Raw genomic sequence first — 72089 nt, 5'->3', positions numbered from 1 at the left:
AAAATGTTTTTGATTATTTATGCAAAGTTTCTCTGCCCACATTTAACATGTATATTTCTCATTTTGAGTACATTTGACCATTTGTATCCACACATTCTGCATCCACAGATTCAACTCTCCATGTCTTGAAAATATTTGTACAATATATAAGTTCCAAAAAGAAAACCTTGATTTTCCCATTTTGTATAAAGAACACAATTTCACTATGCCAATGTATTTATTGGAATTTGAGCATCCACAGATTTTGGTTTCCATGAGAAGTCCAGGAACCAAACCCCAGCAGATACCAAGGGCCTAATGTAATGTTTTGTTTTAGCTTGGTGTAAACATCTTGCGTCCCATGCCAAAAGAAAGAATAAACATTAAATGAAAAATGAAATAAGCTCTCTTACAGAAGCTGGACATTTTTCTCTGATGTAGAGTGGTTGCATTCAGTTCAGAATTGCCAAAGCAAACTCATGTGCTGTGCCATTGCTCATCTGGGTGTGTCTTGCATTGTGTGTTGCACTGTGCATTCAACGTAAGGTTTGTGTGGCACAGCTGGTGCATAACTTGGCATGTTGAGATTTATACAATACAATCTCAGTGTAGAATCTCAGGCAGTGCGTAGCTCCTTAGAAGGGGATTACACTGACCAAACTGCAGACAAAATGTAAGGGGCTGTGCTAAGTGCCTTTAATTTTTTATTTTCTTAGAAGGAAACTGCCCAGGTGTTATTTTCTAAAAAAAAAAAATCTTGACAGAACTGGATGAAATTTGCAAGTATACTTTTGCCTTGCAGGGAATCAAACTTGTCACATTTTAGAAGAATAGGTTCCGGGAGCTTTGTGTGAGAACAGTCTTTATGGCAGGTTTGCTTTGTGAAGAGACTGCACATTATCTCCCTAGGACTTGTGTGTGTGTGTGTAGCTAAGCATTATAAAAACAACATACATAATAGAGGTGTCCCTAGTTAAGAAACTTGAAAAATTTCAGAAGGAAATATGCAATGGCAGTGGAGACTTAAGATTTGGCCCGCAAAACACTAGGATGGAAAGGGCCTGATAAAACCATGTATTGTACTTAGAAACTAGAGGCATCAATCAGAAATAAAATCCCTCCTCGTCCTCTTCCTCCCTGTGAAGAGCTTTGCTTTATATGGAAAGCTCTGGAAGATACCAGTTTTTGTAGATATTCTGGTTCTCTGTGACCTCCAAATCCAAATAACTAATGTTTGCTTAGATTTGAATCCAGGCTGCTTCAGAAGAGCTCCATTCCAACTAAGACATTTCCTGAACCTCTCTGAATTGGCCTGATTCAATACAGGGTCCAGCCAAATCCAAAGCATGACCTTCCTTTATATTGATTCGAAGTGCACTTGACACTACTAAGCTATGGCATGTGGCTCCAAAGCACTAGGATTTATTAAAAATCCTGTTCCTCATCTCTAGAATGACATTTCACTGTGTGTGAAAAAGTGAATGTGCTGAGTCTATCTCTTGGCGAGGGCAAGTTCTCATGACCTGTGATGCCCATACTCATTGACCTTTGGCAGCTAGCCCAACTTCCTCAGGACTCCTTGTCTGGCTCTGAAAACTATATTTGCCACATGCATATTGGGAAGGCAGGCATGAGTTGCCTTCTACATGAACACTCTTCTCCAGCATTTTTTGGTTCAAGCTTCCTTCCCAGCAAGATGACCTCTGGATGTTTCACACTAGCAACAAAGAACCTACATAAAGGAGATGGGAGTTGAAACTTCAGATTTACAGGATTACGTGATTATTGTGCATTAGTAGTGCAATGATAACTAATGAAAGAGTTCCCATACCTTGGATCAAACATTGATCAAAATGGATATTGCAGTCAAGAAATAAGAAGACTAGGAATGGGAAGGGCAACCATGAAAGACCTAGCTAAGATCTTAAAGAGTAAAGAGTGAGTACTAAAGTTAGAGTCATCCAGGCCATTATGGCCCCCATCACCATTTATGGATGTGAGAGCTGGACAGTGAGGAAAGCAGATAGGATGAAAACCAACTTATCTGAGATGTGGAGCTGGAGAAGAAGAGTGCTGAGAATAGTGTAGGTGACTGAAAAGGCAAACAAATGGGTCCTAGAACAGATCAAGTCTGAAATCTCCATGGAAGCCAAGATAATGGGTCTGTTGTACCTTGGCCATATTATGAGAAGTCATGAATCCTTGGAAAAGATAATAATGCTATGGAAGGGAAGATAGAAGGCAATAGAAATAGAGGAAGACCAGATGCCAGATGAATAGACTCCATCAGAGAGGTCATGGGCCTGAATCTACAGGACATTAGCAGAACAGTGAAGGATAGGGAGGCTTGGTGATATCTCATCCACAAGGTCACCATGAATTGGGTCTGACTTGAGGGCAATTAAGAATGACAACAGCAAAACAACAACAACAACTGAATTACATCACTGCAGAAATGAATGTACATCATGCACCATTGCAATGTGTAATACACATCTGCTTGTGCAATGCATAGTGGTACCACATGTGCAGTGTTCATCTCTGCTTCTGCAACATTCCACTGAACATCACAAAAACACAGAAATCTTATAGTTGGAAGACATTCCCAGCATGGTCTAGTTCAGCCTCCTGCCATGTAGGAACTCACAACTAAAGCCCTCCTGATAAAGCCCTCAGAGTGTGGTGGAGTCTCCCTCCTTGGAAGTCTTTAAACAGAGGCTGGATGGCCATCTGTCAGGGATGCTTTGATTGAGAGTTCCTGCATGGCAGGGGTTGGATGTATGGCCCTTATGGTCTCTTCCAACTCTATGATTCAATGAAGTCCATCCAACCTCTCTTTAAAGACATCCATATATCAGGAGTCCACCACACACCAAGAGAATCCATTCCACTGTCAAGCAGCTCTTACAGTAAAGAATTTCTTCTTGATGTTTAGGTGGAATCTCTTTCCTTTCATTTGAATCCATTGGTTCATTTTCTAGTCTCACAAGCAGCAGAAAACAAGCTTGCTCTGTCTTCTCCATGACATCCCTTCAGGTAATTAAAGACCAGTATCCTAGACCTGAGAGCCAGTGTGGTGTAGTAGTTTCAGTGTTTGACTGTGACTCTGGAGACCAGGGTTCTATTCACAGCTCAGCCATGAAACCCACTGGGTGACCTTAGGCAAGTCACTCTTTATCAGCCTCAGGGGACTGCAATGGCAAGCCTCCTCTGAACAAATCGTGCCAAGAAAACCCCATGATAGGTTCACCTTAGGGTCGCCATAAGTCGAAAATGTCTTGAAGGCACACAACAACAACAACAAAATCATAGCATCTAGATTTACTCTATTTACTGCCTACAGTTTACACAACCTGTACTGTTGTGTTGCTGCAACCACTGATGTATTGTCTATGAACGTGTGGAAATCCTATTTCTGGAATAGAGGTGAAGATCTGAGAAGGCGCATTCTACTATCGTCTGCTATCTATCTACCACTTATGGAAATCATTTTACTGAAACAGAAGTTGTCAGGATCGGAGGAAGCACAGTGGACATAGTTTGGGGTACATAGTTCTCTATAGCACTTTGTATTGTGTATTCTGTATTTTGTAGTATTACTGCAATGTGGTTACTAACATATAAATATATTACCATTGTATATATGGTAGAGTTGTGGTTTCATTTCTTTGGGACATTGTGGTAATATACCATAGTTCATAATATTGTCAGTTTCTCCCTGCTATTCTTTCTTCATAGGTCATGACCAGCACTTTGAATTGTATGCTTCCTTTGCAGAACCAATAAAGCTGTTTTAACCAGGTTGTTATATGTTCCCTATAACTGGCTCCAGTCAGCATTCTGGCCACAGCATTTTAGACCCACTGAAGCATCTGAATAGTTTCCAAAAGCAATCCCACACACAATGTCTTACCATAGTTCCAACTGCTTTTGCCTGTGCCTACTGGGAAGGAGGAGATTCTGTCCCCTCCAGTCCTCTCCCCTCTGCTAACTGAGGGGCTCTACAGACCGCCCCCTTTTGCATCAGATCAAGACCATGGCAAATGCATACCATGGCCATGATCCGGCCTTTTAAGGGCGCAAAAAGGAACTGCAAAAAGCTACTCCTTTTTGTGCCCTCAAAAGAGCACCATAGCCATGGCGACACAGCTATACGCGGTTCCTTTGGCACTGCATCATATGGAAGTTATGGTGGAAGAGTGCCATGACACCATGCGTTTTGTAGAGCAGCATGCGGTATCATGATGCCCTGGGGTTGGAATCGGGGCATGCGTCATCTGGACGTGATGCCCCGACCCCACCCCCAGGCCAGTCTTTCAGGCTGGTCTGTAGAGAGCCTAAGTGCAAACTACTTTTGTACTTTGAACTCAAGTTTTCAGCAACTGGAGTAAGCTGATGACACAAGGGGAAACTGGAAGGAGGAATGAGAAACCAGGACATTTTAAGAGCAGATGAAAAAAGGATTAATTAGGATGGTTCCTAACAATTTGGGATAGCTGAGAAGTATGAAATCTATTTCTGCTTTGCCTGCTTGACTTTATTTGTGACTTGTTTGCGAGGGGGAACGGTCCAGATCATGGACCTTCTGTGATGAGAAAAACAACCTCTAGCTCTATCACTGACAGTTCACTGCCTTAGCAAGTGTCCCTCTATATGTGAAAAGAAGCCAATAATGGGCCTGTTGTCGGTCTGTCTGTCCATCTGTGAGGTGAAAACCAGCTTAGCTCTCTCGTTCTTTTTCTCTGTCTCTCTCTGAGGAGCAGATGGCTTGCAGCTTGTCTTCCTAAGGAAGGGGAGGTATTAAATGAGGCAATACATCTGCCTGCTTGCCTGTCTGTTTCTGCTGGTGACCTGGCTGCAGGGTGTTTTCTTTGGCTCCATCCTTCATAATGTTCTGGTGTTAACTTACCACTGGTGGAAATTTAGCTGGTGAAGCTTTTCCAGGCACAGAGGCAAAGCATTTGGGGAAGCATTCCCTGCTTAGTCTCTACCTATGACCCACTTGTAAGGGCAATATGAAGTTGAAGGCCTTCTCAGCTGTGGCACCCAACTGCAGAATGCCCTCCGTTTGAAGGCCCAATTGGTGCCAAAGCTGGTTTCTTTCTTGCACCAAGCCAAAACATGACTTTTTGTAAAAGATTTCAGAGACTAATACACTGAATGCACATGGTTTTAAACTGTAATACTTGTTTTAACCAGTGATGTATTCAAGTCTTTTACTCCAAACCTCAAGTCTCTACTTTCAAGTCTCAAGTTGAGTTTCAGGTCCTTGCAAGATACTTTCAGGTCAAGTCTCAAGTCTGGGAGTAACCTTTTAACAGGAAAAAAAGGGATGGAAGAAAGGGGGAGTTTCAATAACTAGATAATCAAGAAGATGTGCACAGACTTTGGTTAAAAGTATATATACAATCAGAACCCATATATTTGATGTTTGGTTAAATGTGAACGAAAAGCTTTAGAAGCATCTTTCCACCTCAGGCCCATTGCATAACACATTTGTTGTTCTCTTCTAAGAAATTTTATGAATGTGTTATGTTTCTGAACCAAGGTTCAGCAAGTCAGTCACTCAAAGTGAGGCAAGACAAGGGAAGGTGAGTTGAGTTGAGTCAGTGTGTCATTTATTGCCAAGATGAGTCTGAGAACTTTATCGCACTGCGTTCCTTCCACGCGTTCTGAAAACGGAACGGAAGGAGTAGGGATGAGTGCGGAACGAGTGGGGGACGGATTTTACCGCACGCATCCGTCCCTCATTCGTTCCATTCCCCCTCTCTTCCGTTCTTAATCCGTTCCAGAGGGGGAAATTTTTGAGAACTGTTCTGAACAGTTCTCAAAAAGCGTCCCCTCTGGAACGGAAGGGGCAGGGAAGAGAGGGGGAACGGAACGAGTGAGGGACGGGTGTGTGCGGTAAAATCCGTCCCCCACTCATTTCCGTTTCCTGCTGGGCCGGGCCGAGAACCCGGTGCGATAAACTTCTTTGTCACTGGGATAATCTGAATCAATAGACTCAAGTCTAAGTCACTGGCTTTGACTTTTGTTTATATAATTGTTTTAACTGCTTTTGTGTTTAATATGCTTTTTGTCTTGCTCAAATTATTATTATTATTATTTCTATCTGAAAATGCTTTAAATTGTTTCCCTTGTACTCTACCTTGAGATTCTGGGAGAAAGGGTCAGATAGACGTGTTTTAATAATAAATAAATAAGGAAGCAAGCAAATAAATGAATTCCTGTCATTCCACTGTAAAAGCAGTCAATGCCCCTAAAATAGAGAGGGAATATAAAGAGAGAAGAATTGAACACCCAAATACACATACATCTGGTGTAAGGCTTGGGTTGTTTGAAAGGAATAGACCCGTCTTCTCTCTGTCTACCATCATGTGTGACGCAGAAGGGATTCAGGACTTCTCTTGATGTCTGAGAGAGGGCCTATCTTCTGGATTTTGCTGGAGGGCCATCTCCGCCTGAGGGTCTGGGAAGAGGTGGAAGCGCTGGCAAGGCCTGGCAGCCAAATCTGCCAGGAAGAGGCTCAGCTTATTACTCCAGGGACGGTTGCCCAGATTGCTGGGCATAGATTGGATCTGGGGAGGCAGTCAGGGGGAGAGGGAGGGAGAGAGGGGGAATGGGCAGAGGTCTCTGGGCTCCTGTCTCCCCCTCGGAGATTAGCCTGGCTGGAATCTGTCTTGGCAAAGGCAGGGAGAGAGGCCACCGCCGTCAGCCTTTGTGTTGCAAGCCACAGGAAGAAAAGCTCCGGAGCCGGGCATTGTCAGGCCCCAGACTTGCCACATGGTCTTCTCTTTTGCACTGTCGACAAGCTGACAGGGGGATCCTAGGAATGGCCTAGGCCTGGAGGCTTCAGGGAGCCTGGCCAGATGGGTCCTCAAACCAGCAGGAGGTGCAGAGAGGTACCTCCCACCCTGGGGATCACGGGGGCCAGATGTGGCCCTCGTCTACCCGACACCCAGGCCCAGATCTTTCAGATTTAACAGCTCTCTCTTCCTCTGTGTCTCACTGCACTTGCGCATACTGTGTGAGGGAGCAGCCAATCCCTGCACATGTGAGAGGTGTGTTAAAATACCCAAAAGGGCCCAGATCAACTCTGATCTTGGAATCTATGCAGACTCAGCCTTGGTTAGTACTTGAATGGGAGACTACCAATTAATATCAATGTGGTGTACTGGTTTGAGCATTGGATGACGACTCTAGAGACCAGGATTCTGGTCTCTAGCTCAGCCATGGAAACCCACTGGGTGACCTTGGACATCACACGCTCTCAGCCTCAGAGGCTGGCAATGGCAGTTCCCCTCTGAAGAAACTTGCCAAGAAAACCTTATGGGTCACCATAAGTCAGAATGGCTGGAAGGCACACAACAAGAACAACAGTGACAATGGGCTAAATTTTAGAGGAAGCTATTGGCCAAACCACGTCTGAGTGGCTAAGAAAACCCTACAAAATTCATGGGGTCGCCATAAGTCGACAGGCAGTTTGAAGGCACATACACCCCACACTGAATATTCCCTGAGGGTCACTTGCAGGAAGTACAGCTGGTCCAGAGCTTAGAATGTTACTTTGCGCACACAGTGTATTCCTGCTGCTGCTACAGTTCTCTTCTCTGAAGATGCCAGCCACAGATGCTGGTGAAACGTCAGGAATAAATTCTTCTAGAATAATAAACAGTATTATTATTATTCTAGAACATGGCCACATAGCCAGAAAAACCCACAAAAAACTATGGGTGCCAGCCATGAAAGCCTTTGACTGCCACAGTGTTTCATTCCATGCCTCTGTTCCTGACACTTTTAAAAAAATAATTTTATGCAATGCCCATAAGACTACTTGATACCTTTTCATTGCTTTTCGTTGCTTGAGGATGGGAGATAGATCTTATATCAAGGAGGCAGAGGGTAACCTTATACTCATGGAGTTATGTAACAATTACACAGTAGTGAATTAACAACAGCACAAGAGAATGTACAAACAAATGTACATATGTACAATTGCATTGTAAAATGCACATAAGCATGTGGGGGGAAATATCCTGGCAAAATGCATCTAAAAATGGCTATTGTCAATTAGCGATTAATGCATGTGTAAGTTGCCATGTGATTGCAAAATATTGGTTGCAAATTTATTTTTATTTTTTTTATTACAACAGACTCATTTAAATACATAGATTTTTACATTTGATAATTCTATTTTACATTTCATAGTATTCTTATACAGTAAAAGTAATGGAGTTTTTTTATTACACATCCATATGAGCTATTCTAGACTTCCTTTTATTTCTGGCTTGTATGACTTAGCTTCTTATGTTTATCTACTATTTATTGATCATTATTCAGTATATTTTGATTTTCTTAACTATCTTTGAGATCCTCATGTCAACTGATTAATATGCTTATATTATCCTGTGACTGTTTTGTTTTATTTCAACTCCATTTATTTTTGCAATGTTCTGTTAGTAATTTCCATTCCTTTTCCACTGTTTCAGATGATTTTCCACTTAACCATTGTGTCAGTTTATCCATTTCAATTCCTTCTAATAGATTTGTTAACCATTCTTAGAAGCATAGAATCATAGAGTTTGGAAGAGACCACAAAGGCTATCCAGTCCAACCCCCTGCCATGCAGGAAATCACAATCAAAGCATCCCCGACAGATGGCCATCCAGCCTCCGTTTGAAGACCTCCAAGGAGGGAGACTCCACTACACTCCGAGGGAGTGTGTTCCACTGTCGAACAGCCCTTACTGTCAGGAAATTCCTCCTAATGTTGAGGTGGAATCTCTTTTCCTGGAGCTTGCATCCATTGTTCCGGGTCCTGTTCTCTGGAGCAGCAGAAAACAAGTTTGCTCCCTCCACAGTATGACATCCCTTCAAGTATTTAAACAGGGCTATCATATCACCTCTTAACCTTCTCTTCTCCAGGCTAAACATCCCCAGCTTCCTGAGTCTTTCCTCATAGGGCAAGGTTTCCAGACCTTTCACCATTTTAGTCGCTCTCCTTTGGACACGCTCCAGTTTCTCAATGTCCTTTTTTAATTGTGGTGCCCAGAACTGGACACAGTATTCCAGGTGGGGCCTGACCAAAGCAGAATAGAGTGGCACTATTACTTCCCTGGATCTAGACACTATACTTCTATTGATGCAGCCTAAAATCGCATTGGCCTTGTTAGCTGCCACATCACACTGTTGACTCATGTTCAACTTGTGGTCTACCTGGACTGCTAGATCCCTTTCACACGTAGTTTCATTCAGCCAGTTGTCCCCCATCCTATATCCGTGCTTTTCATTTTTCTGCCCTAAGTGCAGTACCTTACATTTCTCCGTGTTGAATTTCATTTTGTTAGCTTTGGCCCAGTTTTCTAGTCTGTTCGTGTCATTTTGAATCTTGATCCTGTCCTCTGGAGTATTAGCTACTCCTCCTAATTTGGTGTCATCTGCAAATTTGATAAGTATTCCCCCAATTTTGTCCTCCAAGTCATTGATAAAGATGTTGAATAGAACTGGCCCGAGGACAGAGCCTTGTGGGACCCCACTGGTCACTTCTCTCCAGGATGAAAAGGAGCCATTGTTGAGCACCCTTTGGGTTCGGCCGGTCAGCCAGTTACAAATCCATGGAACAGTTGCCTTGTCTAGCCCACATTCTACAAGCTTATTTGCAAGAATGTCATGGGAAACCTTGTCAAAGGCCTTACTGAAATCAAGATATACTATATCCACAGCATTCCCTCCATCTAACAAGCTGGTAATTTTATCAAAGAAAGAGATCAGATTTGTCTGGCATGACTTGTTTCTCTGAAACCCATGTTGAGTTTTTGTGATTATGGCATTGCCTTCTAGACGTTCACAGACTCTCTGTTTAATGATCTGCTCCAGAATCTTTCCTGGTATTGATGTCAGACTAACTGGACGATAATTGTTGGGATCCTCTTTTTTCCCCTTTTTGAAGATGGGGACAACGTTTGCCCTCCTCCAGTCTGCATTATATGTGCATTATATGTGCAGATATGTATTTTACACTGCAATTGTATGGTTGTACAATTGTACCCCTGGTATTTGTTGACAGTCTCCCACCCAAGGACCAGACAGGTCTGATGTAATTGCAACCAGGGAGGCTCAAACCAAATATGTTTGCTTTGGTATGTTTTCAATGGTTTTATATTTTTAAGTAAGCATTTCTAAGGATTTTACCTTTTTAAGTCGTTATATTAATGTGGTATTTTAACTGCATTTTAATGTTGTGCTGTTTGGTTGTTCTTGTTTTTAAGCCTCTTTCGTAAACTGCCTTGGGTCTAATATGGGAGAAAGGCGGCTTATAAATAAAATACACACACATATACATGCATATGAGCACCAGCATGGCATAGTGGCTTGAGTGTTGGACTACAGCTCTGGAGACCAGGGTTCTGCCATGAAACCCACTGGATGACCGCTCTTAGCCTCTGGGGAAGGCAATGGCAAACCTCCTCTGGACAAATCTTGCAAAGAAAACCCAATGATAGTTTCACCTTAGAGTCACCATAAGACTTCAAAAAATACAACAACAAACATGCATACATACATACATACATACAATTCCATATTTGTTTCCCCATTTAGTTGTTGTGTTGCAATTCACTACCATGCAGTTGTCACAGAACTTCATGAGTGTAAGGTTACACTCTGCCTCCCTGATGTAAGATTTTGGTCAATGACTCGAAAAGCCCTTTGGAGGTAACCTGCAAAATAACTAGAAAGCATTGCTTGCTGCTCTGGTGTAGTTATGCCTGTTATATTCTTTATTGGCTGGGGTTTCCATGCTGAATCTGTTCTACGGTTTAGCCCAAACTTTGAAAGAGTTACTCAAGGTGCTGAACTCTAACCCCAAAAAGTTGGAGTGGATTAATTGCATGGATGAGGAACTGTCATATTCATATCCTGCTTGTCAGCTTCCCATAAGAAACTCATCAGCCGCTGCATGAACAGGACGCAAGTCTGATCCACCAACAGGATTTCGGCCTTTATTCTCTCCTGCACCCCCCCCCCCACCCCAGTTCTTTCTTCTTTTTTGCACTTTGGCGTTGTATTTGGCCCTGGTGTACGAACCTGAGGCCTAGATCTGCTGCAGTTGCCCACCTTCAATTGACACTAGGACCTTACATGTGCAAGCCACACTGCTTCCCATTGACCTATGACCATGCTGAAAATCTGCGGTGCGGTGCATCTAGACTGCAGAAAGAACGCCACTGCTGCAGCCTACAGAATCCTGGGATTTGTAGTTTATTGAGACCCCAGCATTCTTTGACAGAGAAGGCTAAAGATCTTGTAAAGCTACAAATCCCAGGATTTCATAGGAATCAGCTACAGCACTTAAAATGGTGTCCAAACAGCATTATTTCTACAGTATAGTTGTACCTGTGGTCTAACCTGGTAAATCTGAGCCAGTATCATCTACTTTGACCTTCCTTGGCCTGGCACCATCTACATGTCTTGGATTGCAATTCCAATTACCCTCAGCCGTAGGAGTTGCAGTCCGATCTATCTGCAAGACACCAAATTTGGGGAGACAGGTCAACTTGTATCTCCACCATCACAACCACAATGGATTTCAGCTACGATTTTCTGATCACCTGCTGCTTCCTTCTTTGAAATGGAGACACTTGGGATTCAACCTGGGAAATTCACCATCCAAAGCAGTTCCTGTTCCTCCCTAATGGCCATGACTGCTGTAGTGTATGGAATGATGCAGATTTTCCATGACCAAAGCACAGTGAGGTAAAAGTTACTTTTTTTTGGATAGCTACTCCCACAATCCTGCAGCCAAGATTGCCTCTGGAGTATCTGGGGAATTGTAACCTCCCTAAAAGTAGCTTTCCCAATCCCTGGAACAAAAGTGCTCATATATCAACAACACTAAAGGAGTAGCAACAATACACTCCATGAACCTTTATACCCCAATATGGGCAGGTCACACTCTCTCAACCTCAGAAGATGGCAATGGCAAACCCCTTCTGAACAAACTTCACAAGAAATCCCTGTGATGGGGTTGCTTTAGGCTCTCCATAGATTAGAAATGACTTGAAGGTAATCAACGGCAACTCCAAATTATTATTATTTTCTTATATCCCACCTTTCTCCTAACATGGGGCCTCAAGGCGGCATCTGAGGAACTAGACTTCAGTCTATGAAAGTTCATGCTGCCAACTTCTTTCTTTAGTTAGTCTCAAAGGTGTTGCAAGATCTCTCTGCATACTGATTCTATAGACTAACAGGGCTATGTCTTTGAATTCAACACCAACAACCTTGAAGGAGGTGCCCAACAGTTCTCTCAGCCTGAGTGCCAACAGCTGTCTTATTTGGTTAACTGGCAGTATTCCTGTTTTCATGACTTTGGACTGGCTATAGTTTGGACTACTCTATTTATTCCTTGGTGGCTTGTGTATCTGGACTTCTGACCCACTATAAGGACTTCTGGACCGGCTGATGACCACCCTCGTACTTCTCCCTCCATCTTATAATCTGACCTGGACTGGTTTGACTGCTCAACAGCCACCTGCTTCCTCTGGCGCTCACTATCACCTCCGGGATCAAGTGTAGGGGAGAAAAGTATCAAGAATCAGATGGTACAGGCTACCAGCACTGCTAAAACAGGGCGTTTCAGGTGTGGCACCAGTGGCAGCTGGTAGCTACCATGATAGTCAGGTGGTGAATCTACTCCTGATTTATTTTGAATTTTGAAGGTGCTTAACTTATTGGGGTTAGTGTTTAGTACCTTGGATAGTACCTTTAAAGTTTAAACTGAATTGGATTCATTGCTCCACTAGCATTACCTGACTTTTTAACAGAAGGAACCGAGAGCTAGTTCTTTCCACTCTGCATGGCAAGGAGAAGTTTCCAAGCACTAACACAAGGAACATATTATTCTAGTCACTCTTCCTGCATCCAGTGGGGGCATCATTCTGTTTAATCTGCTTCTATATACTTGATGCATTGCCAACATGTGTAGTGGTTTGAAAGTTGAACTACCACTCTGCAAATCAGGGTTCGAATCTCCGTTCAGCCATGGAAACCCACTGGGTGACCATGGGCAAGTCCTACTCCCTCAGCCTCAGAGAAAGGCAATGGTGAACTCCCTCTGACAAATCTTGCCAAGAAGATGGAGTGACAGGCTCGCCTTAGGGTTGGAAATAACTCGAAGGCACACGAGAACAATCCTGTACAAGTTATACAGGAGCAATCCTATTCTCAAGAAAGATTCAACACTGGGAGAGATTCCATTCAGCTCAGAGCAGCTCCCAGGGGAAGGGAGCAGCCATAACACCAGCTAATCCACCAGACATCCTTAATAAGTTGGATAGGTTTAGATCAGACAAAAGATAATTAAAAGATTATTACAGCCAGAATCCTATTGGTAGTCCTAGTTAGAGCAGACCCATTCAGTTTGCCTATGTGTTGACTCACCTTTCAACAAGCGAGTCCATGGCTGGGATGAACTGATAGGCGTCGCACCATAATGTTATTATTCTGTCTCTTCAGGTCGACTCTGACTTATGGTCACAAGGTTTTATTAGAAGATTCATGCAGAGGTAGTTTGCCATTGCCCTCCTCTGAGGCTGAGAGAGTGTGACTTGCTCAAGGTCACTCAATGGGTTTTCATGGGTGAACAGGGCCCTCATTCCCACTACATTTTAAATCATTTTGCAAAACTGGTTTGAAGTGGTTTAAATTACCCTGGTTCTCACTTGAATCAAATTGCTGAAGCAGTTCGGAGAGGGGGGCCATGCTCGTCTAGACCCATTTAAAACACGTCTTTTTGACATTAATTTTTTCCGCATCTTTTTCGATAAATCGATTCCATACAATGTGAACAAGATGTGAATCGGAATTGATTTAAGTTTGCCCTTTGGCTGTCTGAAGCAGGTCCATTTTGGATCAATTCATTCATCAATGTGAATGACAAGTGGACTATTTTACAGGAAAAAATGTGATCGGGGCAAACGTAGTGTGAACAACGCTCCGCTGTCAAATCAATCCATCGATTCGGATCACAAACCAATTTATTTGTAAGTGGGAATGAGACCAGGGATTCAAACTGGTCTTCCAGAGTTCTAGTCCAAGATTCAAACAGGTATCTCATGCCATTTCTCCTACAAATGGTTGCCATTGCGTTCCTTTTTGCCGAGAAGTTGTGATTTGCTAAATGGGGATTCAAACCTTGAACTCCTGGAGTCTGAGACCAGCCCTCAAACCACTAGACCACACTGGCTCTCACAGGCCATGGTAGCCATTTTCAAATCTTTGAAAGGTGTCATGTAGACATTGAAGTACTTTTCTGCTGCTGCTGCTGCTGCTGCTGCTGCTGCTCCAGAGAACCAAGAGACAGGAATCAACAGGTTGAAATTAGAATCCTAGGGTGGGAAGAGACCTCAAGGGCCATCCATTCCAATCTGCTGCCATGAAGACACAATCAAGGCACTCCCAACAGATGGCCATACAGTCTCTCTTTAAAAACCTCCAAAGAAGGACACTCCAAAGCATGCTCCACTGTCGAACACCTCTTAACATCAGAAAGTTCTTCCTAATGTTGAGGTGGAATCTCTTTTCCTGCAGCTTGACTCCCTTGCTCCATGCCCTAGTCTCTGGAGTAGAAGAAAACAAGCTTGCTCCATATTGAATATGACACTCTTTCAAATATTTGAAGATTCCAACCAAACCTTAGGAAGAACTTCTTGAGAGTAAAAGCTATTTGACAGATGAACAGCCAGACACAGAAGGTGGTATGCTGTTCTTCACTGGAGGTTTTTAAGCGGAGTCTGGATGGCCATCTGTCAGGAATGCTTTAGCTGAGAATCAGTGGTGACTAAGCTGGAGGAGATGGCATTGGCGGTCCTTTCCATGTCAATGAATCTGTTACTCAGTATTCCCTTACCCATATCAGTATTTGTTCATGGAGAGAGGAGGATATTTTTCCGGATATCATCGTCATCATCCCCACTATCATCTTACTTTATACCCCACCTATTCATCAGCGTTGGGACTCAAGGATGTGTTCAAAGTAAAACGATTACAGTATAAATTTAAAATATATCCCCCCCCCCAAAAAAACCCCAACCTTAAATTAGAATTATCAACCTATTATCATATAATTTTGAGTCTTCAGCCTAGTTCAGAGCTTGATCAAGTGTCCTTTTTTTGACTGTCCACTTCCAGCATTTATTTGGATTCATCCAAATCAATTAGTTCCCATGATTTCTTCATGCTACAGTTATGGCTTCCATTACGTTTTGCTCATCTTGTTTCCTGGTTCCTCCTGTTTTGTTTTAATTTTGCTTTTAACTCTGCAGTCATAGAGATGAGAGTCTGTGTGGTGTTCTGGTGTGAGTATTGGACTACGACTCTGGAGAATAGGGTTCAGATCCCCATTCGGCCATGAAAACCCACTAGGTGACCTTCAGCCTCAGAGGAAGGCCAAGCAGGGATTTGAACTCTGTTCTTCACTGAAAATGTTTAACTACTACACCATGCCGGTTTGTGTGTGCAACTTTACACAACCTCAAACAAAATCAAACAATGAAATCTTGTGACGTCTTTAAAACATGTTTTAGCATGAGTTTTTATTAATTACCTCAAAAGGCAAAGGCAACAGCTAGGGGAGCTGGGTATGTTTAGCTTGAAGAAGAAAGAGGAGCTGATAACCATCTTCAAATATATGAAGAAATATCATGTACAGGATGGAATGAACTTGTTTTCTGCTGCTGCAGAGACTAGGGCATGAATCAATCAATTCAAATTACTATAGATTCCATCTAAACATTAGTTAGAACTTCCTGACTAAGGTCCAAAACACATTGCAGAAGTAATCCAGTTTGAGACCACTTTAATTACCCTGTCTCAATGCTTGGGAATTCTGGGAACTGTAGTTTTGTGAGACATTTAGCCTTCTCTGGTGAGCTCTGGTGCCACAATAAGCTACAATTTCCAGGATTCCCTAGCGCTGAGCCAGGCAGTTAATGTGGTCTCAAAGTGGATTATTTCTGCAGTGTGTTTTGGCCCATTACAAGCTATTCAGCTGTGGAATAGACTGCCTCAGATGGTGGATTCCCTTTCATTGGAGGTTTTTGAATTGAGTTTGGATGGCTATCTCTTAGGTGTATTTCAGCTGGGGATTCCTTCCATGATAAGGGGATACTAACCTCTCTGCTCAGGTCCTGCAGGCCCAAGCCTGTGTCTTTTGTGATCGAGTCTAACCACCTGGCATGTGGTTTTCCTTTCTACCACCCTCTACCTTTCCCAGCATTGTTGTTTTTTCTAATGATTCAGTTTTTCCTCATGATGTGGCCAAAGTACAACAGCCTCAATAGTCATGTTGGCTTCTTGAGAGAGTTCTGGCTTGATCTCTTCTAGGACCCATTTGTTTGTGCATCCTCAGCACTTTTTTCCGGCATCACATCTCAAATGAGTTTATTTTCGCTGTCCAGCTCTCACATCCATACATGGTGATGGGGAATACAATGGCTTGGACTATCCTCACTTTAATGTTGTGAGTTATTTCTTTACCTAGCAATAGCAATAGCAATAGCAAGTACATTTCTATACTGTGTATCAGTGCACATAAGCACTCCCTAAGCGGTTTACAATGTGCCAATTGCACCCAAAAACCTGGGTACTCATTTTAGCAACCTACAGAAGGATGCCAGGCTGAGTCAACCCTGGAGCCCCTGGCTGGCATCGAACTCAACCCTTGCCACTGTGAGTGAGTATCCACAGTACCAGCATTTAACCACTGTGCCACCAGGGCTCCCTTTTTACATTTTATGATCCTGCCCAGCTCTTTCATGGCAGACCTGCCCAGTCCTTGCCTTCTTCTGATTTCTGGACTCCAGACTGATCAGTATTTGAACCAAGGGAACTTTTTGACTTTTTCAGTTTTCTTGCTGGCTAAGGTGAATTCTTGTAGATCTTCTGTGGTCATTCTTTTGGATTTTTTTTTTTTAATATTCAGCATTAATCCGACCATGGCACTAAAGATTCCTAGAGAAAACATATTAATCAAATCCATGAATAATCAAATCTGCAACAGCAAAAGCTGCAGATGTGCAATGCTGACTGTACTTTCCTGACCAGAGCAAGAAAAAGAGAGCAGCAGAGGTACAAACAAAAATGACCATCAATGGAGAAGGACAGCTGCCTGCAGTCTCTCTTCACCTATAGCCAGCTGTCTCTCCTCACTATGTTGGTCACCAGATGCATTTGATATAGAAGACTGAAGTCTAGGAAAACTCATGCTGCCAACTTCTTTCTTTCAGTTAGTTTCAAAGGTACTACAACATCTCTCTACTAGTAGTATTAGCAGTGTTGATGATAGGAGCAGTAGTAATTATAATGGTTATACACACACATACATATACACATACATGATTTATATATACCCTCTCTGAACAAATCTTGCCAAGAAGACCCCATGATAGGGTTGCCTTAGGGTTGCCATAAGTCAAAGGACTTGAAGGCCCACAACACATAGAATCTACAATAAAGGTTTTTTTGGATTTTGATGTTATTGTACTAAGGACCAAGAACAGTAATCATATTGGATGAGAGAGCCAACCAATATCAGGGCCATGGTGGCACTACCACTCTACTACTACTATGTAGACTGAAGTCTAGGAAAGCTCCTGCTGCCAACCCCTTTCTTTCAGTGAGTCTCAAAAGTGCTACAAGATCTCTCTACGTACCAATAGCAGGGCCAGGCTCTGTAAGTTAGATTTCAGAGGAAGGAACCGGCAAAACCATATCTGAGTATTCTTTGCTTAAAGAAACCCTGTGAAATTTTGGGGGCCATCATGAATGGGCAGGCAACTCGAAAACATGCAGACACAGGAAAGCTAGATGAAGTCTAAAAAGCAGAAAGGAAATCATATCCCTCTCTCTGTCCCCCTCCTTTCCCATCTGTCGCCCCCAATTCCCTCTTGGCATTTTGATCGATCCACCAAAGAGCTGAGCTGGTGGACTGAAGGGGACTTGTGTCATTGCCTTCAGCCCAGTATTTACTGGCTGGGTGTAAATACTATTGACCCAATGGAAGGGGAGGAAGGAGGAGATGGAGAAAGGGGGAGATCCCTTCAACAGAAGGTATCAAGCTCTGTAGAGGTCTCTGGCGTAACTGCCTTGCAGATCCTGAGTCCAGTCCCCTATTCCCAATTGACTGGACCCATTTGTCTATTGGTTGTAGAGAGACCTTGTAGCACCTTTGAGAATCACTGAAAGAAAGAAATTGGCAGCATGAGCTTTCCTAGACTTAAGTCTACTTCCTCGGATGCATTTGGTGGCTGTACTTAGGATTCAGTATGGTGTGGTACAGGAGGAGGTCAATGAGGGAGGTGGCATCAGGTGACCCTAGCACTAACACTAGTGATGCCATTGACTGAATGGAACCTAAGGCTGCCTTCTTCGGAGCTGCTTCTCCAAGGATGCAGCTGTGCTTTTAGGCAAATGTCAATGCACTTAGGATCACATGCATCTGAAGCACACATAGGATCAGGACTGATTTTTTTTTAATGCCAACTTTTTGTAAAGGACCTGGACTTTCCTAGATAATCTATGTTTGGAGATTTTGTTTCAGCTTGGCTGGAAAAAAACATTGATTTTGGAAAAGCAAGCCAGCCTAACCACGGACTCTGTACAATAAATCCACAAAACAGACTCTGCTTTTATTGGGTCAACCAAAATGCGCAAAATACCTGTGCATTTCTCAAGCTTTCGAAACTCTCCTGGCTTCTTCATCAGCCCAAAATCTCCTGTTTGATGGTGAACATCTTTGCCTGATGAAGAACACAGAATTCCCAAAGAGGCATGAGCCTGACTTCAATACCAGGAAAGAATCTAGAGCAGATCATTAAACAGAGAGTCTGTGAAAACTTACAAGGGAACGCCATAATCACAAAAAGTCAACATGGGTTTCTCAAAAACAAGTCATGCCAGACTAATTTTATCTCTCTTTTTTTGATAAAAATTACCAGTTTGGTAGATGGAGGGAATGCTGTGAAAATAGCGTATCTTGGTTTTAGTAAGGCCTTTGACAAGGTCTCCCATGATATTCTTGCAAACAGGCTAGTAAAATGGGGCTAAACAAGGCAACGGTTAGGTGGATTAGTAACTGGCTGACCAGCCAAATCCAAAGGGTGATCAGCAATGGCTCCTCTTCATCCTGGAAAGAAGTGACCAGTGGGTGCCACAGGGTTTTGTCCTGGGCCCAGTTTGCTATTCAACATCTTTATCAATGTCTCAGATTAAGGAATAGAAGGCATGCTTATCAAATTTTCAGAGGGCACCAAATTAGGAGTAGCTAATAACGCAGAGGAGAGAGGCAAAATTCAAAATGAGTTTAACAGATTAGAAAGCTGGGCCAAAACTAATAAAATGAATTTCAACAGGGAAAAATGTAAGCAAGATACCACACTTAGAGGAGGAGGGGAATAAAATGCTCAGATGTAGTATGGTGGTCATCTGGCTTGACAACTGTACATGTGAAAGAGATCTAGGAATCCTAGTCGACCACAAGTTGAATATGTCAACAGTGTGATGCTAAAAAGCTGCACCAATAGAAGTATAGTGTCTAGATCAAGGGAAGTTATGGTGCCATTCTATTCTGTTTTGGTCAGCCCACACCTGGAGTCTTGACTTCCTTTTCCTTCTCCTTTCAGCTGGAAATTCTTATACTCTCATCGCCTTCTTCCTCAAACTTTACCCATTGCAGTCCTGATCCTGAGAATATTAAATAATGCACATTAACTGTCCTGGCTCCAACCTTACAGGATCCTGGGATTTATAGCTTGCTGAAGCACCAGCCCTCTTGAGCCTTTTCTGTTCAGAGAGCTCTGGTGCCACAAGAAACTACATTTCCCCAGGGCAGTAAAAACCGTGTCAAGGCGGATTATTTCTGCAGTGCGGAAGCAGGCCCAGTCTCTCCCATCCACCTTTTCCATGAGCCTTCGTAGCCCCCAGTCTCTTTAAAATAAAACCCACCCAATTAATTGACTCTTTGTTTGGATAAACTCTCTAATCTCCTCTTCCAGCGCCCCATTAAAACTGGGTGCCTTTTTCAATTAAGGGCAGACCTTCAACCCTCAATCAATTCTCCTAATAACAATATACATACATACATACATACATACATCCCTCTCTTTCCTTTTCTCTCCCCCCTCCCCCCCTTCCCAAATAATAGGAAATAATAGAAATAATAGGAAATCCTGCGTTTTCATTAGAGGCGATTAAGGCAAAAGTCCAAGAGGGAGAGGGAATTTGCAAAAAACAAAATAAAATAAAGGATGGGGGGTTTTAGTTCAGGGTTTCTCTGAACTAAAGAGCAAGCCCTTGTTGTGTGTTATTAAAGCACCACGCTTTTAAATAAATTGAAATTTCCAAGCATAAGCCTGAAAAGTATAGTGGGGGGTTTGAGGATCTGTTTAGCCAGGTTTCCTTTGGATTAAAAACAGAACGCTCTGCAGATCATCTCTGCAGCAGACAGGGCCTGCTTTTGTTGTTTAGTTTGGTTTCACAACCTCTTCCACCTCCTCCCTCCCTCCTTTCAAGGTACATATAAAATGTGTTTATATGAAAGAGAGTATTATTTTTTAAAAAAATTAATAAAACAACTTTTGTTAGGCTTCCACTGCAATGACTGGGGTCACTTTTTCTCTCTTTCCTTTTTTCCTTTCCTTTTTGCAAACCCTCCACACAAACACACACACACCACTTTTTATTCCTCTCCCCCCAATTTTTTAATTTAATATTTCATTTTGCATATATTAAAGATCAGCCTTTCAAAATGGGTCTCTCGTTTTGGGATTTCATGGCCAGCTTTGGGAACGAAATGAACCAATGGAGTCAAGCAGAAACAAGAGGGAAATTAAGAGGCTGTGCATGTGTGTTGGTTATATTAATTATTATTATTATTACAGTATTATTATTATTGATATAACAATCACACATGTGCAGCCCTTCTTAATTTTCCTTGTGTGGCTGCATGACTACACTAATGACCAATTATTATTATTATTATTATTATTATTATAGTGACCCTTTATTATTATTATTACTACCAATAATGACAATGTATGTATAAGCATAGACATATATGTGTATGTGTGTATGTATACTGTATATGTATGTATATATATATTAATGATACTGATAATAGCAATAATAATTTGGGTTTTCCTTTGTCCAGTCCTATTTGTTGGGAAGGCTCGGTTTCACCCATTTAGGCTGCCTCTTTTCAAGCACTTAGTAGAGCAGAATGTCTTATTGAATTTGGAGGAATGTAATTTAACCAGCCCTCGGATTGCACACTTTCAGCTCTTGGGCTCCTCAGTTTTGCACCAAACAGATTAGACTGAGGCTCAGGCCTCAAAATGTTAAGAAATCCCTGCAGGAAATTGAAGGGAAAAGTCTACAGAACTTCCCAAAATAGTCTTCCATCACCATCATCACCTTCCTTCCTTCCTTCCTTCGTTTTCTCTTCCTTGCCATTCTGTTTCTGAGAAGACAGGAAATGAAGATTTTTGAATGTGGGTTATGTGCATAAACATAGCAATACCAAGTACCTTTCTACACTGCTTATCAGTCATACATATATACATATGCACATGCAAATATACATAAACACATTCACATATACATATACACATGCACACACACATATATGCATGCACACACACATATACACATGCACATGTATAAAATCACATGTAAACATTAACGTATACACATACATATACACATGCACACACACATATACACATGCACACACACATATACACATGCACATGTATAAAATCACATGTAAACATTAACGTATACACATACATATACACATGCACATATACACATTCACAATCACATAAACATATGTACATGCACATAGACACAGGCATATATACATAGACATACACACATGCAAATATACAAAAACACATTGATATATACATATACAGATGCACATAGACATATACACATGCAAATATACATAAAGACATTGACGTATACATAGACATATACACATGTACATGTACATAGCCATATACACCTATATGCATGCACATGCACATATACATATATACATATACACACCAATATTATATATTGTATATGTGTGTGTGTGTGTATACACAGATATACACACATGCACATATACATAAAAGAGTGTGTGTCTTCCTCAAGTCCATCTCCTGCCTTTGAAAAAGCCAGATAGGGTTTCCCAGGGAAAAGAAAGATTCCTCAATGTATCTTAAAAAGATGGGGATTTAGAAGATCAGAGAAGGAAAATCCCCGGGGGAATTGTAACGTACGTGTGTGTGTGTGTGTGTGTGTGTGTGTGTGTGTGTGTGTGTGTGTGTGAACTTTCCTTTCCTTCTGCAAAGCGTTACTTTTATAGTGACCATTTACTTTTTCCAAGTGACCCTCTGCCTCCAGATGAGCCAAAGGCCATCAGAGCTGTCCTCCCTTCCCCAACACACACACTCTTCGATTAAAGCCTTCCGACCCGGATTAGATGGATGGGATCCATTCTCCTCCGATCGTTGCTTGGCTCCACGTTTATTCGTTGCAAAGCTTTGCTAGCCCGCCTTTCTCCCGCAATGGGATTTAAGGCGGGTTGCAACATTTAAAAAAAACACAGAAGTCCAAGGAAGGAGGGGAGGGCATTTTAGTTTTATTTTTTATTTTTATCTTTATCTTTATGTTTTATCTTTATTTTAATTTTATTTTTTATTTTGTCTTTATTTTAATTTTAATTTTAATTTTCTAATTATTTATTTTTGGTTTTTGTCTTTATTTTAATTTTAATACTAATTTTTAATTTTTTAATCTTTATTTTACTGTAAATTTTCTAATTTTATTTTTATCTTTATTTTAATTTTGATGTTTATCTTTATCTTTAATTTTAATTTTAATGTGCATATACATTAAATAGAATTTTTACTTTTATCTTTAGCTTGATCTTTAGCTTTATTTTAATTTTTAATTTTAATTTTAATTTGGCAGAGGGAAGAGGAAGGAAGGAAGGAAGGAAGGAAGGAAGGAAGGGAGACAACGTTTCCTTCCCCCTTCTTCTAGAAAACCCTCTGCAAAGGAAAGAAAGGCTGGGGAAAGTTCCAAAGGAAAGCTCCTTGCAGGGTGCCTCCCAGGCTTTGCAAAAGGCACACTGGGCTCCTTCTCCCTCCTCCTCTCCTCCTCCCCACCGTCCAGCCCTAGATTTGGGGGGGCTATAGGCTTCAGTGCCCCCTCCCCTCTTTGGCCCCTGCTTCCTCCCAAGTTTGTCCAACAGGAGCAAATGCATTGTCTTCTAATGGTGATTTTATAGGAGGACTTTGGGTTCTGGGGGGGGAGGTAGCAAGGGACATTGGAGATGGAAAGGGAGAGGGAGAGGAAGGACTGAATGGCAAGGGGGAAAATTCCCAGCACCCACCGCCTCTTATTAGGAGCACCCAAAGAGTTCCCAAACTCTTCGGGGTTCTACAGAACTCTTGGTCAGGGTGATTGGTTCAAGCGCAGGAGATGGATTTGGAGAGGACACATACACACATTTATATCTATGTGCATGCATATATATGCATTATTATTATTATTGTTAACCTTTATTTATAAAGCGCTGTATGTGTATGTGTATATGTATGTATGTATGTATGTATATATATATATATATATATATATGCAAATATATGCATGCACATATATTCATATATGTATGTGTGTATGTATATCTACACATGCACATATATGCATTTATTTATTTTTATTTATTTATTTATTTATTTATTTAGGTATTTATATCCCGCCCTTGAGCCCTAATGGCTTTCAGGGCGGCTTACAATTATTGTTTTTAATCAGACAGTTCCCTGCCCTCAGGCTTACAATCTAAAAGACACGAAACAAAAGGAGAAGGGAATGATGGAGGGAAAGGGGATGAGGTCCAGTGGTTCTTCTCTCCCTCTGAGGCCTGGACCAAGGCAGATGGATTGGAGGGAGGGCTCTTCTTCTTCAGGCTGGCCCTGATGGAGCTGGACCTGCCTGGTGAACTCCCTCTCATGTGCATGCACATATATTCATATAAGTGTGTGTGGGGGGGGGTGTGTGTATACACATGCACATATATGCATACACATATATTCATATATGTGTGTGTATACACATGCACATATATGAATCCACATATATTTATATATCTCTGTGTGTGTGTGTGTGTGTGTGTGTGCATGGATACACATGCACATATATTCATGTGTGTGTGTGTATATGTGTATATGTATATGTGCATATGTGTATATGTATACCTATATCTAGATATGAATATATATCTGTATCTGTATATGTGTGGTATATGTTTATGTTCATGTGCATATGTGTATACAGTATGTATATGCGTACCGAAATCTTGATCTAGATCTAAATCTAGATATATATCTGCACGTGTATATGTGTGGTGTATGTGTATGTAGATGTGCATATGTGTATGTGTATATGTACACCTAGATCTAGATATATCTATCTGCATGCATATATGTGTGGATGTGTATGCATATGTTTGTGTGCATGTCTATCTGTATATGTCTATCTGTTGATATATCTGCATGTGTATATGTATATGTTTAGGCATAGGTTTGTGTGTGTGTATAGGTATATGTGCATGGGTATATGTATATCTCTGTGTGTGTATTATACACACACACATAAATACACACATATACATGCATGTGTATATGTATACACATGGGGAGGGTGGGAGGGCTCCAAAAAGTTTCCTTTTTCCCTTCCAAAAAGAGAGAGAGAAGGAGAAATGTTGTGGCCTTCAGATACTCTGCTCTTCCTGTCCAAACTTTGGGGTTTTACAGAACTCTTCGTAGGAGTAGATGGTACCTCCCCCCCAAAAAAACAGATTTCCAAAAAGTGGGGGTTCCCAAAGGAGGAGGGAGTGGGGGGTTTCCTAAAGATGTTTCCTTTTCACTCTTCAAAAGAAAGAGCGGGACCCCTGGCCCTGAACTCCTCTGCTTCTCCTCTCCAGAGCTTGGTCTCACTCTTACTACTAGGCCCAACTCAAGGAAGGTCTCCTGAAGCAGGGGAGTTGTAAGAAAGGTTGGTTTACTAGTTCCAAGGGATACAGTGGATCTACTCTAAATGGCATTAAGCATTGGATTTGGTCTCTGGAGACCATGGAAGCGGAGCCATGAAAACCCACTGGCTGGCCTTGGGTGGTCACACTCTCTCAGCCTCAGAGGATGGCCATGGCAAACCCCCTGGGAAGAAAAGTGCCAAGAAAACCCAGCAATAGGGTCGCCATAAGTCAGAAACCAATTGAAGGCACACAACAACAACAACAACAACGTCCTCATCAGCATCCTATCCAAACCAAAAGATATTGGTTAAAAATCAAGTTCTTTCCCTCCTGGTCTACAATGTCCTACATTTTGTCTCCAATGTCCTACATTTTGCGGTGCCTTGTCCTTAGGACATCTGGGAAGAGGGAGGCCTACCTTGCAGGGGTGTTCTGGGGACGGGAACTGAGGAGGAGGCTCAGTGTGTGTTGAACTTTGGAGCTGCCCTGAGAGTTTTTGAGGGACAGAAAGGCAAGGTGCATCGAACTCAAAAAGAGGGAGAAGAGGAAAAAGGAAAAGAGGGAGAAGTGGAAAAAAGAGAGGGAGAGGAGAAGGGAGGAAAAGAAGAAGAAAAGAAAGGAGCAAAAAAAGGAGAAGAGCGTGAGAACAGGAGGAAGAGGAGGAAAGGAGGGAAAGGAAGAGAAGAGGGAAAGAAGAGGAAGAAAGAGAGAAGATGAGAAAAGAGAGGAGGAGGAGGAGGAGGAAGAGAGAGAAGAGGAGGAAGGAGAGGAGGAAGAAAAGAAGACAACAAGGAGAAGAGGAAGAGGAAAAAGAAAGAAGAGCGAACAGAAAGGAGTTGAAGGAAGGGAAGAGAAAGAAGAAGATGAAAGAGATGAAAAGAAGAGAGGAGGAAGAGGAAGAAAAGAAGAGAGGAGGGAGAGGAGGAAGAAAAAATGAAAGAAAGGAGGAGAAGAAAGGGGAGAGAGAGAAAAGGAGGAAGGAGAGGAGGATGAAAAGTAGAGAACAAGGAGGAGGAAAGAGGAAGAGGAGAAGAGGAAGAAGAGAAGATGAGAACAGAAAGAAAGAGAAGAAAGGGGAGAGAGAAGAAGGAGAAGACAATAAAAAGAAGAGAAGAGGAAAGAAAAAAGGGGAGAAGAGAGAGGAGAAAAAAAGAATTTGGGAAGGAGAAGAAAGGAAAGAGAGAGAATAAGGTGAGGATGGTGAAAAGAAGAGGAGGAGGAGGAGGTAAGAGAAAGAGGGGAGGAAAGGGGAGGAAGAAGAAAATAGAAAAGAGGAGAAGAATGGGGACAGAGAAAAAGAGAAAACAGGATGAAAAAAGACATGAAGAAGGGGAGCCTAAGTGGTGGGGGGAAAAAGAAGAAGAGAAAGGAGAGGTGGAAGAAGAGGAGAAGAGAATAGAAAGGAGGAGGAGAAAGGAAAGGAAAGGAAGATGAACAGGATGATGAAAAAGGAAGAGAAACAAGAAAAGAAAGACGAGGGGAGAAAGGAGAAGACAAAGAGATGAGAAGTGAAAGGAGAAGAAATGGAAGCAAGAGGAGAGGAGGAAGGAGAAGAGGATGAAAAGGAGATGAGAGCAGAAAGGAGGAAAAGAAAGGGAAGAGGGGGAAGGAGAAGAGGAAGAGGAAAGAGAAAGAAGAGGGGAGAAAGGAGTGAAGGAAAAAGAGAAGAGGAAGGAGGAGAAGAAAGGGAAAGGAGAGAAGAGGAGGGAAAGGAAGAGGAAGAAGGAGATAGAGAGAGGAGGAAGAAGTAGGGCGGGAAGAAATGAAAGAGGAAGAGGAGAAGGTGGAATTGAGTTAAAAATTGGAGGAGGCAAGGATGCTGTGGACCTTCGCCTTGTGGAGCTGAACCGGAGGCTCCTGGTGGGAACAGCACCTGCGCCTTGCTCTTGGCTTCCTTGCCTTACTCATCCTTTACTTACTTACTTCTCAAGTCTCGCTCTGGAGGGTCTGCCCCCCAAACAACTCCTGAGCAAAGAAACTCCACCTTAAATGAATGCTGACCTCCCCCAAAAAGAAAAGAAAAAGCCAGGCCCCAAAGGAAGAGAAGGAGAAGGAGCCCAAAACAGAAGCCTCCTTCCCTTTAGGAAAGTGGCTTCTCTGCCTGGAATAACCTAAGCAGCATCTTGATTTCACATTTAAAAAGGAAACCAGCCCCCCCCCCCTCCAAAAATAGTTAAGCCAAACTGAGCCTCTCCCTCATTCTCCTCTATATTCTTTCCTTGACTATATCCCTCCCCACAATTTTCTTCACCCTCCATTTCTTTGGGTCTTAAGGCAGAGAAAGAAAGGAGGAGATTTGGGGGGGTCGTTTATTTGGGGGGGAGATTAGGGGGCTTTCAAGGAGAAAAGTTTGCAAGAAAAGTTTGCAACGCTTGGTTTCCAAAAATGTTTTTTTTTCAGGGGGGAGAGAAAGTTGGGCGGTTTTTTTTTCTTCTGGGGGGAGGAAAGAAGAGGCTTGAGATGGCAGAGGGGTCCCCTTTCCTTCTCTGTTTCGGAAGAGGGGATTTTGGGGAGGAAAAAAGAGGCCAGAACGTTGAAAAGAAGAATGAAAGTGGTGGAGGGAAGAAAAGAAGGAATGAAAGAAGAAGAGGAGGAGGAGGAGGAGGAGGAAAAGGGGGAGGGGAGCAGGTGGTAGACATCCTCCCCCCAAATAATAATAATAATAATAAAAGACATTCACTCAAGTCTCTGTTCATCTCAGTATCTCTGGGACTTAAAGAAACTTTTAGGATGGGAAGGAAAGAAAATGAAAGTTGGGAAAAAGACAAGTTGGAGAAGGGGGGTCTGAAAGAAAGAAGGATTGGGGAACTATAGATTTGCAAAGGACCGATCTCCCTCTTTGCTCTTGGGAAGGAGGCAAGGAAAAGTCACTTACGGCCGGCGAAGAAGGAGCTTCTCTTCGGCTTCTTCTTCTTCTTCTTGGCTTCCCAGAAAAGCGCAGCAGCAAACAGCCCCAAAGTCGGAGCTCAGCGCAAAGGATCCATTGAGACGTTTTTGCCAAAGGAATTGGGGTTTTTGAAAATTATTATTTACTATCTATTTATTCGTGCCCCGATTCGGTCCCTTGAGGGAAGGGAAGGTTGCAGAGTATCCCAAAAACAGAGGAGGAAAATGAAAGTGGAAACTTGAGAAGGAAGAACAAGAAGAAGAAGAAATCTGACACAAAGCACTCCAAAAAATAAAAATATAAAGCATCTTGCTACGGAGGGGGAAAAACTTCCCAACTTTTTCCATCGGAAATCTTGCAGGATCGAGATCAAAATCCATTTTTGAAGGGATCAGTCCAATCAGTATATATTTTAAAAAACCACCCCAAAGCACCAAGGTTTTGATTCCTCTGAACAAATACAAGAAAAGGGAGATTTCGGTTCACTTTGCCTTTTCCTCTCTTGGAGATCCAACCTTCTTCTCCCTCTTTTTCTCCCCTTTCCTTTATTTTGTTTTGCTCTTGGGAAGCCTCGATCTCTCCAGGAAAATCCCCCCCAAAAAGGGCATTTCTCTGCTAGGAAATTAAAGGGGGAAAAGTCTCTGCTTTATTTTTAATTTTATTGCCGGCTTTTAAACCCGAAATCTGTGTTCAAATCTGGCTGAAGGTGTGCGCTGGGATTTAGGAAAAGCCTCTTATTTAAAGGGCTGCGTTTCCCAAACCGTGACCCAAAGGAAGTAAATGAATAAATCCCTCCTGATCTTCCTGTCTTAGATATCCCCCATTATTATTATTATTATTATTATTATTATTATTATTATTATTATTATTATTATTATTATTATTTACACCATCTAAAGTAGTAGAGAGGGCATTACGCATCGAAACTGACTTTTAGGGATCCAGGACAAGTGCCAATGCAAATATATCTTCCTTCAGAAGGGGGGGGGATTTCAACAATAATCTGGGGGGCTTAGGAGATCCCCAGGTTGTTGATTTAAAGGGGGAAACAGACCCCAGATCACCAAGGGTCCTTTCCCAACCCGCAACCAATATTGGAGGGGACATTTTAAAAAGAATTTGGGGGTTCAGGAGCTCCCCCCCAGATTGTTGATTTAAAGGGGAGGAAGAGAGCCCAGATCACCAAGGGTCCTTCCCTTTCCCTAGCCAAAATTGGAAGGGACGTTTTAAAAAGAATCGGGGGGGGGGGGGATCCCATGGTAGATTTAAAAAGGGAGAAGAGACCCCATTTTCTATTCTGGGGGGTGGTGGAAAGAGGCCCCAGATCGCCTTTCCCTTCCCTAGCCAAGATTGGAAGGTACACTTTAATTTAGGGGAGAAGAAACCCCATTGTTGACTTAAAAGGGAAGAAGGGACCCCAGATCACTAAGGGCCCTTTGCCACCCCCCAGCCAAGATTAGAGGGGACTTTCTGAAGGGAATTTAGGGGTTCAAGAAACCCCCATATTGTTGATTTAAAAGGAGGAAAGAGACCCTTCACCAAGGGTCCTTTCCTTTCCCTAGCCAAGATTGGAAGGGACAATTTAAAGGGATTTTTTGGGGGGTGGGGAGGAGACCCCATGGTCGATTCATGGGGGGGGGGTAAGAGATCCCAGGTCACCTCCTCCCCCCAACCAGCCAAGTTTGGAGGGGACACTTTAAAGGGAATTTGGGGGTTCAGGAAACCCTCAGATTATTGGTTTAAAGGTGGGGGAGAGATCAACAAGGATCCTTTCCCAGCCACCTCTCAGGCCAAGATTGGAGGAGTCCCCATGGGGGATTTAAAGGGGGAGAAGAGACCCCATTTTTTATTCTTAGGGGGGGAAGAGAGCACCTTCTCCTCCCCCAGGCCAAGATCGGAGGGGACGTTTTAAAGGGAAAGTAGGGGGAGAGGAAACCCCACTGTTGATTTATAGGGAGGGGAGAGAGACCCCAGATCACCAAGGGTCCTTTCCCTAGCCAAGACTAGAGGAGACATTTTTAAAGGGAATGTGGGGGTTCAGGACATCCCCCAGATTGTTGATTTAAAAGGAGGGAAGAGACCCCATTGTTGATTCATGGGGGGCAAGAGACCCCATATCACCCCCCACTCACCCCCGAGGCCAAGATTGGAGGGGACACTTTAAAGGGAATTTAGGGGGAGAGGAAACCCCATTGTTGATTATTAGGGAGGGACAGAAACCTCAGATCACCAAGGGCCCTTTCCCTTCCCCAACCAAGTTTTCAAGAGGGCCGGGAGGGGGGGAGACCTCCAGATTGTTGGTTTAAAGAGGGGGGATCGACCCCAGATCCCCAAGGGTCCCTTTTTCTCCCCCCCCCCCTTCCAAGCAGATGGATTATTGGCAGGGCGAAGATGCCCAAGTTCTTGGGTCTTGGGGGGCGGCATAGGAGAAAACGGGGGAAGGGGAAAGAAGGGAGGGAAGGAAGGAGGGAAGGAGAAAGGGAGGGTGATGGAGGGGGGAGGAGGGGAAGGGGGCTTGGTGTAGCCAGAAGCCACCTCTGTCGACTGAGAGGGAAGGTTCCTCTGCCAATTGCTCTCCATCCCTTCCAGATCGGGTCCAGTTTACACCAGGGAGAAGCCAAGCCCCTCTTGGAAAGGTGATCTTTCTTTGCAGTTTTCTTCCCTACTCGTGGGCTGAAGGGATATTTGTAAACATATCTATATATATATTTGGGGGGGGGGGTCAGTTTTCTTTTCCTTCTGATCTCTCCTCTCCCATCTCAGTCCCTTCTTTTTCTCATCCTTATATTCTTCCTTCCCTCTAAAAGAAAGAAAAGAAAACATGTTGTTGTTGTTGTTGTTGTTGTTGTTATTTTGGTTTTTCTACTTCCAAGTTGGAAGTGTTTCTGGCTGTGTGTGTGTGTGTGTGTGTGTGTTGTGGTTGTGGTTGCGTTGCTTTCTATGGGACCTTCTGGGCTTGAAAAAAAGTGAATCTTGTAGATCCGCGGAACTACTTTTTTTAAAAAGAACGACCCGTTAAAAGTGGGTCGGTTTTTTTAGTCCTGTGGGAATTGGCGAACCCGGGTTCGTTTGGGGCTGGAGGAGGAACCCAAAAGAAACAAGAGACTCGGGGACGAACAGTCCCAGAATGAAACCCAAACAACAGACAAGTCTATTTTCGTTCCTTCCTAATACTTTTCCTTGTTTCACAAGTGCCGCGATTGTAGGACAAAATGTAGATACGGATGGAGCATAGATCTTCCTCCAGTTTATCTTTACTCTTTGTCGTTATCTTTACTCTCTTCTGCCTTCTTCCCACGAAAACAACAACAGCATATTTTCTTTCCATTTTTTAAAGAAGCCAAATAATTGAAAATTAAAGAACGCGCGTCCCAAAGAATCCCAAAAATCCCAAAGAATTTGGTCTTGAAATCCTTCTCTTGGAAAGGGAAAGAGAGAGGAGTAAAAAGCAGCAAACGATCGGGCGACAACCGCCGATTAGGCTGAGGATGCTTTACTATAATTCGTTAATTGCAGTGGGGGAAACGCGTTTGATTGTAACGCATCCCCCCTCCCTCTCTCTCTGTCGGAAAGCGCGACTTAATTGCTAGGACATCAATAGCGCCGGGGATCTTATTCAATTAGCGGAGGGTGAACAGCTCCCCGGACTACCTGGTTGGCTATCACTATCAGGACTTTACTCCCAGTTTACTCATAGGAGGAGTAACTACTAGCAGTAAGCGGCCACAGCTGTTGTTTCAGGGATGCGCCATCTATGCCTTCTGCCTCGAATGTGGTTAGTTTCAGAGCGAGAGGGGGAGCGTTCTTACTACTAGTAGTAAGTTGTAGTCATTCTTGTCGCAGTTGTTGTTTCAGGGACAGCTGTCGGCGCTCGTTTCAGAGCGAGAGAGGGAGACTACAACTTACTCCTAGTAGTAAATTGTAGTCGTTCTTGTCACGGTTGTTGTTTGAGGGATGCGCCATCTAGGCGTTCTGCTTCGAATTCGGCTCATTTCAGAGCTAAAAGTGGGAGTACTTACTATTAGTAGTAACTTATGGTTGTTCTTGTCGATGCTGTTGTTTCAGGGACACACCATCGTTCTGGCTCGTTTCAGAGCGAGAGAGGGAGAGTACTTACTAGTAGTAGTAAGTTATGGCTGTTCTTGTCGCTGCTGTTGTTTCAGGGACACATCATCAACGCATTCTGCCTCGAACTGGACTAGTTTCAGAGCCCTAGAGAGGGAGAGGGTCCAAGAAGGAAACACCGGTTAGAAAAACGAATTAAATCAAATTACGTTTTGAACCCAGAGCCTGGCGCAGATCAGGGCAAAGCAGGGAAGGAGGCCCCTTTGTGGCCAGATTTCTGGAAATGGGGTGTGTGTGTGTGTGTGTGTGTCAGGAAACCATTTTCCAATTCAATCCGATTTCACTTTATTTTTGTTTGCAAGAGGGGTCTGGGTCAGGCGAGTTTGGGTCGGTGCCTCGTTGAAATGATGGCATTGGCCCCCAAATGAGAATCCTGTCCTCCCCCCAAATATTTATTTCCCCCTTCAGTCCCCCAATTTCTAGCATTTGCAAAGGGACCCTTCCATGCTTTCTGCTTTAGCGCTTCCTCAGTGGCTTGGCTGCCTCCTTTGGATGCATTTCTGAAAGCTGGAATGTGAAGTTGTTGCGATGCTTTAAAAAACTGGAGGCATGAGAAAAAATCCATTTGAAGGGGGAATAATATTTATTTGGGGGGCAATGCCTTTTGCTTTTGCTCTGCGAAGCGTCCCAGGAAGAGAGACAGGTCGATGCTAGAACATTCTGGGAACTATAGTTTTGGGGGACACTGAGCCTTCTTCTCAATGGACCTAGAGAGAGGGACTTTATTTATTGAGTTCAAGGATTTGTATGCCGCCTTTCTCTCCCAGAGAGAGATTTGTCCTGTATGTACTGTATTCTTGTTGTTATGATATTCCCTGTCGCCTTGGCTTGGGACAGACACCCGCGGCCTCGTTAAGGAACGCGTTCACAGCTTCTGGGAACGAACTACTCCCTCCGTTACCCCCGACAGCCTTTTAAAAAGTCTAGATTTGTAAGGCGCTTTTGCTTTCTGGAGGGCAAGGCGGAGTATAAATAAATAGCAATATTCTCAACCATGAAAATATTCTTAAGTCCCCAGCTTTTGCACACACTCCGAGATCTTTGGATATTCTGGTCAAAGTTCCCACAACTTTTCTTCGGCAGGGTTTGCTTTTGCTTTCTCTACCAAGGAAAGCAGGTGTTCCCCCCCCCCCCCCCATGTAAGCCGCCTCGATCCGTTGTTGTTGTTGTTGTTGTTGTTGTTGTTGTTGTTGTTGTTGTTGTTGTTTGAGCCGCCTTGAGTCCCTCCTGGGAGAAAGGCGGCATGAATGAATAACTTCCCGCTTCCTGTGTGTGAAGGTCCACAGTTTTTGTGGAAGGATGCTCCTCTCCTGCTCCAAAAGGGGGAAAGGAAGGGAATTCCTCTCCCGCGGAGGGAGCTTCCACGCGCGATCCGCTGGAGAGACTCTGCAGGGCCTCCTCACTCTTAATCTCTCTCACACACATTCACACAAACACACTCACACACTCTCATACACAAAGACACAGTCCCGGGAGAGAAGGGCCCCCTTGGAGGGGGTCCGATGCGCCCTTTCCCCAAAGCCTTCCCCTTCCCCTCCTTGCAACCTCTGGGCCAAGGAAGGGGGCACTTGCGCCTTTGAACGCTTTGGGCCCAGGATGGGAAGAAGTACATTGAAAAGGAAGGAAGGAAGGAAGGAAGGAAGGAAGGAAGGAAGGAAGGGGAAAGGGAAAGGTGATGCAGGAAGAGGAGGAGGAGAGAGAAGAAGGGAGGAAGAAAAGGAGGAGATAGAGAAGAGAGGGAGGAAGAAGAGGAAGAAGGGGAGAAAGAGGAGAAAGGAGGAGAAAGAGAGAGAAGAAGGGAGGAAGAAAAAGAAGAGGGGGAGAGAGAGGAAAAAGAGGAAGAGAAGAGGGAGAAGAGGAGGAAAAGGAGAGAGGAAGTAGAGGAAGAGGAGGAGAGAGAGAAGAAGGGAGGAAGAAGTAGAGGAAGGAGGGAAGAGGAAGAGGAGAAGATATAAGAAAGGAGGAAGAAGAAGAGAGAGGGAGGAAGAAGAGAAAGAAGAGGAGGAGGAAGGGGAAGGGAAGAAAGGAGGGAGGGAGGAAGAAGAGGAGGAAGATGCTACTGTCCCCCTCTTCTCCTTCCTTCTCTCCCTCTTTTCTTTTGCCCCAGTGACTCCCTCCTCCCAGGGCCTCTGGGTGCTGCCACCCGAGGAGGCCTCCATCCCCACCTCCAGGCCCACTTTCCCTCCCTTTTAGTTCCCCCCTTCCTTCCTTCCCTCCCCCCCCCCTTTAGCCTTCCCTGAACTCCTGCAGGTTTCCCCTTCTGTCCTATCCCCCCCTTCTTTTTCTCCCAGCCCCAGCAAGTGGGGTACGTCCATCCTGGGGTAAGTCCATGTGGGCTTGGGAAGGGTGAGGCCATGGCAGACATTTGTCCCCTATATTGGGTGTGAGAGAGACAGTGTGTACTCATGTCTGTGTACACACACCTTCCAATGCATGTGGCAGAGAGCTCCCTAGCTACACACAGAGTGGCCTCAGCCTTTACCTAAGTGTCAGCTCACCCCTCTGCAGTTGATTCAGTGGGTTAACTCTGGTCCCAACAAGCCCACCACATTTACACAGGAACACACACATGGGTTTGTATACCGACACGCATATGGGTACATGGGGGGGGGGGGGTACTTGTGTATTTTTGTATACTCATACCTAAGAAAACTCTATAGAAAATGTATGAGGTCGCCACAGTCAACACACACATAGTCAGCACACACATAACACAAATACACACACACACACACAGTCACTTACATGCTGATGTACGTGTGATATAGAAAGACAGAAATATATACACAAACATATACACACAAACATATACACATACAGAGACACCCACATGTATGTATTTCTACTCATATTTATATACACCACACACAATTCCACACCCCCGTTCATGTATATGCCTCTCATCTTGGAAAAAGGCAGAATATGACTCCAAGAAATAAACAAATATGTGGGGTTTTTTACATATTTGCATATATGCTCTGCATACACAGGTGTCCACACTCACGTTGGTGTACGTACTTATGTATGCAGTCATGTATATGTGATACATATTCACACACATATCCATAATCACATTTGCATTTAGCTGTTTATACACATTTGTGGATTTGGGAAGCGTACACACACAGCGAGACCCAAATCTATATATATTCACACTTACACTGTATATCTGTTTACACATTCCTGTATATGTTAGAGAGAGTCAGGGCCACATTTATGTGCATACATTTATTCACACAGAGGGTGAGGTATCCATCCTCACATTTATGTATATGTGGCTGTATTCATTTCTGTATGTGTGATATATGTACATACCCAGGCACACAGGTCTACCCACAACCCTATATGTGTGCATGAGAGATATGTGTGTGTATACACACGTGTATGTATGTGTGTATGTGTATCTGTTGGTGTATGTGCAATACATGTACATACACATGCACACAGGTTTATCCACACCCACATTTCTGTGTATATGAGATACATAAGTGTGTGTATAAACACACACACACATACATATGTGTATGTGTGTGTGTTCATGTGTCTATCTATTTCCATCAGTGTATATGTGATATATGAACATACCTAGGCATGCAGGTATACCCTCTGTGTGTGTATGGGGGGCATATGGAAACATACACAAATGTGAATGGGGATACTTCTCTTTTTATCTCTGTACACAACACACACATGTGTGTATCTCTGTACCATATATATATATATATATATATATATACACACACACACACACACACATACACACATTTGTGTATCTCTGTACCATATATATATATACACACACACACACACATTTGTGTATCTCTGTAACCAATATATATATTTAAAAATGTGTGTCTCTGTACACACACACAGAGGGAGCCACACTCGCATTCCTGTCTACGTGTTTGCATGCACACACACACACACATGTGTTTCTCTGTACTCAGACAGAAAGAGGTATCCGTATTCACATTTGTGTCCACGTGTTTGCATGTGCAAATACACACACACACAGAGGTATCCACACTCACATTCGTGTGTACCTGTTTGCATGTCCCCATGAACGCGCGCGCGCACACACACACATTTGTGCATCTCTGTAGACAATACACACACACACACATTTGTATATCCCTGTACAGACACAAACACACAGAGGTATCCACACTCACATTTCTGTCTACGTGTTTGGACGTGCCCCCACACACATTTGTGTATCTCTGTAGACAATACACACACACACACACATTTGTGTATTTCTGTAGACAATACACACACACACTTATGTATTCGTCTACACAGACACACACAGAGGTATTCACATTCACAGTTGTGTCTACGTGTTTGGACGTGCCCATACACACACACACACACACACACACACACACAGGTGCCTGGGCCTTTGCCTGGGCCACTTCTCCCTTTCCCACCTTCCTTACTGCAGAGGCAAGTGCATCTTACAGGGGGCTGGCTGTTGTGTTGTGTTGTGTTGCTGCGTGTGTGTGTGTGTGTGTGTGTGTGTTGTGTGTGCTTTGCCAGCCCAGCTGGCCTCTTCCCCTCCCCTTTGGGATCTCTTGTGCCCCCCCCTTTTTTTGGAGCTGTCAATCATCCCCCTCCTTGCCATTGGTTGGCGAGGCAGCGTCAAAAAAGTTGCAGGAGAGGCTCTTTCTGCAGCAAACGGAGCCGAGAGCGAGAGAGAGAGCGAGAGAGAGAGAGCCCTGCCAGCCTCCGACCCAAAGGAGGACCTGCCTCGGTCGCCCCTCCAACTTTGCACCAGGCACAGAGGCAGAGGGGGGCCGGTGGGGGTCTTTCACTTTCCTGGGGGTGGGTGCTTCCCTTTGCTTCCCCTCCCCCTTTGAAACCTCCTCGTTGTTCCTTTAATTCTTTGAACGAGTTAATTAATTCCTTTTTCGTTTCAAGGAACGCGTTTCCTCCTCCCGCTGAGAAAAAAGAACAAGAAGGAGAATCCCAGATCGCCCCCAAGAAAGCAGACCCCCTTCTAACCCCTTTTCCCTTGTGGTCTTTTTTTTTTTCCAGGAGAGGGAAAGAGGGAAAAACAACATTTAGAAAAGGAAAGGGAAAAAGAACGGAATTCCTCTTGGGCTTTGGAAGGAATAACGGCAAGGACGCGTTCCTTTTTTCGAAACGTCTCGCCCCAAAAGAGCAGGTTTTTCTTTTTCCTCAAAAGGTAAGTCAGAACTACTTCTCTTTCTTTCTGGGCGGAAAAAGAGAAGGAAAGTTGAGTTGGAGTGGTTTTTTTAATATGTGTGTGTGTGTGTGTGTGTATATATATATATTCTTATGACAATATTCAGACTCAATTTTCCTCGAGCTGAAACGATATCTTTTCTTAAAATACTCAAACTCAACTTTCTTTGAGTTGAGAAAACATATTTTTCTTATGTGAAAATACTGGAACTCAAGTTTCTTTGGGTTGAGAAAATATATATCTTCATATATATATATATATATACTTACGAAAATACTTAAACTCAACTTTCCTTCAGTTGAGAAAATATATACTTTCATATATATGTATGTATGTATACTTCTGAATACTCAAACTCGACTTTCCTTGAGTTGATAAAATATATAGTTTGATATATATATATATATATATATATATTCTTGTGAAATTCTCAAACTCAACTTTCTTTGAGTTGCGAAAACATATTATTTCATATATATATATATATATGAAAATAAATACTGTGCGTGTATGTATTTCTTTTCTTGCTTCGTTACTTTGGTGAATGATGGGGATATTTGGGTTTTTCCTTCCTTCCTTCCTTCCTTCCTTCCTTCCTTCCTTTAAATAGTGCAAAGGGAACTCCTTGGGAGTGAATTCTGTTGAGATCTAAGGAACTTCCTTCCTTCCTTCTTTCTCTTGTTGCTACAAAAGGTGCGAATCCCGAATCAAACGGATAACATGACACTTTTTCTAGAATTTTTTTTAAAAAAAATTAAATTAAAAACATTTCTCTCACATTCCTTGGCTTTCCTTCCAAATACCCAAATCGGAAAGAAAGAAAGAAAGAAAGAAAGAAAGAAAGAAAGAAAGAAAAGGAACTTGGCGTTCTTTTGCAATATTTTAACCTGGTTTTTGCAAACTGTTTCCTCGGCTCCATTCGGGGCCCTTTGGGTCAATTGGTTTTCTTTCTCCCCGGGGTCTATAGATATAGATAGATATAGATATAGATATAGATATTGCAATGGCTGAGCTTTCCCTCCAAATAAAAACGCAGGAGATGCAGTGAAAACAGGATCCGAAAAATGCATTTCTGACGCAGAAGGCTGCGATCCCTAAAGCCTTTAAGGAAAAAAGTGGGTTTGTTTGTTCCCTCTGAGTTGGTTTCCTCGCAAGTAAAAGCTCCCTGGCGGCCAACGGGACTTAAAACGCGAAGTAAAGGGCGAGTAAAGGGTAGTCCAAATCCCAGAGGAGTTAATAGGGGGAAAAAGTGATTTAAATATTTCCGTTTCAGGCTTAGCTGCGTTAGGAACCCAGCCCTGCCTTTCTTTTCTTTTCTTTTCTTTTCTTTCTGCAAAGAAGGGAGAGAGGAATGAAATCCTACCGAGGTCCCCCGTGATGAATACCAAAGAGTTTTTGCACCTATATTCCATATATATATATATATATATATATATATATTTAAAAATGGAAAGTTGGCGTTGGGTCTGAAAATATTTGAAGAAAATTTGGTAGGAGAAAGGAAGAGGGGAGAAGGGAGAAGAAATTCAGAAGGAGAGCAAGAGGGTCAGGTCAACTCCAATATACAGTAGTTTTCTCTTTCTTTCTTTCTTTCTTGCTTGCTTGCTTGCTTGCTTTCTTGCTTTCTTTCCTTCCTTCTTTCTTTCTCCCCCTCTCTTCCTTCTTTCCTTCCTTCTTCCTTTCTTCCTTCCTTCCTTCTTTCCTTTCCTTTTCCCCTTCCCTTCCTCTTCCCTTCCCTTCCTTTTCCTTCTCTTCCTCTTCCCTTCCCTTCCCTTCCTTTTCCTTCTCTTCCATTTTCCTTCTTTCCTTCCTCATTTCATTTCCTTTCCCCTTCCCTTCCCTTCTTTTGGTTCCTGTCCTGTCCTTTTCCTTTTTCCCTTCCCTGTCTTTCCCTTTGCTTCCTTACCTTTCCTCCCCCCCCCCCTTTCCTATCCTTTCCTTCTCTTCTCTTCCATTTCCCTCCCTCCCTCCCTCTTTCTCTTCCTTCCCTTGGAAATATTACCCCTCCAACGTAGTATCTGAATCCCTTCTCTTCGCTGCGGACTCCTCTGGAGTTCAGTCTTTTCTGCCTTTCCTGGGAAGAAACTCGCGGAAGGAGCCGCTTTCCGAGCTCCTTGAAGGCGACGTTGGGAGCTTCTGGACTTTCTGAAGTCAGTTTTGGGGGCCTGAGAGACTCAGGACTTGCCCCAGGACACAACACCCACCAAGGGCCATTTTAACGGCAAGGCAAGAAGTTTCCCAAAAACTACACAATCACACTTGCTCTCTCTCTCACACACAACATTTCCAAGTTCCTCCCAAAGAGACCTACAAACTAGAGACCTTTTAAAAACTTTGAGCAAAAAAAAATCCGTGGGGGTGTGTGACATTTTTGTTGGCTTTGGCACTGGGGAGTTTTTGTTGTCGATGTTGATGTTGTTGTTGTGGGGGTCTATGTATTGTTGTTTTTGGCTGCGTGTCAACCTCGTTGCCATACCTGGCTTGGTGTGTATTTTTGTAAAGCGTGCAAAAGCATTTCACACTAGGTGTGTATGTGTGTATAAGGCATCTACTTGAATGCACGGTGTGGGTTTGTGTGTATACACAAAACACACATATGTTAGTATATGTAGTAGATTTGTGGGATGCACCCGACACCAAAGGCCTGGATCCTCGGGGAAAGTCCATTCTCCTAGAGGAGACCCCTTGAACCGATGGGATTTGCAGTATTTACCTCTTGATTTAGGGTCCACACTGCAGAAATAATCCATTTCGACACCGCTTTAACTTCTTTGGCTCAATGCTAGGAAGCTCTGGGAGCTGTAGTTTGGGAAGACATTTAGCCTTCTCTGTGAGAGAGCTCTGGTGCCACAATAGACTACAGTTCCCAGGATTCCCTAGCACTGAGCCAGGGCGGTTAAAGCGGTCTCGAACTGGATCATTTCTGCAGTGTGTTTTGGACCTCAGTCAAGGAAGACCCAGAAGAGCTGGTTTGGCCAATGCCTTCCTTGTTTGCGGTCTCCCCTCCAAGGACTAACCACAGCTGGCTCTGCTTACCTCCCAGATGAGACAGGTGCCTTTAGGATTTTGAGGTGTGTTTGTGTTTGTGTGTATTATATATCTTTCCCCATCTGTATAGTCACGACTCTAACGATGGTTCTGGAACCCAGATGGATAAACGATCCGTGTTTAGAGACACCGGAATCGCAGGGGCAAATTCAGAAAGTCTTCTATTTATTTGATTGATTGATTGACTGATTGATTTAATGGCTTGTTTAGACTTTAGTTTGGACTAAAACACACTGCAGAAATAATCCGGTTTCGGACCGCTTGGACTGCCCTGGCTCAATACTAGGGGACTCTGGAAACTGTACATCTCTCGGGAAGGTGCCACAATAAACTACAATTCCCAGGGTTAGCTGGTCTCAAATGGTCTCAAACCGGATTATTTCTGCAGTGTGGTTTTTTTGGGGGAGGGATGGAAGGGAGCAAAAGAGGGACCCAGATCCTTGACGTCCATTTATAGGCAGCCTTGAAACCCCAAATCCAAATAATCTCAAACCCAACATTTCTAATTTGGAATTTCTGGGTTATTTATCCTGTGAGTAGGAAGGGAAAGGCGGCGATGGAGGTCTAATTTTAGACAAATTGGGACATTTAAATCCAGAAGGAGTGAAAAGCAGCTGGAGAAGAAGGGGGGCTGCCGTCTTAGGCTGGGAATATTGGGAGGCGGGAAAATGTGTGTTTTTAACAATAATCATCCTTTATTTATACCCCGCCTACTCCGATTAGGATCGATTACCCATAGAGAAAACACAACCAGAGAGTTACTCAGCCTCCAAACCGTTAGTTAACACATCTCGACAGGATTCCGCACTGGAGAAATCACCGGGTTTGAGACCGCTTTGACTGCCCTGGATCAATGCTGGTTAATCCTAGGAATTGTAGTTTATTGTGTTCTGGGCAGTATAGTTTTTTTTAAAAAGACATTTAGGCTTCTCTGTCAGAGAGCCACGGTGCAGTTAAAGCGGCGTCAAACCGGGTCCTTTTGACAGTGTGGACTCAGCCGAAATCTATACAGCCTGCTTTGTTTAAACTGATTGACTGACTGACTGATTGATTGATTGATTGATCCAGACTTTTACTTCTAAGTAACCCTATTGAGCACCGTATTCAATGGTGGACTTAATCCGGAGTCATCTCACTTTTACTCACAAGGCTTGTAAGCTGCCTTGAGTCCCTGCATTGGGAGGAAGGCGGGATACAAATAAACAGGTTGTTATTATTACTTTGATGGGGGGGGGGACCCAAAATGCAGAAAACCCAACGGTGGGGAAGCCTGAGGCTCTCCCTTGCTTTTAATTCGGATTGGGGACGGAATAACAGCCCGTGTGGATGGTCAGGCGAGAAAAGACTTAAAAGGAAGGAGAGAGAAAGGTCTTGCTCTTGGAAAAACTCTGGTTGTTGGAAAACGTAGATTTTGGGAAATGTCGGGGAGGTTTCCTGGAGGCGCGTTACTCAACGTTTGCAAGGGGTGGTTAACTCGGTGGAAAATACCCTTATGCCCCCCCCCCCACTTCTTTTATCTGTGCCAGTCTGTGCCATGCTTCCTTTGCTGGCCTTACCGGGTTAACGTATCTATCTATCTATCTATCTATCTATCTATCTATCTATCTATCTATCTAATGAAGGCCAGGGCTGTAATGAAGGGGCCCGTGCACCGGGATGATCGCCTCCGTTGATCAAGAAAACGTTGCTTCTCATTAATTGCTAAGGAGAGGTGAGCCAGACTGGGAAGAGGAAGAGGAAGAGGAGGATTGGGCCCCAGAGCCTTCCTTTTTAGGGAGGGAGGAGGAGGGACCCGGCCCGCATTGCTTGCACTTCGCATCAGGTGGGGCAGGAGGGGACTTGGGCTGCATCCACACTGGAGAAATACCCCGGTTTGGCCCCGCTTTAACTCTTTGTCTGGCTCTAGGCTATGGAATTCTGGGAGTTGGAGCTTGTTGTGGGGACGCCCCGCTCTGGGCCCACAACAAACTCCAACTCCCAGAATTCCATAGCCTAGAGCCAGACAAAGAGTTAAACCGAGGCCAAACCGGGTTATCTCTCCAGTGTGGATGAAGCCTCTTTGGAAGTCTCTTGCTGGACGTTTTGGCAAAGTTGGTCTCTTTTGATTTGCTTTTCTTTCTTTCTTTCTTTCTTTTTTGAAGGGCTGGGCCCCACTGTGAGTAAAGGCTGAGTAAAGTGGTAGTTTCCTGCACCCTCCTGTCCAGGGTTGGTTTTGAAGCAGTTCCGTGACCGGAGAGAGAAGAGGGAAGGGTCCCTCGTAAAAGGGAAGGGAGGAAGAAAAGGAAGGGAAAGAAGGAAGGGAGGAAGAAAAGGAAGGGAAGGAAGGAAGGAGAACGAAAGAAAAAGGAAGGAAGGAAAGCGAGAGAGGGAGAGAGAGAGAGAGAAGGAAGGAAGGAAGAAAAGGGAACGAAAGAAAAGGCAGGGAAGGAAAAGAGAGGAAGGAACAAAAGAAAGAAAGAAAGAAAAAGGGAAGGGAAGGGAAGAAGGAGAAGGGAAAGCAAGAAAAGGGAGGGAGGGAAAGAAAAGAAGAAAGAAGGGAAGGGAAGGAAAGAAAAGAAAAGAAAAGAAAAGGGAAGGGAGGAAAAAGGAAGAGGAAGGAAGGAAGGAAAAAAGAAAAGGGAAGGAAGGAAGGAAAGAAAGAAAGAAAGAAAGAAAGAAAGAATAAAAGGGAAAGAGGGAAAGAAAAGAAAGAAGGAAGAAAAGGGAAGGAAGGAAAAAGAATGGATGGAAGTAATGAAAGAAAGAAAAGGGAAGGAAGAAAGGAAAGGGAAAGGAGGAAGGGAAGGAAGGAAGATAAGGGAAGGAAGGAAGGAACCGGGCTTTAAAGGCCCAGTCGGAGTGGAGGTGAGTGGCGCTTGAGCTCCAGGGATGCTTGGCGCTCTCCGTCCTTCCTTCTCCGCCGAAAGGGCTTCGTTCTGGGGCTGGATCGAGCCCCGGGGAAAAGAGCGAGAGGAGGCCCACAAAAAGTTGTCTCTGCTTTTAAAGAGATCGAAACAGGACTCGCACCTTGTGGGAAGGAAGGGAGGGAGGGAGGAAGAAGGAGAGAAGGAAAGGAAGGGGAAGAAGAGTGGAAAGAAAGAAAAGACAAGAAAGAAAGAGTAAATGAAAGGAAGGAAGGAAGGAGAGAAAGAAAGGAAAGAAAGGGAAAGAAGGAAGGAAGGGAAGGAAGGGATGGAAAGAAAGGGAGAAAGGAGGGAAGCGAGGAAGGGAGGAAAGGGAAAGAATGGAAGGAAAAGGGAAGGAAGGAAAAAAGAAAGAGAAATAAGGAAAGGGAAAGAAGGGGACGGACGGAAAGAAGGGAAAGAAAGAAAGAAAGATGAAGAAGGAAAAGAAAGGGAAGGAAGGAAGGAAGGAAGGAAGGAAGGAAGGAAGGAAGGAGGGCGACTGAGGTCTTAAAAGTTCGGGGGAGGGAGCGCCTTTCCTGGGCTGGAAGCCTGGCGGAAGGGCGCAGGGCTCCTGGTCCCCGGTGAGAGGCGGCTGCGTCCCGAGGGCTGCCCTCTGCCCCGCCGGGCCTCTCTCTCTGGGGGCTCCTGCCGGGTCCGGGGGGGCAGAGGGAGGGGCAGCCCTTGGATCGGGGTCTTTCTGGGCGGAGGGGCCTTGGGCTGAGGCTGCTCCCAAGGGCGGCGGGGCTTGGAGGCTGGGCTGGTTCCATTGCCCTGGATCCTGGGAGGAAAGGGAAGATGCCAAGGAAGCCAAGGAAGAAAAGAAGGAAGATTGAATGAAAGAAAGAAAGAACGAAAGAAAGAAAGAACGAAAGAAAGAAAGGAGGCAGGTAGGAAGGGGCTGCTCTTAACTTTCTCGTTCTTTTTAATTCTTAACTAAGAAAGACTTCACAGTTAGTGGCTTTTGTGATAGAAACACCTGGCAGTTTGTGGCTGCTCTGAACTTTTCCAAATGATCTTTGAATTCAGGAAAGATCTAATCCTTACTGGCTGCTGTGTTAACATACATATATATATATATATATATATATATATATATATATTATAAGTATATATTATTAATTGTGTGTGTGTGTGTGTGTGTGTATAAAAGTTAACACAGCAGCCAGTAAGGATTAGATCTTTCCTATATATATACATATATATATATATATATATATATATATATATATATGTATGTATGTATTAATATGTATTAATTATATATAATTTGTGTGTGTGTGTGGAGCTTTTTGGGGAAAGGGGGAGAGTGGGTGCATTTACACTGTAGAAATCATGCAGTCTGACCCCGAATCCTGGGATTTGTAGTTCTGGCACCTCTGCAAACTAGAAATTCCAAACTTCTTTTTTAACGGAGCCGTGGCCGTTCAAAGAGCCGTCGAGCTGCATCTATTTCTCCAGGGAAGCAATGAACCCGGAGGGAGTAGTTTTGGAAGCCATTTGCATCCAGGGACCGGATCCCAAAGGGGTTTCTTTGCCTGATAATAATTAGTAACTTCTGCAAAGTGGTGTTAAAAAAAAGATGGACGGAGAGGATGATGGGCTTCCGAGTCCAGGTTTGGGTTAGCAGACGGAGCCCTACAAACGTATAATGAAGCAAAGGGTGGCCCAGCAAAAGGGTCTACTTGGAAGTAAATGGGAATGGCTTTGGGCTTCTAGTCCTTTGGCTTTGAAGGGAAGAAGGATTCTGGTGAATCCAAGGCCAAATCTATCTATCTATCTATCTATCTATCTATCTATCTATCTATCCGCTTTATTTTATATATATTTATAGATAGATAGATAGATAGATAGATAGATAGATAGAATATATTAATAATTCTGTATTAATTATCTATTAATATGTTATAAGTATATATTATTAATTATATATATATATATATACACACACACACACACACACACACACACACATACATACAGAGAGAGAGAGAGAGAGAGAGAGAGAGTTGGAATTTTATTTCTTGAACTTGCTATATATCCCAATATATACATATATAAATATTGTTGGAATTTTCTTTCCTGAGATTGCTATATATCCCGATAGATAGATAGATAGATAGATAGATAGATAGATAGATAGATAGATAGACAGACAGACAGACAGACAGACAGACAGACAGACAGACAGACAGTTCTTTGGTCTGGCTAGCTTAGGGTCACATTGATTTCCGAATGTCCTCTCCATCTCCAACTTAAGACGCATCTGAGGCAATCGTTTCTTCCGTCGCTGAGTCGTTCCTTTTGCAAAATCTGTTGCAGTTCCTTCTGGATCCTCTTTGCTCTTGTTTAAGAAAACGCTCTGATCCGGGATCTTGACCTTCCCCCAGAATTGGTTTCCAAGTGAATCCTTTTTTCTGGATTTCCCCGCCCTCCAAAAAATATAAATAAATTAAGCCAGGGCAGTTAAAGTGGTGTCAAAACGGATTGTTTCTGCAGTGCGAACGCAGGGACAATCTGGCTTGATTCCGCTGGAACTGCCCTGGTTCCAGGCGATGGACTTTTTGGCCCCGTTTTTAACGGAAACTGGGGAGGTATCCAATAAAACCCGTTTCCTTTTCCCAAATGGGGCGATCTGTGGGGTTTGTGGCTGGTGTTGGATTTTGTTTTCTGTCTAGACACCAGAAAGTCCTGGACTGGATCGGGTTGGGCTACAAGCCCAAATTTCCAAACTAGGTTCCTCTTCGAAAAGAGGCGGATTGGGTTTGAGAGAAATCCTTGCCTTCCATTCCTCCATTTTGTGGAGTTCAGACAACTCCTTTAACCCGTTTGCGGGTATCAAATGCGGGGTTTGTAAACACTTTACCCGCATCCAGACGTGTAACTAACCCGGGTCGGGGGTCCAGGGGTGGAGAGAAGGAAATTTGGGGTCGAATGGTTCATTTTGGGAGCAAACATGCGAGAAACCGGGTCGTGTAAACGCTTTGCAAAATGCGGTTTTGCCGGATCGGTGGTTTTTGGGGGTTTAGGATCGCTTTAAGATATCCTGGAGTGACGTCATGAACCTCGAAGTGTATTTTTTTGGGGGGAGGTATCCTTATTTCTTTTACTTCTTCCGTCCCTTTGTATGCCGCCTTTACTTTTAACAAGGCGGCTCACCGAGAGAGAGAGAGAAATCTCAGTAAAAGTTTTACGGGGCAAAAAAAATCTTTTTACTCAGTAAAATCTCATTAAAATATTTAAATAGCAAAAGTCAAGATGAGGAAAACCCTCCTTATTGATCCAGATCATTATTATTATTATTATTATTATTATTATTATTATTATTGCGTTTTCTATCTAGGAAAATGGCTTTCTTAAAATTGTTTATTTGTCGGGGAAGGGGGAAACCTGTCTGAGACCCGTTTAAAAATCTGCCCAGACGAAAGCGTTTTGAAAAGCCCTACAAACCTGTCCGCACTGCAGAAATAATCCGCTTTGGTCCCGCTTGAACTGCCAGGGCCCCATGCTATGGAATTCTGGGAACGGTAGTTTCTTTCTGGCAGCGGAGGTAAGCGATTTTCCCAAACCCCGAAAATTAGGGAAGACTGATTTAACATTCATACCGCTGTGATCGCTGGAATAGCGGTATAGAAATAAAATTTTATTATTATTATTATTATTATTATTATTATTATTATAATTAAACCCCTTACTTTCTTTCTTTTTCTTTCCCTTTTTCTTTTCCCTTCCTTCCTTCCTTCCTTAAAGAATTAATTAAATTGACCATAATGAAACCACTTTATTTTAAGGGGCAGAGATTGGGGAAGTCTCTTGAAAACAAGCAAACTACATCCTTTCAAGAAAAGTAACTTTCCCAACCCTCCCCCCAAATTAAAGAAGAATGATTTAACATAATCAAACCCCTTGCTTTCTTTTCCTTTTCGTTTTTCCTTTTCCCTTATTACTTTCTCCTTTCCCCTTTTCCTTTTTCCTTTCTGCTTTCTTTTTTCCTTTCCTTTCCTTTCCTTCCTTCCTTCTTTTTTAAACTAAATCTGGACTACAAGTACTTCCCTTTCACCATTGGACTCCACTTCCTTTTCCCCTTGCACTACATCTCCCAGAACTCCTGAGGAAGGCATGCTCAAGGATTCTGGGAGTTATAGCCTCCAAAGAGTCACTTCCCCACACTTTTTAAAAAATTAGATTTAACACTATTTTACATCATCAAACCATTTTTAAAAGAAAGAAAGAAAGAAAGAACACAACAACAACAACAATTTTGGATCAGAAGTCGGTTTGTATTTTGCATTAGGAACTTAACTTTTTGCATTGCAACTCGTGCCACCAACCAACTACCCTTCCCAGAATTCCACATGGCAGTTAGTCAAACCGGGTTATTTCTGCAGTGCGGGAATCAGCCCAGGAAAAGAATTCTTCAATGCGCTTTTTGGGTTCAAAATCCCCCTGTTTCCTGAGAGTAAGCCCACCCAACTCTATGGGAACTTACTGTCGAGTAGACCTATAGGATGGCTTTACTGGTTGGGAAATATTTGCCTTGGTTTCGGGGAAGAAGGGAAGAGTCTGGCTTCGGGGTTCTTCATCTGGAAATAACGTCCCTTTGAAATCTGGACTTTCCTCGCAGAAAAAGAGCTTCTTCTTCTATTCTCTTCTATTTGCTGGAAAGAGAAAAGGCCTATTCTCTTAGGAAGGAGGGCAAGAAAAAGGAGAGAGGCTGGGCTCCCTTTTGTGATGGAAAAGAAAAGGTTTAGGGGCAAAAGCAGAGGAAAGTTCCTAGGCTGAAAAGAAAAGGAAAGGAAAAAGCCCTCCTCACAGGGTTGTTGTGGAGAGAAAAGGATCCATCAGATCCTGGGGGGAAAAGGAATTATTTGCTTTTAAATGAGCAGAAATTGGGGGATCCAGTTCGTAGGAGTATGTATATATAGCTACAACTCTCCAAGAAAAGGAACGTTTTCCCAAAACGAGGGAAGTATTTATTATTTAGCATCATCCCAAACCACTTTATTTTCAGTGAGCAGAGAAACACAACAAAAAAACCTGTAAGATTTTTAAAAAGAAAGTAACTTCCCAGAGGCAGGAAAAGTAACTTTCTTTCTTTCTTTCTTTCTTTCTTTCTTGATCCCTGAAAATAAGGGAAGTGTTATTTAACATCACCAAACCCCTTTATTTTTAATGAGCAAAGACTGGGGAAGTCTCTTTAACAAGAAACAAAACGAGAAAACCTATAACTCTTTCAGAAAAAGTAACTTCCCCAAGCCTGGAAAAGTAACTTTCTTTCTTTTCTTTTCTTTTATTTTGGAATCCTGAAAACTAGAGCAGAGTGATTTAACACCATGAAACCACTTTGTTGTAACGAAGAGAGATAGAGAAGTCTCTTTACAAAACGGAAAACCCTAAAAGAGAAGGAACTTTCTTTTCTTGAAGCCTGAAATGTAGGGAAGGAGGGCTGAGCCCCATCAGAGGAAGTCTCTTTAGAAAACAAGAAAACTACAACTCTCCAAGGAAAGTGACTTCCCCAAACCTGGAAAATTAGGGAAGAATTAATGTCACGTCATCAATCCCCTTGATTTTAATGAGCAGAGATTGGGGGGGGGGGGGGAATCCCTTGAAAACAAACCAACAAACAAATTCACAAACTACAACCCTTCAAGAAAAGTAACTTTCCTAAGCCCCCAAAATTAGGAAGAATGGTTTAACATGACCAAACTCCTTGCTTCCTTTTCCTATTCCTATTCCTTTTCCCTTTCCCTTTCTCCTTTCCCATTTCTCCTTTTTCCTTTCCTTCATCCTTTTTCCTTTCTTTTTTCCTTTTCCATTTTTCCTTCTCCTTTTTCCTTTCCCCCTTTTCCTTTCCTTTCTCCTTTCCCTTTTTCCTCTTTCCTTTTTCCTTTCCTTTCTCCTGTCTCCTTTTTTCCCTTTCCTTTTCCCTTTTCCTCCTTCCTTCCTTTTGAAACTATTTCTCCTCCACCTTTGGATTCCACCTGCTTTTTCTTACCACTACAGTTCCCAGAATTCCTAGGGAAGGCATGGCCAAGGATTCTGGGAGTTAGAGTCTCCAAAGCGTCACTTCCCCACACTTTAAAAAAAACAAAAACAGAATTTAAATTATTTTAAATCATCAACAAATAAACCAACCAGAGCCAGGCCAGGTAGACCCATTGCCTCCCTGGGATTTCCCTAAGTGTTGCTTGTGTTTGGGGCCTTCAAGTGGCTTGCCAGTTTCATAGGGTTTTTTAAGGCCAGGAATGCTCTGAAATGCAGCCTCCAGCAGCTGTTCTTCCTCGTCGGTCTCCCATCCAAGGACTAACCAAGGCCGGCCCTGCTTAGCTCCAGGGATCAGGCAGGGTCTGGTCCCTTTAGGGCCTTTAGACCAGTATATTGGCTGCCCCTTTAGCCATTGGCCCTATGGGGCAACTCTCCCAAATGGTGGACTGGGTCCCTAACAGAGCAGCCCTATTGACTCAGTCAATCAACACGGAGGTAAATCCAGAGGAATCAATGGGTCTACTCCAGTCAGGAAACCAGGATAGGTGTCTCCAAAAAAAACCCCAAAATTTCTGAAAGAATGCCGCTGTTTAATTCGTTCCTGAGTTCTGAAAAGAAGTGAATTCGGATCAGAGCCAAAAGGGAGGATCGGAATCTGTTTCTTTTCTCCTTCCTTCCTTCCTTCCTTCCTTCCTTCCTTCCTTCCTCTGTTTTCCTTCCTGCTCTCTTTCTCTCTTTCTCTGTCCTTCCCTTCTCTTTCTCTTTTTCTCTTTCTTTCTTTTTCTTTTCCCCTTCCTTTCTTCCTTCTCCCTTTCTCTTTCTCTTCCCTCTTTCTTTCTCTTTCTTCGCTCTCTTTCCCCCTTCCCTCTTTCTCTTTCTCTTTCCCCTCCTTCTCTCTTTCACTTTTCATTCCCTCTTTCTCCATCTCTTTCTTTTCCTTCCTTCCTTCATTCATTCTCTCACTTTCTCTTTCTCTCTTCTTTCCTTCTCTGTCTCTTCCCATTTTCTTTTTCTTCCTTTTCTCTTTTTCTCCCTTCTCTTTCCCTTTCCTCTTTCTCTTTTTCTCTTTCCCTTTCCCTCTTCCTTCCTTCCTTCTCTCTTTCTCTTTCCCTTTCCTCTTTCTCTTTCCCTCCCTCCCTCCCTTCCTTCCTTCCTTCCTTCTCTTTTTCTCTTCCCCTTTCCTCTCTCTTTCCCTTCCTTCCTTCCATCTCTCTTTCTCTTTCCCTTTCCTCTTTTTCTTTTCCTTCCTTCCTTTTCTTTTTCTCTTTCTCTTTCCTCTTTCTCTCTTTTTCTTTCCCTCCCTCCCTCCCTCCCTCCCTTCTCTTTTTCTTTTTCTTTCCCTTTCCACTTTCTCTCTTTTCCTTCCTTCCTTCCTTCCTTCCTTCCTTCCTTCCTTCCTCTTGTTCTACCTTTCTTTCTTTGAAAAGTGGAAATATTTGGAAAGAGAGGAGGAAAGAAACCTGCTCCAGAGCCTCAAAAACAAAACCCAAACCCTCTCCTGAGCTCCTTGCCGAAGCCTAGGCCCCTCCGGGCTCCCCATTTTCTTCCCCCATTTTCTCGGGGGGCTTCCATCTGTCAGGACCTCTTCTTAGCCAAATCTTGGGGATCCCTAAAACTTTGCAAAAGGAGGGGAGACTGTCCAAAGGGCAGCTGCCCTCCAAAAGGGGCCTTAAAAGGAAGCCACCCAGCCTTTGCAGAGGAAAAGGGACACTGCAAAGGAAAGGAAGGTAAAACGCAAAAGCAGAAAATGCAAAATGCATATCCTTCCTTTTCTTTTTTGGGAGGGAAGCTCGGTTTGTCCCCCCCCCCCGCCCCCCCCCGAGCATACACACATACACACACCGGAGTTCACCTTTCTTTATTTTCGATTTTATATGCCTTCTTTATATAAGATTATATATGTGTGTGTGTGTGTGTGTGTGTGTGTGTGTGCATATATATATTCATTCATTCTGCCTTACTTTGGATATATATATATATATATATATATATATATATCCCAAAAAATCCAAAATAAAAAAGGGTGAACACCTAAACATATGCCATATATATGTGTGTGTGTGTGTATCCAAAATAAATAAGGGTGAACATCAGTGTATGGGTGTGTGTGTGTGCGCGCGCACACACACACACACACACATACACTGATGTTCACCCTTATTTATTTTGGATTATATATATAATCTTACATATCTAAGGCACACACACACACACACACAAACATACACACATATATAGGTGTTCACCCTTCTTTATATATATAGCCCCCCCCCCATATATATATAATCCAAAATAAAGAAGGGTGAACAAACACCCGTGTCTTTTGCTTCCCGACGATCCCGTAGACACGGGTTGCAAACTCACCAAGGGAAAGAAGCTTTCCTTGTTTTCTCCCCTCCCCTCAAAAAACCAAACAACCCCCCCTCCATTAACTGGGAGGATATTCTCCTTCAATCCCCAGTTAATGCCTTGTTTGTTTAGTTTGCAAACCCCTGCCTTCCCCCAAACACCCTCCGGCCGCCTGTCTTTCTCAAAGTCTTGCAATCTTCTCCTGAAAACCCTTCCATCTAATTAACCCAAGTGCTAATTGGGGCTGCAGAGGTGCCGCAGCAAATGACAATGGCTAGAATTCCATAGTATGGAGCCATGGCAGTTAAAGTGGTGTCAAAGCGGATTATCTCTGCAATGCGGAGGCAGCCTTTGTTCTTAATTATTTTTCCAAGGGGGGGGTCTTTGGGTCTTTAAAATGGGTTGATGTTGGAGATAATTAACTCAGGGGACAATACTAGAAGAATGAGCCTCCTCCTGGGAAGCCAATGCAAAAGTGTGGTTGTGTTGTGTTGTGTTGTGTGTGACTGCTGCTGAGGAAGAAGGTCATTATTTTTGCCTTGTAACTTTTTTCAGGTTGTTGTCGTTGTTGTTGTTGTATGCCTTCAAGTCGTTTCCAACTTATGGCCAACCCTAAGGGGTTTTCTTGGCACGATTTGTTCAGAGGAGGTTTGCCATTGCCTTCCCCTGAGCCTGAGAGAGTGTGACTTCTTGCCCAAAGTCACCCAGTGGCTTTCCATGCCTGAGCCAGGATTCGAACCCTGGTCTCTAGAATCCTGGTCCAAACGCTCAAACCAGGACACCAGGAATCCCCTTCACCCAAGCTTCCATCCTGGAGCATCCTTGGTCAAGAGGTCTCCAACAGGCCTCCTTACCTTCTCCCTTTCCCAGAACAAACCCACTTACCTGCACCTTCCTCCCATCACTACTTCTCCTTCTCTCTTTTCAGCTTAGGTTCTTGATCTCCAGTCATCCTGGCAAAGGCATCCATCCCAAGCTCCTGAAGAAGGAAGAGGAGGAGGAGGAGAAGGAGGGAAGAAGGAGATCAAGAAGTCCCCCTTCTTCCCAACCACCTGCCCACCCAGCCCTCCTCCCCATCCAGGGGAATTTTGGCCATCTTTCCTCGACCTCACCCCAACTTTAGCATGATGTCTTATCTCAAGCAACCACCTTACGCTGTCAATGGGCTGAGCCTCACCACATCAGGGATGGACCTTCTCCATCCCTCTGTTGGGTACCCAGGTGAGCAAAAAATAAAATAAAATAAAAGGGGGGGGGGATAGAAATAGACTATTTTGAGGGCATTGGACCCTCAGAAAAGAAGTGGAGGGGTGGAGAATTGGGGCCTTTTGAAGGTTTGGGGAACACCTTGAAGGACACATATTTTTGGGTTCCCACCAGACCCTAGAAGACTTTGGAGAAGAGAAGGGGTTTGGAAAGAGAGCGAAAAGGAGAAAGGACCAACCTCTCACCCCTTCCAACCTGTCCCCAGACCACCCCCCAGATTAACCTTGCCTTCCCATTGCTGTACAATGTTGTGGGTTTCTTTGAGGGCGCATACTAGAGGTGGATCAAGAGCATGTTTGCTTCCAATGGCTCATGGAACTGAAGCTTGAGGAGAGTGTGATGGAGATGGAGAGGAAGGGGGTGTCTTCTGTGGGTGGGAGAAAGGGATGAAGGCAAGTTTGGGGTGGAAAGGGGGGGAGAAGAAAGTGTTCAGGTCACCCTATGGGTGAAAATGGACCCTCTTCTATGTCTTTTAGGTCATCTGAGGAAACCTTACTCCTCAGATCCTATGCAAATTTGTAAGTCTGCCTCTTTTGAGACATGGTAAATCTCCCCTAATTTTGCTGCAAAACCTCATTTATCTCTCAACTTGACAAAAGAATAGGAAGACAATGCAGGTGCCCTGGGAAGGTTGCTCTGAAATTGTCTCCTGCTTCCCTTTTCACATTTCTGGACAGCTGGTCCTTGCAACAATACTCCTCTCCACAGTTTGCTTCAGCTTCTTTCTCTCTCCAAAGAAGCATTCTTCTGATGGGTTAGGCTCCAGCTGACTGGGGATGATGGGAATTGAAGCCCAACCCATCTGGGCTGGAGAAAGAAAAGGCTGACTTTTGAACCCTGGATGCTTACATGTGAGGAGGAGGAGGAGGAGGGAAAGGATCCAGGCCAGTGATCTTCTTGGATTTGCTTCCAAGCGAAATGTGACTGGTGGAATGGGGAGAAAAGCACCCAAGGCCTGTCTCAACTGCCTTGGGGATCACATGAGTGCCATTTCACCCAATGGATGGAACAGTGCCTCAGGCCTATGGTTGGTTCCCACTAGAGTAGACCCACTCTTGACAGTTAGGTCAAACCTATGGACTCAGTGTGGCTCTACTCTAATGGGGCTACCACTAAAGTTCAGGCTGGTGGGTCTTCTTCCCTGTATGGTCTTTGTGGTGATTTCTTAATTATTTCCCCCCTTTTTCCTTCCTCCAGCTACGCCTCGGAAGCAAAGGAGGGAGAGGACCACCTTCACCCGAGCCCAGCTGGATGTTCTGGAGGCCCTCTTTGCCAAGACCCGTTATCCAGACATCTTCATGCGGGAAGAGGTAGCCCTCAAAATTAACCTGCCTGAGTCCAGGGTGCAGGTAAGGCAAACAGCTGGTGGATGGGCCAGCCTAGACCTTTCTTTCTCTATTCTCTCTCTCTATCCTCCATCCCTCCCAGGTCAAACCAGCCTTTCTCCAACCTGCTGCACTCCAGTGCCCATCATCCCCAGGCTTCCAGGAGACTCCCAATCAACCTTTCTCCAACCCATTGTACTCTAATGCTTAATATTCCAAACTTCCAAGTGATACAAGAGGAGGAAGCATCAAAGTAGCTTTTTGCTACTATGCTGGACTCTGTTGCCCATCATCCCCTGACACTCAAGAGTTGAAGGCAGCACTAATTAGGCTTTCTTCAACCTGTTGGACTTTAAAGCTCATCATTCCCAGACAGCCAGAACATAGAAAAGGTGAAGGCAGTATCGAAAGTAATCTTTCTCCCACTTGTTAGACTTTTAAAAAAACAACATCATTCCCAGGCAGTCAGGCCACCAAGAGGTGGGGTGGCATCATGTTAGCCTTTATCCAGCCCATTGGACCCTAATACTCATCATCCCTAGTCAGCCAAGACATCTCAGACATGGGGGATGGCATCAAATTACTTTCCTTCCTTAGCCATTGGACTCTAAAACCCATAATTCCCAAACACCAATCACTCAAGACCTAAGAGTAGGCAAACTGACTTTTTCCTGGCCTGCTGGTCTCTAATACCCATAATCTCCAGACATCCATGTCACCAAAAAGTTGGAAGATGGGGTTTAAACCTGGCCTTTCCTCTGCCTGATGGGCTGGGCTTCAACTCCCATCATCCCCAGCCAGCTAGTGCCCAACCCATCTGAAGAATGCTTCATGGAGAGAAAGAGACTGAAGCAAACTGTAGAGACAACTACTATAGCAAGGACCAGCTGTCCAGCAACTGGAGATGGGAAACAGGAGACAATTGACACAGCAGCCTTCCAAGGGCACTGCCATTGCCTTCTTATTCTTTTGTCAAGTTGAGAGATAAATGAGGTTTTGCAGCAAAATTAGGGGAGAGCTAACATTTCCCAACATGGACAGAAAAGAAAAATTAAAATTCAAGTCCCTCTTGGTGTGGCAGGTGTTTTGTAATCTTGGGTTTGTTTTTTAAATTTTATTTTGCAAAATATTAAAATGCAAAATCCCCTCTCTTTCACACTACACAATTTACAGCACCATCACGACTCCACTTTAACTGCCCACTGACTCCTGGGATTTATCCTTTTCTGGAAGGAGGCACTAGAGCTCTCTGGTGAAGAATTCCAAATGCCTCATCAAACTACAAATCCCAGGCTTCCGGAAGGTGGAGCCATGTTTGTGAAAGTGGGATCATTCTAAGTGCTAAAACTGCGCAGTGCGAAAGAGCAGGCTGAGTGGGTCACAACCTTATTTTCCTTACATTTCGGTGGCTGGAATTCTCTCTTTGCTTTATTTATATTTATTATTTATTTAAGGGATTAATACCCCACCTCTCTCCCAAAATGGGATTCAAGGTGGCTTTAAGATAGTTTAAAGAGAGAGTTTAATAAAGAGAGAAATTAGATAAAAGTGCAGGGAAGATGGAGCAGTCTATCTATTGCTTAAAACTGTGATAAGTGTAGGGAGGCTTGTGGATCTGGTTTCAATGCAGGAGAATGGCCTGAACTGTAGAGACACTATGCGAAATGCTTCAGCCCTTAAAATTCAGGCTAAAACCCAAAGCAGATTCACAAGGCAGCCAACAGCCCCCTTGGACAGAGCCTCCAGAAACAGTCACAGTAGGCTGCAAAATACCTGCTGTTGGGCAATAGTGGAAGAAGGTTAAATGTCCCTGGCATCTGGTAGAAAACTGGAGGAAAACTGGATGCTGGTGAATGAAATAGACCTTCTGTCTGATCCAGTAGGACTCTTTGTCAGAGTTGGAGGAGGAGGTTTTTTGTCTTTTGTTCAAAAAAGGGTCCCCCCTCCCCAATTAATGTGTAGGACTTTGCCAGTCTAGGACTAGATCAGAAAATTAAGTAATAATATGCAGTTGAGGTGTTAATGGCCACTAAATTAAATAATAATTACATCATTCAAAAAAGTGCTCTTCTAAAGCAAGTTGATTTGGCTGAACTTACGTTAATTTCTTAACGGTCTTTCTTACGCTGCAAAATAAAGTGATGAATAAGAAGCAACTGAGACTGGATACTGGTCTAGCCATGAACTGCCAAGAGACTGTTAAATATTAAAAGGTTTAAATTCAAAGAGTCATTGTTGTTCCAGTAAGAGGATTGGAATATACAGTAGTAATAATAGCCAATTATTGAGGATACTCATTTTAAAAAAACAAGCACAGGGTGTTTTTGCTTTAAATTAACTTGGTTTAAACCAACCTGCTGCACAATGAAAGAACAAATTCAAAGATATAGCCGTGCTAGTCTCTAGAATCAGGATGCAGAGAGATTTTGTAGCACCTTTGAGACTAACTGAAGGAAAGAAGTTGGCAGCATGAGCTTTTGTAGACTAAAGTCCACTTCCTCAGATGCATTAGTAATACATCTGAGGAAGCAGACTTTAATCTGTGAAAGCTCATGCTGCCATCTTTCAGCCAGTATCAACGGTGCAGCAAGATCTCTCCACATAAAGAAAAATTGTATTACCATTCCTGCAGGTTTCAAGACAAAACCAGTCTTGCTTGGTCAGCGTTTACACCATTCTTCACTTGGCCCACCATGTTTTCTGTCCCTATGCAACCTATCCCCTGTCTCCATCTTCAGCCCTCCTAGAGTGTGGTAAGATGAGTACAATCCTTCTCTCACCTTTCTTCCTTAATGTCACAACAACCTTGCACAGTAGGCTACTGGTGGCTCAACTAAGCAGGACTGGAGCTGTGCAGACATGATTCTCCACACATGTTCACATGGTTTTTCTGGTTGCTTCTGAGATGGTTTTTGATGTGCAGGAGTGCCATTTCGAATTGAAGGTTGGTGTGGGGAGGAAATTTCTTAGCAGTCCTTAGAGCTGTATTTTTGTGTTCAGTATTCAATCCTCCTTTCCAAAGTAGACTATTTTCAGAGCATTTGTTCTGGTTTCTACAAGTTGTTGTTGTGTTGTTGTTGCTGTTGTTGTTGTTGTTGTTGTGTGCCTTCAAGTCATGGTTTTCTAGGGCTGAGAGTGTATGGCTCACCCAAAGTCACCCAGTGGATTTATGTGGCTGAACTGGGAATCAAACCAAAGTCCTACGTTCAAACCCCTACTCCATGCTGGTTCATGATAAGTTCATAGCAAGGTTATGTTAAGACATATTAGACTTTCTTTTTTTCTTTCTTTCTCTCTCTCTCTCACACACACACTTTTAAAAAAAGAAAATGAATATAGTCACCCTTCCGTATCCCCATGGATTCAGCTATCCATGGCTTGGAAATATTCAACAACAACAACAACAACAACTTCTTTCAAAAAGCAAGCCCTGATTTTGGCATTTTATATAAAGGACAGGATAGATTAGACACTGAGCCTTTTAATAGGTTGTAACAGTATTTAGTCAGGTTGCCTCAAATCTATGTGCTCCTGCAATGATCTGAATGGTCAAATGTGAAGTTTGGGTAAATTGTGAAGTTCTCTCTAAATCTGGATGCAGATCCTAACATGTTCATCCTCACACTTCACCAGCTGGGAACCACTTAACACACTACAATTTTTAAACTACACAGCTGGGTGGATTTATGTGAATGGGAAGGGAGGAAGAATGTACAGGTGTTTGCAAATGGGTCATCCATAGATAAGTGTGTTAGAGAAAAGCCAGAACTGGTTCTGGGTCTCCATGTAAAATCATAATCTTAGAGTTGGAGGGGATCACATCAAATCCAACCCCTTGCCATGCACGGATAGACAACTAAAACAGTCCTGAAAGATGTCCATCCAACCTCTGCTTAAAGATGGTCAAAGAAAGAGTCCATCAACTTTCTTCATGATGCATCCTTTTGTGGCAGCCCATCCAGTGCTGATCTGCTCTTACAGCTAAGACTTTGTTTCTAAATGTTTAGATCAAATCTCTTGTCCTGTAATTTGGGTCCATTGGATCTGGAGCTGCAGAAAACAAGCTCATTCCAACTTCTAGATGCCATCTCTTCAGATATTTATAGATAGCTATCATGTCACCTCCCAGCCTTCTCTTCTCCAAGTTAAACGTGTCCACACCCAGACACATTATTCCTGGTGTGGTTTAGTTTACTGATAAACCAGGTTATGAGTTAGTATGTATTGGGTAAAGAGGACGACCGAGAAACTGAAGTTCAGAGAGAATGTGGGAAGGGTGAAAGGCCTCTTTGTTTTGTGCGATTTCACACAAAGTCACTGGCCAACCTCTGTATCTGCTTCCAAAGCGGTTTTGATAAGAATCCATCACAGACTCTGCTGATCCTCAGACCTATTGCTATTCTCCTCTGTGTCTACTTTCATCGAATAAGAAGCAGCCACTGATTTTTAATTACTCTGCCCCTTGCATGCCACTTTGTGCTGACACTAGATTCTTAGCTAATCTCTGTTTCATTTCTGAAAGCAATAGAAATGATCTCCTTCAATCACCCACTGCCCAGTGTTCAGTTAAATACTAGATGCATTGCAGCTCTCTTAGCCTCAACCAATGGAGCTTTTGCCCTTGAGTTCAGCGGAGTTAGTCTATCAGGCAGCTCTGATCGTCTCTAATTTTTCTACTTTTATCAAGAAGGGAGGAGCGTAACCTTCCAGTCAGACTGGAACAAAACCATGACCCTTGGCACAGAGTCTGAGGCAGAAAGTGAATCTAGAATCATATAAATATATGATATAGAATGATAGAATCATATAGTTGGAAGAGATTTCTAAGGGCCATCCAGTCCAACTGACTGCCATGCAGGAATAGAGAATCAAAGCACCCAGGACTGATGGCCATCCAGTCTCTGTTTGAAAATTTCCCAAGAAGGGGACTCCACTACACTCCGAGTCAACACATTCCAGGGTCGAACAACTCTTGCCATCAGGAGGTTGGTGTTTCCACCCCCTCCACCACCAAAAAAAAAAAAAATCTGTTCTCCCAATTAAATTTTGCTCCACTTGCCAAATTTTTAGTGTTGCAGTAGCTTAAAACTTCAGGCGAGCATTTAGAAATAGGAGTTTAGACATGCAAGGAAAAGCGGCAGGCAAGGCGACCAAGGGTAAGCACATGCAGCAAATGTATGAGCTCTAGGTATGAACCATTTTTGGTGTCTCACTCTATGGAATGCTAGAAATTTGGGGACTGAAAGAAAATACCTTTAAAGTGAATTCTTTTTGAGGGACAGAACGTCCTCATTTTGTCCTCCATCCTTAGTTTAAACCGCAGTGTTTCATTTTGTGTAGGCAGCTGTCTACAGTGCCCTAACGATGTACATTCCCTCAGCCTGTGCATCTGTGTACACACCCATCTCCCACACTTGAATATCTCTCTCCCAAAAAAGAATTCCCTAACCATCTCCTAACCCCTATGCCCTTTCACATTGTGATTTACATGCAGGTTTCCCGCAATGTTCATGTTAGAATTTTAAAAAAATAAACATCTGAGATAACCCTTAACATGAAAGCAAAGCCCATCACTCCAATGGTGTCTGGTTCCCAGTGAATGCAAAGCTAATTGATCCCATGGTGTCTGGTTCCCAATCCAGTTTGCGAAGGACTGGATTGCTTGGGTGTTGTTTACTATAAAGGGGTAAAACTTTTGCCTAAATTGATGGGCCTCATTTGACTTTTGGTGATACCTAGGGCGGCTGGTAGCAATCTGAGCTGCAGGAAATTGCAAGGCAAAATTTTTGCAACCATAGACTTAGACCAGTTTAATAGCCTTTTACTTTCTCTGGAGAAAGCCTGGTAAATTTACAGTGCTATATAAATAAAACATAATAATAATAATAACAACAACAACAACAACAACTGGAGAAGAGTGGGGTAGGCTAAGGATCTCTAGATGGCAATACAATGGTCACATTTCTTTGGAGAAGCCATAACACTTTAAAGAAGTGTAAAATGGATAATGTTTGCAGTAGAAATACCCCCAAACTGGAAATACGTTCATTCTATTTTAAAACATCTCTTCGTTTTCTATTTCCTCTTCCTTCCTTTGCTCCCTTCCTAGTCCTATTATAAATATGGCCAGCAACTTTTTAGTGACTTAACACCTAAATAATTTTTCCTAAGCATGAGGTTATACTTTTTTTTTTTGGGGGGGGGGCATAATCTCTATTCAGTTGAATGTTGTGGAAGCAGAATTGAACATGTGATGACATTGCTTGTGTGGTTGCAGATGTGCACTGAGCATTGCGATCTTGCATTTCACATTTGTTTGCACTTCGGTTGAGAAGTCTTGCAGTTCACGACACACCATTATCACACACTTCCCTGAGTGTAAAGTGACACCTTGGAGGGTCTCTCAGCTAATAGTTATGGGCAATGTCCTTCATTTCAGAGAAACAACAGTTATTTCACACATCACACAAAGAAAAAAGGCTAGAGCCAGTCACAGCCTTTTAACAAGTCTAAGCATATGAGAGACATGCCTGCTGTACTTGTGTTTTGCATCTGTATGGGGTCTGGTGAGGAGAGACATGGGAGAGAAGTTTCAAACATCTTCACTCTTCTAATGTACAAAGTGGCATTTAGTCATTGAAATGAGTAAAATTCAGGCCTAAAGCCAATCCTTAGTCCAAACTTGATAGACTTGAATCAGTGAGAACTTACTAAGGCAATATTTACATACCTTCCTTTGATTCAGTAGGTCTACTCAAGACTAGTAATTAGATTCAGATTTGCCACAGTAATATATCTACTTTACACCACATATACCAGAATTTGAAATACATTTTTTCCATACACATTTCAAGGTGCAAGGGGATTTTATTTTAATGTGCACATTGACATAAAATTTGCAGCATGTCCAGCAGGACTCAAACCAGTGTAACTCACTGCAGGTCCCTAGCAAATGTGTTCGTGCATTTTTATTTCTTTATGTCGTGCTTTCACACCCCACCTTTCTATTAAATATAAATCAATATGGTTAACAACAACAAATGTTTTGATGAGTAAAACAGCAGGCTAAATGTAACCATAAGCCACAAAAGGGATTTAATTTGTTTTAAAAAAGAACAATAATAAAACCCACACTCGCAATCCATCAGACCTTTAAAAAAATAACAACCTAGGACAATATTAAGAAGCAATTTTGCTGATCTGGATGAAGAGAAAGCATATATTTCAACTTAGTTCTTCCTCCTCCTCTTACCCTTTTCCCCTTTCTCTTCATTCTCCTCTGCCCATTAAACTCTGTAAGCAAATCCTCGAATCCCATTCTGGGAGAAAGACGGGATATAAATCCTTAATATAAATAAAATAAAATAAAATAAAAACCCTAGCAGTAGGATTTAGACACTGGCTGGCAGAAAGGGGATTAGGTCATTATCCCCCCAAATAAGGATTCTTCTTCAACCCCAAATTTTTCTCCACTCTCAAAATCTATAGCATTGTATTCACTTAAAATTTCAGCTGAACAATTGCAAATATAAAAACCTAGCCATGTTGGTGTGGAAATTCATTAAGCAAAAGGATCTTGTAGTACCTTTGAGACTAACTGGAAGAGAGAAGCATGCGATTTTGTAGAGTCTGAGAAAGGAGGCTCAAGTCTACGAAAGAAAGCACATGCTGCCAACTTCTCTCTTTCAGTCAGTCTAAAAGGTGCTACAGGACCCCTTTGCATGTAGAAATTACAGTTTAGGCATCAAAAGAATAAGGGCAGGAAAAGTGACCAAGAGAAGGTGAGCACAGCACACAGAAGAGTTCTAGGTGTAAATGACTTTTATTGTCTTGCTCAGATAAGTGTTAGAAATGTGGAAAATGAAGGAAGATTTCATTGCAGGAGAGGGTAAAATTCCCATTTGGAAGGGCAAGGGCTTCATTTTGCACGCACACACACAGACACACACACACCCCTGTACCTCCCCTTAGCTGAACCCTAGGCATAGCTAAACCATAATTAAACCCTGTTCTAAACTAAGTCAAGCAGAGATGTTGCTATGAAGCAGTGTGTGAGCACTGCCATGAGCTCCGCATAAGAGATGCCACAGAAGCAGCAAATGCCTTTCACATTGTGCATCAGAGAAACACTCCAACATGGAATTGTGTTTGTTAATACCCAGCTCTCCTAGTAGGTTACTTCTGGTTGGTGCCAAGGTGGAGACTTTATGCAAGTAATGTTCTCAAAACCCAGCCTGTGTATGTGGCTGGTGTCAGTTTCATTTCATGGGGGTTCAGTGGAACTGCCAGGAGAAAGGGTGGTGAGGAAGGAAAAGAAAAGGTGAGAAGGACAAAGAGGCAGAGAGAGAGAAAGCCTGTGTTGCTAGTGCTGTTGTTGTTGTTGTTGTTGTTGTTGTTGTTGTGTACCTTCAAGTCATTTCTGACTTACAGCGACCCTAGGGCAAACCTCTCATGGGGTCTTCTTGGAGAGATTTCAGATGAGGTTTGCCATTGTCTTGAGGTTGAGAGCATGTGGCTTGCCGAAAGTGAGTTTCATGCCCAAGCTGGGAATCAAACCCTTGTCTCCAAAGTCATAATCCTATGCCCAAACCACTACACCATGCTGGCTCTCATAGAAAAAGCTGCCCCGCACATTAAAAAGTCCAGAACTGCTTGCTTACTCTCTTGCCTTAGGATGAATTATAAAAGTAATGCTTTTGAATGTTGAAGGGACAGACATGCTCTGCCTCATTCATGTCTGTCTGTCATAAATTTGCATGAAGGACATAAAAATGAAACAAGAGCACCCTTTCCCCAATAACCAAAGAGGCACAATATGCTCTTATCACTCCCAAATTCAACCATCTCATTCAGCTGCATGCGTTGACCTAGTTTCTAGTCTCTCATCGCAGATGGTATAAAGGCTGAGGCTGGGGACTTGTTCCTCACCAGATGTCGGCTGTATTGCAGCTCCCTTTAGCCCAAGCCAGTATGGCCAATGGTGGAGGATGCTGGAAGTTGCAGTCCAACAACCTCTGAAGGGCCACATGTTCCCCATTCCTGGCCTGGGGAATGGTTTGAAGAAAAAACTAGGGAAACGAGAAGGTGGTATCCCTTGGAAGGGCTTTGAAGGACAATTGTGGTTGGCATCCTACTCTGAAACCCCATTGTTATAGAGAAAATCCCATTAATTCCAAATGAGTAGGCTTTCCTCGATGTCTGTTTGGTGCAGAAAGTACTGTAAGAAGCAACAGAGAGGTATATCCATACTGCCTTACAAAATTGTAGTACTTTGATACTACTACTGACAAAGCTCAATCCCCTGGAATCCTGGGATTTGTCCTTTTTGAGGTCCTTGTCAGTAAGCTTTAATAATATAGTGCAGGAAAGCATGCTAGGAAATTCAAAGTATCCCATCAAGCTACATCTCCCAGGTTTTGATATGAAGTGTTATGAAATGGCTGTAAATGTACAGTGTGGAGACACCCAGGTTTCTGGCAGGTAGCTGAGTTCCCTTGGAAGCCCTGATCCTGTAACATGGCATGACTGGAAAGAGAATGCAAGACCATGCGAAAGCACATGCATGCTTTCTTCCCACCCAATGGCTCTCTTAATTGTTAACTTCCCCTTTCTGTTCTTTTTAATTAAGGGCCTGACTTCAATAGGACTTAAGTGGAGGTCCTTGGGGTACCCTAAGCTGGCAAGCTCCCTGGCTTGGGAGGGGCTTTCCCCCTTCTTTCCCCAAAGTACTCTTATTAAGCAATTGGGTTTGCTCAGTTCTACGTGTGAAATCATGGGGAGTAATCCCTGAGGTTGAATAGATGCTGTACACATGCGTGCTTAATGGTCTCTGATGCAGTCAAGTTGAAGGATGATCGCCTTAAATGGAGACCCCCATTCCAAAGAACATCAGAGCAATCAATATCTGTTGAAGGCAGCACAGGGTGAGATGATGCCTGTTTGTTGTTATTAGTTGCCACCAAGTCGGATTTGACTGATGGAGACCTAATGAATGAGAGAGCTCCAGGACACAACAGCCCTGCCCAGATCCAGCAAACTCAGGGTTGTGGCTTTCTCCATTGCATCTATCCACCTGTAGTGCAGTTTTCCTCTTTTTTCACTGCCTCACCCTTTTCTAAGCATGATGCCTAGAGAGAGACAGGAATGAAGATTCTGGAGTCACATGTCTTGAAACCCAAAGCCTTTGATGTCTTTATTGGCTGACGTGAGCCCCAATCCCTGTGCTGTGCTTCCAGCTGCCAGTCATTCCAACCTTGTTCACATATCATGGGGATGAGACAACAGTCTGATAATTTCCCAAACTAGACCTGGGTCTAGTGGAAGCCTCATGGGTCCCCATGATGCTGTAACAGCTTCCATATGGTTAGATCTACCACCCTATTTGGCCTGGAGCAAACATTTCAAGCCAAAGTGGGAGCATTCTCCTTGGTTAAAACATAGCCTAAGGGAAATGAATGCAAAAGATATAATAGAATCTTAGAGTTGGACAGGGATGCAAAGGCCATCTCATCCAAACCCCCTGCCATGCAGGAATGCACAACTAAAGCACTCTTGAAAGATGCCTATCCCATATCTGTCTTCCAGGTCAATCTATTCCACTGTCAAACAGCTCTTACAGTAAAGATGTTCTTCCTAATGTTTAGATGGAATCACTGTTCATGTAATTGGAATCCATTGGTTTGTGATGCCTAAAGACACTGTGGAGTCTCCTTCTCTGGATGGGTTCAAAAAGAGACTGGACAGCTACTTTACCTAAAGACTCTATGATTCTATGAGTCCAGGATTCTTTGATTCTATGTTATATAGGTCAAAAGCCTAAATCCTATTGTTAGTCCCATCTTGAGTAGGATCAGTTGAAACTATGCGCTCAACCTATGTGTTTATGTTAGCTCACCACTGAAACAACTGATTCAGTGTACCTAATCTAGCTGGGATTAAACCAACAGGTTTCAGGACATATTGTATGGTATGGATATTGTCTGCTTGAGGTCTTTTTGAGTGTCTGCAACTACTGAGGGACTATTTCCATGCAGCATGCAATGAGAGTCAGATTTGGGATTAGAGGTGCTGCCCAAAGCAGCTTTTTGAAAGCATTACAGACTTTGCTCCTAGCAACCACATATTTGAACCATGCAACCTATTTTGGTGAGCCAACACTGGTTGTTCATTTGCTAGGTAAAAGTATCCAAAAATTTTGGAGGAAGGAGGTGTAGTGATTTAAGTGTTGGACTAGGATTCTGGAAAGCCAGGGTTCGAAACGCTGCAAGGCCATGGAACCCACCCGCTGCCTCACTTTGAGGTAATCTTGCCAAGAAAACCCTAGGATAGGATCGCCATAAATCAGAGTATACTTGAAGGCATGCAACAATTATTGAAGTGAAATTTCTCAGGGGAAGTCTGACTCTCCCCTAGGGCTTTCATTCAGCTCAGTCTCTCTTAACCCAATGCCTGCTAGACCCAGGGTGTCATCAGGTGGGTGCGAGGGGTACAAATCACACTGGGTAACATGTTGGAGGGGGGTGTCCCCTTCTGCGCTGGTGGGACTGGCCAGTAACTAAACAGAGTCTCCCCCATTTGCCACCAGCAGCTTCATCAGACTCAGAAAGGCCTGTCAAAATGGGATATTAAAAATGATCTGTACCAGGGGTCAAATATACAAGCTAAGCCGTCACTGCTAGATGTGTCACTATCAACATCTGTGATGCCTGTGGGTTGTGAGAGTGAGAATCATAGAGTTGGAAGAGGTCACAAGGCTTATCCAACCCAACTCCCTGCCATTGTAGTCCAACACGCCTGGTAGGCTCCAAGTTGAAGAAAACATCTGATAACAGCTGCTTTTCCTTGACATGATCAAATGGCATGGCTAATAACCTTTCTTCTCCTCCTTCTCCTCCTTCTCCTCCTCCTCCACCTTGTCCTTCTGCTTCCTTCCTTCCTCTTCCTGTCTTTTCTTCCTCCTCCTCTTGGTTTTCCAGGTGTGGTTCAAAAACCGCCGGGCCAAGTGCCGCCAACAGCAACAACAGCAGCAGAACGGTGGCCAGAACAAAGTAAGGCCTGCCAAGAAGAAAAGTTCTCCTGCCAGAGAAGTGAGCTCAGAAAGTGGCACCAGTGGGCAGTTCACGCCTCCAGTCAGCACCTCAGTTCCAGCCATTTCTAGCAGCAGTGCTCCGGTGTCTATCTGGAGCCCGGCATCCATCTCGCCCCTCTCCGACCCCCTCTCCACCTCTTCTTCATGCATGCAGAGGTCCTACCCCATGACCTACACTCAGGCTTCTGGCTACAGCCAAGGATATGCTGGCTCGACCTCCTATTTTGGAGGGATGGACTGTGGATCTTATCTCACCCCTATGCACCACCAGCTGCCCGGACCAGGGGCTGCCCTGAGCCCTATGGGCACCAATGCCGTGGCCAGCCATCTCAACCAGTCTCCAGCTTCCCTCTCCACCCAGGGCTATGGAGCCTCGAGTTTAGGGTTTAACTCCACTACCGATTGCTTGGATTATAAAGACCAAACCGCCTCCTGGAAGCTAAACTTCAATGCTGACTGCTTGGATTATAAAGACCAGACCTCCTCCTGGAAGTTCCAGGTTTTGTGAAGGGCCTGCTGTAGGAGGAACCCTTTGTGATAAACGATGAGGATGATAATGTTGATAATAATAATGATGATGATAATGATGATGTTAAGTGATCATGAGGAGGACAAAGAGGAGGAGGATGCTGAGGAAGACCAGACAGTTGGAGTCAGGTCTTTGGTTTTTAAATTAAAAAGGAAAAAGGAAAAGGAAATGCCAACGGGACACAAAGACATAAACTCGAAAACAAAAAGACAATGGCCACCAACTACCTTCTCCCAGTTCCATCTTTTGCTCTGAAGCTCTGGAAGGGAAGATGAGAAGAAGTCGGAGGCCTTACATGGACCAGGGGCCGCTCTGTCCTTCCTAGTTGTAGCCAATTTGCTGGGTTTCTTGGTCTGGATGAAATGGAAGATGATGCTCACGAACAAGGCCATGGCTTCCTTGTTTTGGGTTTGCTCTCCCTGTTTCTCTTTCTTTCTTTCTTTCTTTTTTTGCAAACAAAATTGTCTAGATTTGGGATTTCCCCCCCCTTTTTTTGTGTGTGTTTTTGGAAAAGAGTACACCCCCTTCCCACCCCCCTCTCCAGTTTTTCCAATTTTCTAGTTTTCTTTTGGGTTTGTTTGGATATTTTTTTAAAAAATAAAAAAAATTAGCTATTTCTCTCCCCCAAATTCCCTTTCGATGGACAATGTCTATATATCTCTATCTCAAACTCCTCCAGTTGCTTCAGCAAAGTTGGCCGAAACAAACAAACACAAAACCGGACAAGCAAAACAAACCAGAAAACAGGAAAGGAAAAATCTAAATGAATGAATGAATGAATGGATAATAATAATAATTAATAATAAAAGAACTCAGAGCTCTGTGACTTTGTGGGGACTGATTGTCTTAGCTGCACTACTTTATTATTTAAGAGGGAAGAAAAAGATAATAAAAGAAAAAATAATGTCCATAAGGAGTCAATATGTAGTTTTTAAGAGACAATCAGTGTGTGTCTTCTATAAATGGTACATCTGTGGTTTTTAATCTGTGCTAGACTTTAAAACTGTGATCTCCTGTATTGTATGCAACCAGGAACCCGGAACCAGCAGGGGGTTCTGCTGTGATTTTAAATAGGTTATAATTAACATTGAAATTTGAGCAAACTGGAGTTACATAGGACCATTTCTCTCTCTCTTTTTGTCTCTCTTCAAAATTGCCTTTCGCCAATGAGAAAAAGCAAAACAAAACATTTTTGTTTTGCAACAACAGCAACAAAAAACACCCTGTCTCTGAATAAAGGAACGCCGAGATTTAATAATAATTATAATAATAATAAAATGATCAGTTAATAATTTTTTAAAAAACAGAATATGTCACAAGGACTTTTTAAATTCTGCTGTAAGAGAGTCACTTGTTTACTGTTGACCTCAACCTGACAATGAAAGGAAAGGATGTATTTAAGGGTCTGTTGGTCAATTGCTCTGACTTTGAATTTCCAAACAAAATGAAATGAAAAACAAAACACAACAAGACACCAAACAAGAATTCATTGTTGTTTTTATGCTTGCAGATGTGAAACTGAAAAAAAAAGAGATATATATGCATAAACCTTTTTTTCTTTTTCTGGATCTGGCAGATGTATAATTATATTAAAATGGTTCTAGCACAAGTGGTGGTCCTTGTCTTCCCAAAACTGCGCAAAAGGGACTTTGTGGCTGTGGCTTTTTAGCTGATGCATTTGGTCGGGTGGCAATGGAGGAGCCTAAGGGGGCTGAAGGGGCAGAGAAGCCTTGGGCTGCATCTGCACTGCAGATATAATGCAGCTTGACTCCGCTTTAACTGCTATGGCTCAATGCTATGCAGTTCTGGGTATTATTATTATTATATTATTTTCTTATATCCCGCCTTTCTCCTAAAAAGGGACTCATTACAGTTTGTTGCAGCCAAGGGAAGGAAGGAAGGAAGGAAGGAAGGAAGGAAGGAGATAGATAGATAGATAGATAGATAGATAGATAGATAGGAAGGAAGGAAGGAAGGAAGGAGAAGGAAAGAAGGAAAGAAAGAAAGGAAGAGATAGAAAGGCAGGAAGGAAAGGGAAGGAAAGAAGGAAAGAAAGGAAGAGATAGAAAGGCAGGAAGGAAGGAAAGAAAGAAAGGAAGGAAGAGATAGAAAGGGAAGGAAAGAAGGAAGGAAGGTAGGAAGATAGGAAAGGAAAGAAGAAAGAAAGAAAAAAGGGAAGGGAAGGAAGGAAAGAAAGAAAGAAAGTAAGAAAGAGAAGGAAAGAGAGAGAGAAGGAAGGAAGGAATGAAAGAAAGAAAGAGAGAGAGAACAGCAGGCAGGCAGGGGAGGAAAGATGGAAGGAAGGAAGGAAGAGAAAGAGAGAAAGGAAAGGAGGGAGGGAGGAAAAGCAGGCAGGCAAGGGAAGGAAGGAAGGAAGGAAGGAAGGAAGGAAGGAAAGAGAAAGAGAAAGAAAGGTAGGCAAGGGAGGAAGGAAGGGCGGGCAGGCAGGCAGGCAAAGGAAGGAAGGAAAAGAAAAAGAAAGGGAAGGAGGGAGGGAGGAAGAAAAGGCAGGCAGGCAAAGGAAGGAAAGAAGGAAAGAGAGAGAGAGCAAGGCAGGCAGGAGGAAAGAAAGGAAAGGAAGGAAGGGCAGACAAAAAAAGGAAGGAAAAGAAGAAAGAAAGAAGGAAGGAAGGAAAGAAGGAAAGAAAGAACGAAAGAAAGAAAGGCAGGCAGGCTGGCAGGGGAGGAAGGAAAGAAGGGAAGGCAGGCAAGGGAAGGAAGGAAGGATATTCAGCCTTCTCTGTCAGAGAGCTCTGGTGCCACAACAAACTACAAGTCCCAGAATTCCATAGCATTGAACCATGCCAGTTAAAGCGGTGTCAACCTGAATTATTTTTGCAGTGGGGATGCAGCCTTTGTGGGCAATGGCCAAGATGAGAGACAGAACCGAGGTGTCTCACTCTTTTGGGACGTTTCTTTTATAATCTGTCCCTAAAATGGGAGGAGAGGGGGGGTTGTGTCTCATCTGAGGACAGAATAGAAGGGGGCTTGGCTTTGCCCATTGACTAAAAGAGCTGGCAGAGAGAGGAGCCCAGGAGGGAGAGGAGGATGCCCAGCGCAGAGCCTCTGCTCTTCATCTCCTCTGGAAGGAGAGAGGGCCATTGGTGGCCTTAGAGCCCTAGAAGCAGCAAGAAGCATGGATCATGGACCAAGGCCTTGGGAAGGTGCTTCCTTGAAAAGCAATGAATTTGGAGCCATCTCTAGATTCCCCCCAGTCCTTTCCTTCCCCTTTTTTGTATTTTTAATTTATTTATCCTTTCTTTATATTTGTATTTATTTTTATCTTTTATTTACTTATCCTTACCTTTATTATTATTATTATTATTATTACTTGCAACAGTTTCAATTGCATTTCAATTGCATTTCCACCCCGCTGGCATAATTAATCATTGATAAATAATAAATAAATAATTACTGATTGGAGTTCTAGCCCGCCTTTCTCCCAGCCTGGGATGCAAGGCGGCTTACAACAATTTCAAAGCATAAAACCGGAACATTAATTATATATATATATATAAAAGTTAAACATAATCATTCAGGAATACTAATGATAAAATCTAAAAAAAACAGCCCAATTTATCCCCCCCCTGTGATTTTTAACATCATTGCCTGATATATACAGTATATAGAAAGTGCAAGTTTTCGTTGCTCCACTGGCCTCTTTATATATATATATATGAAGAGGCCAGTGGAGCAACGAAAGCTTGCTCTTTCTCTCTCTCTCTCTCTATATATATATATATCAGGCAGCTTGCAATATATATATATATATATATATTAGATAGATAGATAGATAGATAGATAGATAGATAGATAGATAGATATTGCAAGCTGTCGAAACTCCATCGGCTTCTTCATATATATATATATATATATCTTTCAAAGCTCCATTGGCTTCTTCTCATATATATATATATATATTTCAAGCTTTCAAAGTTCCCCTGGCTTCTTCATATATATATACACACACACACACATATACATACACACACACACAAATAAAGCTTTTATTATATATATATATATATATATATATATGAAGCTTTCGAAATTCTATTGGCTTCATATATATATATATATATATATATATATATATATATATCAAACTTTCGAAGCTCCCCTGGCATATGAGTGTGTATATATATATATATATATTGCAAGCTTCCCAAATTCCACTGGTTTCTTCATCAGGCAAAGATGTTAAAAATCATACAGGAGAGGGATATATATGTGTGTGTGTGTGTGTGCGTGTGCGTGTGCGTGTGCATTTTGGTCGGCCTTATTGCCTTCACCTGGATCTATTTTCCCAGTTTAACGTCCAGTGAGTTTGATTAACGCTAAAACAGTAGTCATAGTAACGATTACCATAACCACTAGGCGTTACTTCCTGCACTACCCTCCCCAGAATCAATATTTAGGCTTTAATGCTTTCATTGCAACTCCTTGGAGCCCAAAGGGACCCATGAATCTGGGCAGAAATTCCGACACTTTCCTGGGACTTTTCTTGGGAATTGTTTTGCCCGTTTGTAACGCCTGTAACGCCAGGGTCGTTACTTTCTTTTGGAACGCGTTACTTTCCCCAAGAAGGGATCCGTTACATTCCTGCCTTGACTAAAAGAGGCCTTTACCCAAAGCTGAGTCCAACTTAAAGCTTTTCGACCGACTAAAAAAAAATCAATTATATATATATATATATATATATATATATAATTGAATTTTCTTAATTTTTATTTTTTCCCCACACTAATTACAATAAGTTAAATCAAAAAAGTCATTTAAGTTTCATATATAAATATATATATATATATATGAAACTTATATGACTATTTTGATATAAGGTCTTGTAATTAGTGTGTAAAAAATAAAAAAATTAAAAAATCAATTATTTTCATATATATATATATATATATATGAGTTATATAAGTTTATATATATATATGTGTGTGTATATGAAACTTATATGACTGTTTTGATACAAGGTCTTGTAATTAGTGTGTAAATTTTTTTTTTTTTAAAAGCAATTATTTTCTATAAAAGTAATTATGGAAAAAAAGGCAAAAACATTAATAATAAAAAAATTCAATTATTTTCATTTCCCCCCTAATTTCTCTCTCTGAGACACAAACAATTAATAGGGTTGACTTCCAGATAAATTTAATTAAAATGCAACGTTTTTCCTGGCCCTTTTAAAAAAATAATTCCTTTTCTCTCCAAGGCAAAGTTTTCCTTCTTTATTTTATAAATCCTTTTTTGTTTTTGGCAACCCCAAAAAACTCCAGTCCTTTTTATATTCCTACAATTTCGCCCCATTATTAGGAAAAGGAGGGAAAT

The 72089-nt window shown here is 42.9% G+C and overlaps 1 protein-coding gene across 6 annotated transcripts; it reads left to right on the top strand.

The window, feature by feature from the left end:
• Positions 1-30488: 30488 nt before the first annotated feature.
• On the top strand, positions 30489-68674 carry OTX2 (orthodenticle homeobox 2). 6 transcript variants are annotated; one of them, XM_089522826.1, is made up of 5 exons: positions 30489-30588; positions 37115-37265; positions 52479-52771; positions 54014-54165; positions 66117-68674. In XM_089522826.1, exons 3-5 carry the CDS (start codon positions 52675-52677, stop codon positions 66735-66737), a joined length of 870 nt encoding a protein of 289 aa, XP_089378952.1. In that variant the 5' UTR covers positions 30489-30588; positions 37115-37265; positions 52479-52674; the 3' UTR covers positions 66738-68674. The 6 variants fall into 6 exon arrangements, with proteins under 6 accessions (XP_089378952.1, XP_089378955.1, XP_089378956.1 ...); XM_089522829.1 differs by lacking the exon at positions 30489-30588 and adding an exon at positions 36767-36854; XM_089522830.1 differs by lacking the exon at positions 30489-30588 and adding an exon at positions 36767-36876.
• The last annotated feature ends 3415 nt before the right edge of the window (positions 68675-72089 follow it).

Source organism: Sceloporus occidentalis, unplaced genomic scaffold (assembly GCF_023333645.1).
Source record: "Sceloporus occidentalis isolate IW3139 unplaced genomic scaffold, rSceOcc1.0.p SCAF_4, whole genome shotgun sequence".
Lineage (NCBI taxonomy): Eukaryota > Metazoa > Chordata > Lepidosauria > Squamata > Phrynosomatidae > Sceloporus > Sceloporus occidentalis.
The sequence above is the reverse complement of the archived record's forward strand: the minus strand, read 5'-3'. Positions and strand labels throughout refer to the sequence as shown.

Coding starts and splice junctions, on each gene's coding strand:
- OTX2 (XM_089522826.1), top strand. CDS start 52,675: ATGATGTCTTATCTCAAGCAACCACCTTACGCTGTCAATGGGCTGAGC. Junction 52,772..54,013: donor TCCCTCTGTTGGGTACCCAG/GTGAGCAAAAAA, acceptor TCCTTCCTCCAG/CTACGCCTCGGAAGCAAAGG. Junction 54,166..66,116: donor TGCCTGAGTCCAGGGTGCAG/GTAAGGCAAACA, acceptor TTGGTTTTCCAG/GTGTGGTTCAAAAACCGCCG.